Here is a 72,089-nt window from a genome sequence, read left to right on the forward strand (position 1 = left end):
TGTATTGCTGGGGATTTATTATTTTTGACGGTCGCCAGACCTGGAAAAGAGCAATAAACCACACTTATTCACTGAATCACTGTTGTCTGTTCATCACTCCCGCACCGCATCACCGCGACATCTGTTCCCCTTACCAACCACTTTGCCACAGACATATAAAAAATTGTCATTGACTGAGAATTATGAAAAATAAATATTTAAATTGATAATTAAGTCAAACACACTTGGTACATCCAGTAATCTTTTTTGAAATACACAGTTTATGTTAGAAAAATACAATTATATTAATAAAGTTTAAACTCTACTATGCAGCAGACATAATATTCTGTTTATTTATTTTTTTAACACTAGAACCGCCACGTGGGTCACTTTGATCCATACATTTTTAAACTGCTTTGTTAGGAAAATGAAAGACATGCTATCGGATGCAACTAAAACATTTTATTCATGAACAGCATATCTAACATTTGCATCGCAGAAACGCTGTATTGAAATGGAAGGCTTTATTTTTAAAATAAATATAGCACGACTACAAACAGTGAAAAAATATAACGAAATATATATTTAAAAAGAAATGGGTACGTACATATACCCATGTATAGGTGTAAATGGGTATATGTACACACAAAACTATTAAACTGAAACAATACTGCCAGCTAGCTGACTGTGCCTGCATCCAGGAGCTGTGTTGTAAACACAGATGCAGTTCCACTGAAAACTATTGTGTAAACTGGTACAAACAAACCTGTAAAACCAAAACGTTTTTTTCTTTCTAAAAGTAATATTAAAAAAGAATATATAACATACGTTTAAGCACATAAGTTGTTATCCTACCTGTCATTTCAGTTTGTTGTACGCATCTGAGTGCAGCTTTCCATATTCCAATCAAAATGACTACTTTCAAGATTAAATATTTCCTTTTGATATATTCCCAGTTGCATTTGTGGAACAAAATGAAGGATTGTTGTCTCCCAGGTACATTGAAAAATAAGCAACTAGGCTTTCACTGAGTTTGCATCATGACAAATCCACAATCATAGCAATCTTTGTCTCGTAGTCAGTCTACAAAGAAAGGCTTGAAATAACACGTGCTAGGAGGAGGAGACGTGTCTTGTTTGCTGCATTTACAAAAAAATATATAAAAAAAAGACAAGTATTGTAATGCACGGGTCACATTGACCCACGTGACAGTTCTAGGTAGAACTGTTTATAACTTTATAAGCTTGCAACATTGCACAGAGCTGCATGCCTACGGAAACGCTACTAAAAGAAGGAGCATGTGAGAACTAACTTTTATAAAGATCCATTCAAATTTGTAAAGAAGATCTTCACCGGTGAGAAACATGGCACACTAAAATCATCTAAGTTTGAGCTGGAGAGATATTTGGAGGAAACACATACTAATTCAAAAAGGCAAGCGCCTATGTTAATTCCTTCAGACATCCCATCTATCAATCCACCTGAATACCAAATGGAGGACTGTGCACCTAAGTGGAAAGAAGTAGATCAAGATGTGAAAAAACCAAGCATGTCATCATCTTCACGGCCTAACGGAGTTCCATACAGAGTGTACAAGAGTGCTTCTGGAGTTCTGTGAATCCTGTGGAAATTGATGAAGGGACATGGGAAAAACAGGCTGTACCAAGAGGAGGTGGAGTCTTTATACCAAAAGAAAAAGATTCTACAAGCATCAGTCAGTTTCGCCCCATTTCCCTATTAAACGTAGAAGGCAGGATTTTCTTCAGCATTATTGCTCAGAGATTATCAACCTACCTATTAAAGAACTGCTTCATTGACACTTCAGTACAAAAAACGGGTATTCCAGGTTTCCCAGGATGCTTAGAACACATTAGCGTAATCTGGCAACAAATTCAAGCAGCTAAAAAGGAGAGGAAGGAGCGCCATGTGACATTCCTGGATTTGCCTAAACCTCTGGGGGGGTGAGGATCCCTTGTGTCCTTTGTGTTCATCACCTGCAACATTAAAGCACATTTTGACAGGAAGTAAGGTGGGTCTTAGCCAAAGACGGTTTACTTGGTGCCATGACCAGGTGCTGCGATGTTTGGCCTTAGCATTGGAAGACAAGCATAACCTGGCCAATAAGTTGCCACCAGTTCCATCAAAGCATTACACACAAAAGTCAATACTCCTCCACCCAGTAGAGCAACCACCAAGAAAAGGTGTTAAAACCAAGCCTCATCCAGGACAACTGGAAGCTGCTAGAGACTGGAAAATGCTGGCAGATGTTGGTCAAAGGTGTATTTTTCCACCTGAGATTGTCACCACTAACCTTGGACCAGACATTGTCTTGTGGTCTGGATTTTGCGATTCTGGTTATCAAACACCGTCAGGATATTTAATAAATATATTTAGGAAAAGTCAAAAATGGACATACATATATGATTTACAACATTAGAGTAATTAACATTTTAAATGCAAAATGGGTCAAACTGACCCGCATGGCGGTTCTAGTGTCAAAGTGCAAAATAAATCTTGATTATTGGGTTTCAAAATGAAAACCTAGCACTGCATTGAACCATAGTATAACATTGTTAAAAATGATATACTGTACATTATAACCATAACAAGCACTGATACAATTGTGTTCATAGAGTGTCTCCTGATTGTAATGGAGTGACAATGGTGAGCTGGCCATTATATCGAGTTTGAGGATAAGTGAATAAAGATGAGGAATAAAGATTTAAAAACAAATAAAAAAAAAAAAAAACTCAATGTTTCATCCTCACATCTGTGAGGTACACATTATATTGAAGAAACAATGTAGATATTAACATATACATATAAAATTTAACCCAAACAGATTTTCTGCAAATAAATGGATACCAAGTTTTATTTTTTATATAGTATAACATATTTATTTTGACATAAACCTAGCTGACAGACTGACATCTTTGTTATCTAAAGACAAGTTTACATAGAAAGAGAGACATGTCATTAATTAACCTTACTGTGAACTAGTCTTGTATTTGTACCAGTTAAGAACAAGGCCTGCACACATTAAAGTACACAGCAAGGGTGCCAGCTATTTCCTCCCAGTCAGGCCAGCCTTACAGTGCTCATTTGAATGTGCTCAGAAGTGGATGGTACTTGCTACAGTGGGACAATTATGTAGACTTCCCCCTCAATGAGAGGCATTCAATATATAAGACACATCTATATAAGAAAACTATGAGAAAATTAATCCAGAAATTCATGGGCAGAAAATTGAGACATTTAATTTTCCTATTACATTGTTATAATTCAGTAGGTTTAAAAGAAACCTAATTCCTATTAGTGGTGCCCTAAGGCTTATTTTGATGGGAAAAATGACATAAAAATATGATGAGAAAACAGTTTCTGTTTAATTACATAACATAAACAAATATTTATACAGTCACGGTTCTTCATTTACTTTTTTCTTCATAGAAAAGTTTCCCTTTTTTGTTAAACAGACATAGATTTATATATAAAGTACAAAATACATTAATTTCAAACACATTTTTAAACAAAGAAAAAACACAAATTACATCTTGTCATCTTCGCTTAATAGAAAAATATATCTTTAGCGGTATTGACAGTGTAGCTAAAAGCAAACAAAAACATAATATATACTATTCAGAAAGTATCCATAGTAACCATCACAAACATGCTGATGGTGTAGATATAAATGTTTATAACATGATGTGTTCTTATTTACTTGTATTTATTTATTTAATAAGCATAACAATTCTACATGTAAATGCAGGTTAGCTGGTATAAGCTTAAAAGGAAGTTGGACACCAATTAGCGTTAGGCAATAGCAGTGTTGCATATCAGAACTTCAGTGGCAATTATTGTCTTTGAACACTGCAGTTCTTAAGCCAAGCTGCAGAAGGTAAGGCATTAGGGGGGGGGAAAGTAGACTTTTGGAATGTCAAAGTATGTGGTGTTTCTTCTTGATAATTGGTGTCTTAGAATTTGTTCAATGTTGATATGCCCTCTCTGTCTACTTATCTCCCATGAACTGGGCTCTGTTTACACAACAGAGTGATCATTGCTCTGCACTCCTGCCAGAATGGTATGGTTGACAGATGAGGCTGATCGGTCTGAGCCTTCAGCTGTCCCATTCACCTTCTCCTGGCGTTGGCAGCATAGAATCTGCTTAAAGGTGGCACTCATCTCCTTGTCCCTATAGGAGTAGATGATGGGGTTCATAGCTGAGTTGAACTCGGCAAGAAGGAGGAAGAACTTCTCATAATCCAGAATGTTGCATTTAGCACAGAACACATCCAGCAGCAGCAAAACCAAACCAGGAGTCCAACAGATGATAAAGGCGCCTACATAAACAAAGAAGGAAATTAATTAACACCGTTTCAAGTACTGAAAACATATGTTGAACTAATGGGAGAAAATCCTCTGTTGTTATAGTTTTATCAATAGTCACACTGACAATCAACTCAGGTTTGTACATCTTTAAACTTAAGGCTAATTATGGTATACAATATCATTATTTAAATTCAAAGTGATTACAAAGTCAGCAGATTACTTGGCCCGCAGAAAACAAAGTGCTTGTCCCAATGAAAATGCTGTTTTCCACATTTTTTAATGTTATTAATGATGGAACTCTTTTGGCAGATAAATTGTGTCTATATTAACCTTAAAAGAAGCCTGTTACAAGATTATGATTCTAAAATTAGCAAGTTTAATTCCACTGGGGCAATGTTTTTTTTCAGCATTTAAAACACCCACTATACAAACTTAAAAAAAAACTAAAAACTAAAAAGCATGGGGTCAAATACTGCAGGAGCTCCTTTATTACCTTGTGACTCAACATAAGAGGCCAGCAAAGGGTTAGCACCAGCTGGGGTCTGTTTGCATGTGGCGAGGTTCCAATTTAGTGCAGATAATTGTCTTGGCCACAACCTCGACTTTATAGTGAGTCAGATTATAAACTCTCTGTAAAAGTTATAGTTTCTGTTTCTGTGGTTATGAACAACACAGATGTTATGCTGGTGCTCTCAGGAGTGAGATAAACTCCAGCATTCTGTTACCAACATAGCTATTTGAGTTGTTCTGCAGCCCCTTTAAACACGGTTTCACTTTATGAACATATTTTGTATGTGTTTGGGGTGACTTTCACGCTATACCTTAAATTAGAGCTGACCTGCAGCATCTAAAAAACATTCAGGAAATACAGTATGAATATGTAGTTATTTTTTAAAATAAAGTGTCATTTTTTTATTGACAAATTGCAACAAAGTGTAAATTGCAGACACATGTGAAATTAATGATACAGCTGGTGACTGAACTGGTCTAGGGATTGTTAGTCAACTGAAATTGGTAAAGCTCCTACACAATTCTGGGTTCACACTACTGGTTTGATCATATTTTTTTACAACACACACTTTACATAACAATAACTAGGATTGCCTACTTTTTCTGTTATTTGTGTGAAATACTGTTTTACCATTAATGCTGAGCTTATAGATCACAGAGGTTTCATAAATGATATCCAGTGTCTCTCCTTTACGCCAACACCATTTCCCTCTTCGTGCAGAGATGTATCTGTTCTCTCTCTCTCGTTCTCTCTCTCTCTCTTCTCTTTGGATCTCATCTAACATCCTGGGGTCCACAGGTAAGTGATTCAGGCGATTCTAAACGTTAAATGCAATTTATATAGACATATAAATACAAACAACATGTTTGTTGGTTCATGTTCACAATAATAGAAACAGTCTTTGTGTTGTTTGTTACTAGTATCATAGATCAGCAAAAAAGCCGCGATATGGCATAGTTTAAGGGGAGGGGAAGGGAGGGGGGGGGGGGGGGGGGGGGGGGGGTTTATTGACTTGCCGGCATGGCTGCCGCTGTGTGCCTGATATCGGGGTGTCGGTGGAGGATTGCCTGGTGGCAGTAGGAGAGGTTGTGGGCTTTAAGAAAATAAAATCAGTTTCGAGGATGAATAAAGCTCTAGTCATTTTTTAACTGATGTGGATTTGGTCAATAAGCTGGTGGAGGAGGGTTCTAGTGTGCAGGGGTCTTTTATTGAAGTTTCACCTTTAGTAACACCCAGAACCAAAGTAATACTGTCTAATGTCCCTCCCTTCTTAAGAAACCAGTTACTGGAAAGAGAGTTATCAAGATATGGAAAATTAATGTATCCCATTAAGATGATCCCTCTAGGTTGTAAAAAACCCAGTGTGAAACATGTTTTGTCTTTTAGAAGGCAAGCGTTTATTTTACAAAATGACCCTAATTTAGTTATTGAGGTAGCGTGAAATTTTAACGTAGAGGGGATGAATTCAGTCGTTTTTGCCAGCTCTGACATGATGAGGTGTTTTAAATGTGCAGTTCAGAGGCATCAAAGACAACAGTGCCCGAGAAACAGATCGAGCTGGAGCAGAGCAGGATAAGGGAGCTCCTGGCGGGGAGGAGGATGGGGGCGATCGGGGAGAGCAGGAGGATGAGCAGCCCCCGGAGCCAGCAACGCCCGAGTCAGCGGAGCCAGCAGAGCCCGAGTCAGCGGTGCCTGAAGCCGAGTTGACACCGCAACAAAAGAGACACAGCCACAGCCAAGCGTCAGCAGCCTCAGAAGAGGCTGGACAAAACGAGGAGTTTGAAATGGTAACGAAAAAAAAGAAAAAGAAAAGCAAAAGGCCTGAAGAAGGAGAAATAAAGCAGGACTCTGAGTTAGTGTCTGTGGGAAGCAGAGAGAAGACTCTCCCGGCGTGAAAGTTGAGGAGAGCAGAGGCAATCCCCGACTGATGCCAGAAGAGGAGCCAACGTCTTCCCTGGCGGCTGTGCCACCTTGCCCGGAGGAAGAAAGCAGTACAGAACTGCCCCAGTCTGACTACGAGATAGGTAGTAAGACAGGGGGCACTGAGGCTGAGGCTGAAGCTGTGGCTTTGCAGAGCGGCGAGGCTGCTGAAGAAGACAGGGCAGACGGCGAGAAAATTGAGGGCATGTACGAGTCGGATGACGGGGGGCTCTACGATTCCTCGTTAATCTTGGACATCCCTGATAGCCAACCCGTCAGGAAAAAACTATATACATTACAATATATTAATACATTTCTTGACAGTACCAAAGGTAAGAGGGGAGTGGACATTAAAAGTTTTTTTCCCCCGATTTTAAATTGTTTTTACATTCTGTGCATGTAGCCTCCAGGAAGTCCACGCTCGAGGAGCTAGATCAGCAGAACAGATACCATTTAAAAAAAGTTGTACAGACAGTAAAGAAGTTGATAAGATAGAAAACATCATTTTAAAATGGATTTTTATAATACGACATTTTTATTTTTTAGTATTTGTTTTAACTTGATGGTCTTAAATATTTTAGCTGCCATGGAGAAGTCTATTTTTATTTCTTTTAACGTTAATGGTTGTAGACAGTCTTTTAAAAGAGCACAGTTATTTGATTTTTTAAAGAAAAGGGCTGGGGTTGCGATGTTACAGGAGACGCACATTGAGCAGGAGAATGAGGTGGTCTGGCTGTCAGAGTGGGGAGGTCAGTGTGTGTTCAGTCATGGCTCCAGCACCAGCGCAGGAGTAGCGGTGCTTTTTAAATCAGACCTGGGTGTCAGTATAAAGCAAGTTGAAGAGATTGAGAAAGGGCAGCTTTTAAAAGTACAGACACAAATAGCTGGTTTTAACTTTACTTTTATAAATATTTATGCACCAAATACAGGAAGAGAAAGAACTGTATTGTTTAACAAGTTGAAACAAACCATTTTAAAATGTAATAATAATGACGTATTAGTGGTTGCGGGTGATTTTAATTACACTATAGATTTTACAAAGGATAGGAATACTGAGGAGCCACATCCTCAATCCTCCAGAGAGCTGACTGCAGTATTACAGTCTAGTGATCTGGTTGACGTATGGAGATGTCTGCACCCTCATGCCTACAGTACATCTGGTCCCAGTCTCGTAATAATTACACTTCTAGAGCACGACTGGACCAGTTTTATTCATTCCGTTGTCACCTCAATTTTTTTGTAGGGGCAAGTAACATTCCCAATATCGGACCACCACTGCCTGTTAGTCAATGTACTTATTCCAACCGAAGGGCACAAATCATCTTACTGGCATTTTAACATTCAATTATTAAAAGACTGCAAATTTAGAAAAGTTTCTAAAGAGTTTTGGAAAGTCTGGCAAAAGCAAAGGAACATTTATCAATATTTAAGGCAGTGGTGGGACATTGGGGGAAAAAACAAATTCGAATTTTTTGTCAGCAGTACACTCTGGAGGTAACCAGGTCACAGGACAAAGCAGTCAGGGAGTTAGAAGGAGACATTCTAAATTTAGAAAATAATGAAGATCACTCTAATGAGCAAACCTTACAAAAAATAAAAGAAAAAGGAAATGCTGGAGGAGAAGGAGAAGGGGGCGTTGGTGCGTTCTCGCTTCGTGGAGCTGAGGGATATGGACGCTCCTACTTCCTTCTTCTTTGGCCTGGAGAAGAGGAGAGCATGCAGCCAACAGCTGAGGTGTGAGCGGACGCCCTGCGGCGGAGAACTACACAGCAGAGAGATCAGTGAGGTGGCTGTGCAGTTCTACAAGCAGCTATTCACAAAAGAACAGTGTGATCCTGATGACACAGAGACCCTGCTCCGGGATCTACCCAGCCTAAGTGAGGAGGAGCAGAGTGGACTGGATACAGAGCTCTCCTTCAAGGAACTGACTACTGCAATGACACAGCTCTCCAGTGGGAAGGTGCCTGGGTTAGATGGCTAGATCAGGGAGGACTTCTTCCAGGTGCTAAAGGAGAGTGGAGAAAAAAGCTGCCGCAGGGCAGTGATCACACTGCTGCCCAAGAAGGGAGACCTCTGCCTTTTAAAGAACTGGAGACCTGTTTCGCTGTTATGTGTCGATTCGAAAATAATTTCCAAGTGTTTCGCAAACAGACTTAAAAAATGTATAAGTACAGTAATACACAAAGATCAAAGTTATTGTATCGCTGGAAGATCTATTTTTGATAACCTGTTTTTAATTAGGGATTTTTTTTAACTCTGAGCGAAACGTGTTATTTTAATGTGGGATTGGTCTCCCTTGATCAAGAGAAGGCTTTTGATAGGGTCGACCACACCTACCTTGTGAAAGTCCTGGAAGCCTTTGGGTTTGGCCCTGTTTTTATCTCTTACGTAGAGCTTTTATATTCTAAAGTTTTTATTGTTTTAAATGTTATGTTAATATTTTAAAAATGTGGTAAACAGTAAGAGTGGAGAGGGAGGAGGGGTCAGTGACAGGGCAGTTTTTATTAGAGGAACCCCTATTCTTTAATCCCCTTTTTCCCATTCATTTTTTTCAGTCAGGGGTGCTGTGTGCCAATTTTGTTAAGGCCGGAGCAACCTGACTGGTTCATTTGACTGAGTTAGGCCACCCCTGTTGGATCTCAGCAGCTGAGCTGGCGCTCAAAGAAGCTGGCTAAGAGAATGATAAAGTCATTTACAGGAAGCAGAAGAGATTGAGCCAGTATGGAGGGTGTTGTACAAACAGCCCCTCACCGAGAGAGCAGGGGACCTGCAATGGAGGATCCTGCACTGTGCTGTGTCTACAGGCAGGTTCCTCCACAAAGTGGACCCCAGCAGCAGTGCTGAGTGCTGTTTCTCTGGGGAGGAGGAGACAGTGTTCCACACGTTCAGTGACTGTGTCAGGCTGGGGTATTTCTTTCACCTCCTGCAAGCTCTTGGGGTGACATTCAGCAAGGAGATTTTTATTTTTGGGTTCCCCTATAGTTTTGAAACAAGGAATAGGAGTGTTTTAATTAACTTTATTTTAGGGCAGGCAAAATTGGCCATTTTACAATCCAGGAAAAATAAAATTTTAGAGGCAGGACTAACAGATGTTGTCAGACTTTTTCATATTTTAGTAGTTAGCCGGGTAATGGTGGATTTTAATTATTTTAAAATAGTCAGTAACCTGGAGGGCTTTCAGGAGAGGTGGTGTGTGGGAGACGCCTTGTGCTCATTGAGTGAGGAGGGAGAGCTGCTGTTTAACTTTAGTTTTAATTTTATTTGGTTTTATTGTTTTACAGTGTTTTTACTTTGGGTTAAATCTGTTTTTACAGGAAAATCACTGTTTAGATTTTTTTAATATAGGGTTTTTTGTTTTTATTTACATTTTATGATCCTTTCATTTGGTAAAAATCTGTTTTTAAAGAAGAACATGATGTTTTTTTAGGATTTTATGCTGTTGCCTGGGGAGGTTTCCCTAGAGTCAGCAAGTATCTTAATTGTGTTGTATTTTACCTTATTCTTATTTAATGGATTTTAATTGCAACGATTTAATAAAGGATCTTAAAAGTCAAAGTCAGTCTCTCTCTCTCTCTCTCTCTCTCTCTCTCTCTCTCTCTCTCTCTCTCTCTCTCTCTTCTGAAGAGATCAGAGTCGATTTACGAAATGCTTTGATCATATCGGGGTCGTTATGGGTTTTAATTGGACAAGATATATATATATATATATATATATATATATATATATATATATATATATATATACACAGTGCCTTGCAAAAGTATTCAGACTCCTGACCAGTTCTCTCATATTACTGAATTACAAATGGTACATTCAAATTTCGTTCTGTTCTATATATTTTTTTTAAAACACTTAAAACCAATGTCACCTTGCAATAACTTAATAACTTTGAGTTTATGTTGGGAATTATTTTTAAGAAACATAAAAAAACTGAAATATCTTGCTTGCGTAAGTATTCAACCCCCACACATTAATATTTGGTAGAGCCACCTTTCGCTGCAATAACAGCTTTAAGTCTTTTGGGGTAAGTATGTACTAGCTTTGCACACAGTGTCGGAGTGATTTTGGCCCATTCTTCTTGGCAGATTTGCTCCAGGTTGTTCAGGTTGGTTGGACGACGCTTGTGGACCGCAATTTTCAAATAGTGCCACAGATTCTCAGTGGGATTGAGATCAGGACTTTGACTGGGCCACTGTAGGACATTCACCTTTTTGTTCTTGAGCCACTCCAATTTTGCTTTGGCCTTGTGCTTGGGATCACTGCCCTGCTGAAAGGTGAATTTCCTCCCAAGCTTCAGTTTTTTAGCAGACTGAAGCAGATTCTCTTGCAGTATTTTCCTGTATTTTGCTCCATCCATTCTTCCTTCAATTGTAACAAGATGCCCAGTCCCTGCTGATGAGAAGCATCCCCACAGCATGATGCTGCCACCACCATACTTCACTGTAGGGATGGTGTGTCTTGAGGCATGGGCAGTGTTAGGTTTGCACCACACATAGCGCTTTGAGTTTTGGCCAAAAAGCTCTATCTTCTTCTCATCTGACCACAAAACCTTTTCCCACATCGCAGCTGGGTCACTCTCATGCTTTCTGGCAAACTCCAGACGTGCTTTCAGATGGTACTTTTTGAGTAACGGCTTCTTTCTTGCCACCCTCCCATACAGGCCAGTGTTATGCAGAGCTCTTGATATGGTTGACTGGTGCACCATTACTCCACTCCCAGCCACTGAACTCTGTAGCTCCTTTAAAGTGATTGTTGGCCTCTCTGTGGCTTCTCTCACAAGTCTCCTTCTTGTTTGAGTGCTGAGTTTTGAGGGACGGCCTTTTCTTGGCAGTGCCTGGGTGGTGTGATGCAGCTTCCACTTCCTGATTATTGATCCAACTGTGCTCACTGGGATATCCAAACACTTGGATATTATTTTGTACCCTTTCCCTAATCTATGCATTTGTATTACTTTATCTCTAACTCCTGTAGAATGCTCTTTGGTCTTCATTTTCCTTCAGATTCACAGCCTTACCAAAGATCCTTCAATAGTGGGGTTTTTAACCAGAAAATGTGACAGCAAAGTTAATGGTTCACAGGTGGAGGCCAATGGCAAGGTAATTGTGTCCTCTTTTGGGCAATTTCTTTCATCGGTGCAAACTGGGAGCTTCCACAGCACAGGGGTTGAATACTTATGCAAGCAAGATATTTCCCAACATAAAACCAATGTTACCTTACAATAATTGATTCTGAGTTTCAGTGTTTAAAAATAAAATATCAAACAGAACGAAATTTCAATGTACCATTTGTAATTCAGTAATATGAGAGAATTGGTCAGGGGTCTGAATACTTTTGCAAGGCACTGTATATATATATATATATATATATATATATATATATATATTATATATATATATATATATATATATATATATATATATATATTAACTGAAGCAGACATTTACTTACTCCTCATATGGTGGATTTTTATTATTGACATATTCATGTCATTCATATATATGTTAACTACAGTAGCATTTACTTTCCCTGCACACGCTATCATTTCTACATTATTTTCACCAAAAGAGTAGGACTATTCTCAATCCCCATCTTTGATTTGGTATTATCCAAAGATTTTTTTTTACTCTTTTTTTTTTTTTTTTTATTTAAACAAATGATGCATTTATATAAAAAAATAACCCAGATGCTTATAATATAATCTAAGGATGTCTTTATAACAGAAACACAGCCTGTTTTTAATATGGTTTTTGCTCATTCATGTGCAGATATAGACAGCTTATTAAAACATCCAACAATGCTACACATAATACACCAGCAACAGTTGCCTCATAACATTTTATATAGAAAAGTTCCTGGAAGTCACATGATAGAACAATACCATATTGCCGACAGATGGTCTAAAATAAGTTTCGTCTGTAGCCCAACAAACATTCTTATGAATTCGTTCATTTGTTTTGTTTATTACAATACATGATTAATCCAAATTGGCACAACAGACAGTTTAATAGTAAATGTATTACATTTGCCATTAATCATTTTCTTTGCTATCAAACACAGATGCAGTAGGAATGAAATTTGAGTGCTGTTTCCGGATAACTTTTATAGGATATAGAGACAAAGGCCGGTCATGAACGCAGAAGTCTGGCTGATGTTCAGCTTGCCTGAGGACTAGGATGGGAGTGGGATTTAAAATAATCTAATAGAGTATCCCTTCAGTAAATAAACTGAGAAATTCCTGGGTGGCTTCCAGCTAGTAAAATATTGTTTCAAGTATCTGCTATCTGGGTGATAACTGTAGAGAACTGCCTATGGTAATGCTGGCGGTTTGAAGTGTGCTACAGCTTATACCTTGGAGACAAAGAAATCACTCTGGAATTTCCTTGCTTAAGATGAACCACATGCATAAACTCCACACAGCAATTTGCATCTCCTACAAAAATATATGTGGTGGGCAGCAGAGGAAGCCTGAGGCCTAAGCACCCTACACAAACGTGGGTAAACATTTCTTATTAGGCATATGCGTTGCTGTGTAAGCAAACTCAGTGTGGTTCAGTAGCAGAACTACGTGATCTACCTGGAATACGTCATCAGAGCCTGTTGACAAACTAACCATACTTTACGTTTTGAGAGACTGCAGGTCTGCACCCATTGATTATATTTCTGAAATAAATTGCTTATTTAATTATGGTCTGAAAATAGGTATTTCAAGATATTTCACTATTGAACATAATGTGTTAAAGCAGGAAAAAACTGCACTGTCACATTCAAAATTAATAATTTGTCCTAGTTATTATTCAAATGTTCCTAAATATTTAAATGCTTACCTGAGAGTAAATGCTAAATTGTAGAATATTTCGATTTTTATGTCCACCTAAAGACATTCTATTTTTACCATCAGTGAATTATCAAACAAAATACAAACATAAAAAAATGTAACAATAACAACAAACACGTGAAATGCCCTCTTCTTGCACTGGACAGAGTAATCCAGCAGCAGAGAGATCGAGAAACAATCTTTGATGAAGCTGGTGTCTTTTTGGTTAAAGGCCTTTTTTAAAAATCGTGCTCTTCTATGCAGTGTGTTCAATCATTTACCAGACGTAAACTAAACCAGCTGCCAGGTTCCTAAATGCAGTCCAACAGGTAGTGCGTCTTTAAGTGATAAAAAATATGTACATTTACACTATTCTTTCACAAATGGGAATTTTCACAAGGAACTGCATATTACAGCGCAATGGGTTAATTTCACAGTAATCATGAAACTTGTGATAATGGTGAAAAAAATTGCAGCCTTAATTAAAATTTTCAAATAGATAAGGGACATATAATTGTGATATATATATATATATAAATCAGTGGTTGGAAATTCAACCTCATCATAGGAGCAAAAATGGATTTTTCTACAGCTAACATCCTTACACCACCGGCAAATAGTCTCTCTCTGTCATGTGATTGGCTCGCATCACTGTCAGTCTTGTTCCTTTTCAAAGGAACGCCTTTCCTCTCCACTCCTCACAAGAGAAATGGCTGAATGTGAAGAAACTGCTGAACAGCGACTCTGTAACTTAACAGAAAGTGAACTATAAAGCATGCTACAAAAGAAAGATGCACCAAACACTAAAATGACAATTACACATCACTGTCATTGTTTTCTAACTTTCTGAAATTCAAATTCAACGGCCCCGTGATATAACCTGGATTATGCAGCAGCCAGCAACCCAGACGGAGAGCTGTACACCAGAAAAACCTCTCGATAACTATGCGGTACGAACTTCACATTTTCTGTTATTTATTTATTTACTTATGCTGTATCAGCTATATTTAAACAAAATATACAGGTCAATATTTATTTATGTATGCTGTATCAGCTGTATGTATAAAGTCATACTTACTATCCAACCTTGCCTCCATTATTTTCTTGACTGATTCATATATTAAATACGTACTGCAAACTCAGCTCATAGTGGAAAATTAAATGCCCTTCGGGAAGACTATTGTTACCTCGGCTTCTGGCATTATAACCCCCTGTAGGTAACAATAGTCTTTCCTCTGGTCAAATTTTGCACTATAGCCCTTCCCTCCAGTTTAGAATACCCAAGTACTCAACCTTTAATTACTCATAACAGTGGCAGATCCAAAAAAAAAGCATTAGCAGCAACTACACATAGGGATGCATAGATGCATACATCAACAGTAACAGCAAAGAAATATCTAAGGCATCTAATGTACTCAAATTAAAACACGGATTTGAAATTAGAAGCAAGAAATAAGAATACACAGCTATAAAATGCAAAACTTTATAAAAAGGACCTTCAAAAGTTTTAACTGCATTTTTAGCACCCTTTGACAACTTGTATAAAACACACAACATAACAGCTTACTAACAAAGCACAACAAAATATATTTGCTCAATAAAATCTATGCTATAATACAGTATATAACATAAAAACGAGGTGTACTGTACCCATACTTTCTAATTTACCCGCTGATTTCATAATATAATAATCATTTAAAAAAAAAAAAAGTCTAATTCCAGAATCAAGCCGATATCAGTAGACCAATAACAGAAGAACTCAAACAACATAGCTTAACATTCCCCAGGTAGTTTGCAGTCAAAATCCAAATTAAAAAGCCTTTTTTTTTCTCTAGCCCAAAACGTATCACATCGCCGACCACTGTGCATAGTAAAAGATGCAATGCTTGTTTATTCCACTGCGCACAGTAAAATATACAATGCTTGTTTATTCCACTGCGCACAGTAAAAGATGCAATGCTTGTTTATTCCACTGCGCACAGTAAAAGATGTTTTGTTTTGTTTGTAAATAAACACGCTACAGCGTATTCAGTTCATTCATTCATTTTGGTTTGGTTTGATTATTACAAGCAACACTTCACAAGTTATATAGACACACACACACACGTAGTCAGAAGTTTACATACCCCAATGCAAATTTATAATTTCTAGAAATTTCTCGAAAACAAATAATTACAGGAAAAATTATAGGAAAAAGACATCAAGCTTGGCAAATGTTCATGATATTCTTTGAGCACTGTATGCGGAAGCAGCTATCTCCTTTTTTTTCGGCTTCTATTGGCTTCTGTCGGTCTCACTCGGCCATTGAAAGGTTTTTTCTCTAGTCGTTTTTTTCTCCGGAAAAAAACCGAAAAAACCTTTCAATGGCCGAGTGAGACCGACAGAAGCCAATAGAAGCCGAAAAAAAAGGAGATAGCTGCTTCCGCATACAGTGCTCAAAGAAGATCATGAACATTTGCCAAGCTTTTTCAGATGTTATATTAATAAAATAATGACTTGGATAGCATTATTGAGGAGTTTGGTGATAAAACGAGTGATTAGGAGATGATTTATCAGTATGCACGACTACGAAGAGATATGTGATAAATAAAGAGAACAAGGGGTGGGGCGGAGCTGGAGATGCAGTAATGAGTGTCCTGTTGATATGCAGTGCCTTTAAAACCTGTTTTACTATGAATAAAATTACTTTTAAACAGCACATGTAGAATAAACAGCGTGTGTGAAAATAAATTAATTGTACCTGGCGCGTCTGACAGGTGCTGAATAAGGGTTAAACTGCCAGTAAGAAGTGTAAGTGTATGAGGAAGGGATGATTATGTTTAAGTATACCAAACTATGGTCAGAAAAGCCAGATGGAGAAATTACAGGTTTAATGAACACATTTAAATGATGTTTGAAAACATACATTTGAATTGTTTTAAAACATTGTAGAAATCCATAGTCTCCATTTTTTTCTTGTCAGCAGTTCCAGTGGCAACTGACATATGAAGTGAGCTGAGTTTTATTTCTTGCACTTGTAAACAGTTAGCTTTGCAGTCACTGTGTTTTAAAATTGTACTGGAGTACAGCTGTGGAAGCTCTCTTCTTCCTTTGTTCACTGTCCAAACCAGGTTTTTCTTCAACTCTTTTGCGAATTACAGTGAAGTAAAAAAAAAAAAAAAAAGTCAGTGGTATGTTCGCTCCATGAATATACAGGATTGCAATAAAGGCTTCTAAATCCTCCAACGACATTGCCCAGGAATCATCATTTTGTATCCTATGTGTCTCTGCTACAGTACAGCGTTGAATGTGGTGTAGCATTCGCATATCGATTTTGTGCAGCATCTCTTTTTACAGTGTCAACACTGGGATGTATAATTTCTCAAACACTGCCATCCTTCTCTCCTGAATGCCTGTTTGTGCTGGAGATGCAGCTAGAGTCGCTGTCCTTGATATTGCTGTGGGTGAAGCGGTTAGCAAGGCTGGCACACCTGCAGCTCCTGCAGCAGATGATGCAGGCAAAGCGGCTGGTGCTGTAAAGGTAAGCTCAGTGGAGGTAGGGATAACAGCAGGCTTGTATATAAAAAAAGTTTTAGGTTATGTACAAAATAAAAACATGTATTGTAAAAGGCAGTCAAAATGACTGTTTGGCAGTTCTAGGTGGGCAGGATTATAACTTTCTTATGTTCGCGATCCTGCCTTTCAAATACTGTCAGGGTATTTAATACATATTTTTAGGAAAAGTCATAAACGGACAACCGCATAACTTTTAGACACGCAGACTAATTTAAATTTGAAAACCTCAAACCGTCAAAATGACTGCCATGGTGGTTCTAGTGTTAAAGCATTTATAGTCCGGCAACAGACCCCTCTATCAGACCATTGTCAAACAGTCCTGTATTTAAAAAAAAAAACTGAACAAAACTATTCCAATCTGATCCCCTCGCAAAAATTATACAACCTCAAATCAGCCTATAAATGGACATAAAGCAGTGCCGATGAATATAATAAAAGTATTTATAGTGCAGAAATAGAAAGTATGCTAAACAGCTTTCTAACCAAAACATTTCAAATCAACAAAGATGGAATACTGTCAAAATCATTTATGGTAAAGATACACAGGTTTAGTATCGAAATAACCTTTGTTAGCCACATTTTATTCCATTAATAATTTTACAGTGTTGTTTTTCGTTTTTTAATGAAACTACTAGAAATTTCTAAAATTTAGAAAAGTAATAATTAACAGAGCATAAAATCAAGTTGTATATCCCACATCACATCTGTAACCTGTTTTATTTAACTTGTCAAGTACCCAAACAAGTTCAAGAACAGATCTTCTATGCTTTACTGAACATTTCTTTCCAAAGCCATACTTAGACAAGAGCTCCAGTTGCATTGGCTTTTACAAATGTGTCGTATTAATTCAAATATAAAAGCAAACTATTAAACAGTGCTGCTTGCATCAATCAAACAAAGCAAAACAAAGCAATAAACTAAACAGTGCTCCATCTAATAACCTGTAAACAAAACATTTTAGTGTTGTGTACGGTGCACAATTACATTCAATTTCCAACTGTACAAATATAGTAATCCGTCACTTATCCGACTGCGGTGGGACGAGAGTAAGGGCGGATATGTAAAAAGGCGGATAAATGAATCCTGTTTTAAATACCATTATAAAAAGCTGTAACAATTACTATATTCACACAATTATTGTTTTGAGATTCAGCTTTTACTACGGAGCTCCCCTAAATCTCTTGTTTAGAAAGATCTCTTGTTTAGCCGTCACTGCTGAGTAAACAGGCAGGAGATCGAGACGGAGTTTGAAGTTGACACACCCCATAGGCAAACAAGATTTATTTACATATCAACACACTGAACAGATCACATGATACTACCAATTTTATTTTTCAGTGTTCCATAAATACCTACTAGATAGATGTGCCTTCACAGCTATGATGAAGAGTTAATGAAGGGTAGCACAAGGTACATGTAAGTAAACTGGGGAAAATAAACAGAAGTAGTCCCACTAAGTCTCCACTGTGAGTAAAGAATAATGTCTGTGGTACAACAGCAGTTGCTGGACAGATAACTCATTAAAAAAATAATCTACTGTTTAGAGTTATCACTGCCAGATAATATTTACCTAGTGTAAGCGTTTCAATTGAAAACTGTTTTATTTCTATCGGATACTGTAGCTGCCTGTTTACTGCATATTTAAATAAACAGCCTGAACACGCAAGACTACTAGACTTGGATTTTGCATTAATTAAAACAGGAAAAATAACTTTCTTTGCCATTTCAAACATTAAATCGTTTACCTTATACCTCATCATTTACACAAGGTAAGCGCTAAACACAAGGCATTACCTTGTGTTTTCCATTGCAGCAACATTATTAAACAAGCAGATTCAGTCCACCACAAATGGTTAATTGAATTAAATACATTTCCCTTACTACAAACTGGGATTATTGAATTGATCTAAACAACAGCAGATCTAAATACTGCCAGTGTCTAGATAATCCAAGTAGGGATCTTAGATGTTTGATATGTATGACCTTGAAGCACAAATGTGAGTCTCTAGTTCATCTGATTAGGCACTCTAGCATCTGAAGCTAAACTGAGCTACAATTAACAGATTATAAAATAACCTTTGTTTTATCCCCAACACTCTCACTGCACAGATATCATCCAAGTTTGTTCTCCATTATCTGTCCACTGAGGAGACCTCACGCTGACTGACACAGTGCTAGGCGAACACTGGAACTGACAACACAAAAATATATAATGGCAAGCACTTGGCTGTATTGGCTCATTGTTCATTGTTTTTGAAACAGAGCTAATGGAATGTATTTTTTTTTTGTTTGCTCTGAAACATATATAAAGTACATATACGGGGGTGTGTTCTATTTTCCAGTGGAGTCATATTTCTATTTTCCAGTGGAGGCACAATTTACCATTAATAACATAATAGCAAACAAAGTAGTATCTGTCCTGGTAGCAAGAATTATAACAGTACTTGTTTAGGATTTATTACCCATAAACTTACAAAAGGGTAAACAATGTTCACCTGCAAGCAGACTTAGTAAGGGGCCTTTTTTAAACAATTGGCTTCTCTGTATGCAAACGTTTATGCACCACTATCTTCAGTTTACTAAACACCTACTCACCACCTTTTTTATTGACATGTTAAAATGTGAAAACATGTGAAAATAAAGGGTCATTTTAAATCAGACACAATAACACCTATAGTTACATACCTTCATTTAATGATTAAATAAACTATTACACAGTTTACCACTACTCATATTTAAGCATTTGAATGCAATGCAAGACATAGAAGGAGAAGTGATACCTTTTATTAGACTATCTAAATTATAATTATTCACAAGCTTTCAAGACCTCAAAGGTCTCTTCCTCAGGTGAAAGTAGGAAAGAGAGATACAATGCAATAAAAGCACAGCTGGTAATTACACAGTATTGTTCTGATTAGCACTACAGAAAAACAATAACCTCCCATTTGTTAAACTACTGGAAACTTTTTTGCTGAACATCAGATTTGAAATTGACAGACAGGAAGTATGACTGCCATATTTGCCTTGTAATTGAAGTTTTACTGCTAAAACAGCAGCTGTGAAAACAGGACCAATATTTTCCTGTTCTAACAGAGTAAACAGCGTGACGACAATGAAAGGCTTACCTAGCACGATCACCACAGTCTTCAAAAGGCTCATCATGGTGTCCCGGTTGCGGCGTGGCCCAGAGCTGTGACGAGACATCCTCATGGTTCTCTGGCGCACATAGACAAATATGTGGGCATATAAGACCACCATAACCACAAAGGTGACCAGGTTGAAGATGGCCCAGAAGACCAGGTAGGAGTTGCTGTACAGCGGTGCCATGTTGGAGCAGGAAGAGATGCTACAGATGCAGTTCCAGCCCACACTGGGTATGGCACCCATGACGATAGACATGGTCCAGATGACTACAATCACGATTACAACCCGGTGGTTGCTCATGCGGGTATGCAGCTGCATGCGGAAGACTGTGATGTGCCTCTCAATGGCAATGGCCAGCAAGTTCGCTACCGATGCAGTGAGGCTAGTGTCAATGAGACCCTGGCGCAGGAGCCACGTGCTTACAGTCAACCTCCTGGTGTTTGGACCCGTGTTGAACATCAGGTAAAAGTAGGCCAGACCAGCGAAGAAGTCCGCAGCCGCCAGGTTGGCCATGAGATAATAAATAGGGAAGTGGAAGCGTCGGTTTACATAGATGGCCACCATGACCAGTAAGTTGGCCAGCATTATAAAGATACACACAGTGATGCCCAGTCCCATCACAAGTTTGCTGACTGCATTCCATTCTGTGGCTAGGTATTTCCCACTGCGGTTGTAAAAGAAAGCGATTGTTTCGTTGTAGTAGCACTGTTCTTCCATCACGTCAACCTAGGTTTGAGAAAAAAGGAGACAATGTTATATTTGCTGCACTGGAGTAAATATTTTATAACAAAATCATACTTATGTTTTTTTTTTTCCTAGAAAACTGTTGCAGTTGACACATGTTTAATGGTATGTCTGCCACTGACAACAGGTCACATCTTACAGTGACACAGTACAACATAATTACAAGAGCCAGGAAATGCTTATTGATTTGTCAAGGGACAAAATGCTAGAAAAATCAACTTGCCTCCTCCCCGTTGCACAAAACACACACAAACAAGTAGAATACAGAACTTGTAGGATTTTGGTTTTATTTAACAGTGAACACAATCAATTTATTAGTGATTGACAGTGGCAGATCTAGCCTTGATCTAGCTTGACAGGTTCATAAAATTTGTTGGGAGGGCAACATTCTTTACCAGCACTACTATTAATACATAAACACATTGCCATGACATTTACAAAATACTAATAAAATATTGTACAGACAATCTCAAATATAAGCATTTAATTTATATAATTATAAACATATTTGTCAATATTCATGTTTTAATAGTTACACAAATCAATGGATTGTGCATGTCCATTAAACACCTAATATCGCTTCTGTTCAAATCTAGTAAAAAAAAAAGAATTAAAAAGTTTTATTTATTTATTTATTTATTTATTTTTATAATACAGTGTTGAACACTACAACCGCCAGATTGTCAAACTACCTAGAACCATCACTTTGACCCATATATTTTTAAGCTGCTTCGTTATGAAAATGAAAGACATACTACCGGATACAAAAGTTTTATTCATGAAAAAATGAATACTGCTAAATTAGTTGAAGTTTTTCTGATTGATTTACAATAAAGTCAAATATTATTTAAATATGTGTGGAAAATATTTTGATGGATAACCGATCAAGAAAATAACTTAGTAAGTTTTCAGTGTCTGTGTGTGAAGGGCATAGCAGGCAGCTTGTCAGATAGAGGGCCGCAGGAAAGGGCGTAGGAAAGCAAAAAATGTTCAGGCTGTTTCTAGGCTCACTGATTTCCCAGTTTGAAGATCCCTGCTATCATCCTGATTGTGTCGTTTGCTCAGACAGGAGTAGACCAGGAAGCCGGAAGAAGACACAGTCATACTGTCCAGATGTCCCAATGTGTCTGTATGACTGCTTTAAAAAGGTCCAGACACTAAAAATTATGACTCTCTGTAACTATCTTCGTAATTTTTCAGTGTGTGGAACTTTCTGTGTTGAAAACAAAAACATTAAGCCCAATTAATGACTCAAATGTGTCATTGTTAGATAAACTAGTAATTTTATTAATTAATGTATTTATTTGTACTGAATGAAGTATGAATTATATTATAATAGGGGTCTGTACAACATTTAGTTTTGGGTTGTACAGTGAAAACATTATTGTATTTATTGAATGTATTTTACATAGTTAATGAATTAAATTACACATGTAATTTTTTATTTTTTTTTTCACTTTTAAATATGCATCTATGGCTCCCTGTATATTAATTTGAACAACTTGTATTGCTGAAATATTTGTTGTTGTTGCTGTTTTGATTCTAATGTTTTGTGAATTTAAAAAACAACAAATAAAGATTAATTAAAACTAAATACATACTTGGTATATGGTATATTACACTGTTTTCAAACACTATCCTCTCCTGAAGACATACGGTGCATAAAGTACTCTATAAAATAATTAGGAAATTATTTCACATGTACCTATATTGTACAGATTTTTTACCCAGTTTTCCAATCAAATAACAAAATCATACCTTTACAACCAACCATTTCATAAAGCCTGCAAAGTAGGGAACATATTATCCTTTTGTACTTTTGTTGTATAATATTTTAAACAATCATTTCAACAGTTAGTTAATTATAGTATTACACATTTCAAACGTAACACTTAGAAAAGGGTTTGCGATTTCAGTTTAGCACTTCATATTGTAACACAATTATACATGAACATAATATAAAAAAAGTTTTTCATAATTACAAATTCATTTCCACATAAACACCCCCATTCAAAGTTTTATTTCACATATCTTCTGGACAAGTTCAAGAACAATAGCAATTTCATCATCGCTTGGTAAATCTTCATCAATTACACGGGTGTTAGATTTAAACTTAGGTTTTGCAGTACTTCTCGAAAAACAATCACTGGCAGTGATATTTGGATCATCTGCTTTAGGTCTGATACAACAATCAATAACTTTACTCCGGTTTCTGGTTCACATGCCCATGTTTTTTGCATTTTTTCTTAATGCCACTATCATGTTCTACATCTAAGACATAGTCCTCGCTATTATTTTCATTTACAACAGACAATTTCAAAATCCAAGGAATGTCAACATTCCCCCAAAGAGAGACAAACATTTTAACTGTTGAACTACGCGCAACTAAAGAGCAAAAAACAAACCCAATTACCAAATTAACAATCAACTGAATCTCATTATCAAACAAGCATCAACTAAGAATCAATGTGGCGTAAGTATTCAAAGTGTTGAATCGGTAAGAAAATAATCCACACTTTCTAGTGCCGAATGGCACCTGAAACAGTGAATTTATATTGATTCAACACTTAGCGTTATTTATCCCTTGCTTATTTACATGATAGTACATGGCTGTAATCCTTTTAAACTGTTTTTTAAAACCTGACATTTTAATGACAGCATTCTGTCATAAAATACTAACCAAGGCCCTCAAGGCATAGTTTAAGATAACTGCTGTGAATCATATTCAGAGAAACATAAATCTGCCAAGTCTGCTTAGGAACTTGCACTAGTCATAAAAGATCTAGCTATACATATAAGAGGTGTGCAGAAACTCATTACTTGTACTCTGAATTGCATTTAAGAAGTATTTATTTACAGGTGTTCAATAAATTAATTCATTAATGTGTTGATTTCAAAACAAGAATAGCTGCCCTCCCTCACGTTTACAGTTGAGAACCAAACAATGGCCTCCGTGACTCTGACATTCAAGGAAGTAAACTCACAATGAGTACAAGTAACCAGTTTCTGCACACCCCTAATACATACGGACCCAGACATGTGAACCCCTACTGGTTCACACCAGTGAGACCCCTACTGAAAAACCTTGGGATTGATGAAAACCCTTAAACCTAGACTTAAGGGCTACGCACACCGAATGGGAACAACGTGAGTGAGCGAATTCAAGGAGAATAAAGTATGCACACCGGAAGCAAAGCGAACAACACAAATACAGCACGAGTACATAAAAAAAACCACAACTGTAGCTAGTCATGAAAAGAAAGGACTGTCTCCTTTTGCGGAGATGAAATAAAATAAATGAAACAAAGAAACTGAGTATGGGTACACCACACTAAAAAAAGGAAATTTAACAGTGAATGTTTCTATGTGATCTGGTTTAACATGTACATTATTCAAAAATAATACATAACATATTTCTTTGTAAAATTTGTTTAATATAATATACTTTTATTGATTTTGTTTCAATAAAATCTTCTCAAGTTATTGGTGTGAATGTGATTACTATTATTGGTTAACATTATTAAAACAAAGAAGGGTCATTTTACATAAATACGAACAAGTGTGGTGCTCCCCGTCACTCTGATTAAAATTGAGGTGAAATAAAGCGGGCTAGGCATACCATCATTCTCACTTGTGGTGTGCATTACTCCATTTAAAATCAATAGTTTTAAAGATTTTTTTATTCACTCGCTCGCGTCCGGTGTGCATAGCACTTTAACAGACTGAAACCGGGTAGACAACAGAAACCGTAAGAATCTATTGCACGGACATGAGACCATCAAAATTGAGAAAAATCGTGAGTTTCAAGGGTAAACCTTGAGACTTGTCATGTCTGCCTACAGTTTCTGCCACAAAATGTAACAGAGATACCATCTTTAAAGCTGCTTATCTTTTACTGTAAACAAACTAGATATTGTTCTCGTCAGCTCACCCAAGAGCAGGTTTAATTTTTGATTTATCCGGTCACAACCTAACAAACACACTGTATTTTATACAGCACTTGTATTTTTTTTTATATATATATATATTTTTTTTTTTTTCTTACTGGACCACAGTACCCTATCTGAATTAATTTTGCTTGCTTTATAATGTTTGGCTTCATAATGTTGGCTTAATCCTATAATGGATCCAAGGGGAACTTATAAAAATTCAAACCTAACCAAATAAACACTCAAAGAATTACTGAAAAATTGTATTAGACATGCAGCAAGGTTTCTGATCGGAGTCCCTGACAGCAGTGGCTACAAGGCAGACACAAGTCTAATTGACAGGGTCTGATTTCCCTCCCACCTCACTCTCAGAAAAAAGAATGATTTCTGATTTGGTAGTTGCAAGGGATCATTGGAGTCATAAAATCATGTGACTTACAGAAGACACATTTATTGGTAGAGCGAGCCAAAAGAACAGTAATCCCTAAAAATACCTTTTTTTTTTTTAAATCACAGGAAGAACTGCGGCAGTATGGAAGGATTTTATGAACACATATGACCCATTCACAAATTTGTAATTTCTCCACAAAACACACCAAACCAGTACAGAAACAGCAAACCAGCAGGTCATGAGTTTTTTTTTTTTTTTTCCCCTGGGAGAGAAAATTAAAGAGCCACTATGTAGTGTTTCCGTTGTACAGGAATCCACAAGAGACACAAATCCTGTGATACACTGTCATTAGCAATCCCACATACTGCTTTAAGAACCAAGGAGGGAGTTAACTGGAGCCACCCCTTATGCATTATATATATATATATATATATATATATATATATATATATATATATATTATATATATATATATATTAGGGATGTTCAAACAGCTGATGCAGAAAAAGTAAATGTTATATTTTGACAATTAAGCACTTTGAGTAGATGCTTTAGTAACTATTCCTATAGGTAAAAAAAATAATAATAAGTATACTGTATAGAAATGTATGTTAGCAACCTGCAGTTGCTAATTCTAATGCCTGAAAATGATTAACCACTATGAAACTGTACCAGTTTCTAGATCATTTTATTTTTGTTTCAGAACAAGGAAGTCTTTCAAGGAAACATCTAAAGTGGATTTCTGCATGCAACAAGGGTGTAGAGATACTTTGCTTCCAAGCCTTTCACTTCCAACAAACTCAACAAACAGCTTTATTTCTCCAACAACTTGTTAACCAACCTCTGGAGCTTTGCCCATGATTGAACCAACACACCAAATTAAAATACACATCAATGCTCAGCTATTTTGCTAGCCTAACAATCAATAGTACATAATCCTGGCCAATTTATTAATTTAGAGCAGGGATAGGCCATTTCAGTCCTGAAAAACTATTCCACTAAAGGTATATAGGGATAATTAAATGACTAGGCACAAAGGACTTAGGCAGTTATTAGGCTCACTAATTAAGAATATGGACAGAAAAAATAATTGGATTGAGGTTTATCCACAAACTTTGTTCAAATAAGCTTGTTTTTCCAAGCATGCAGATTTGTGTGTGATTTTAAAATCTTCACAGCTGTGGATTCAGTTCATGCATTGCAATAGCCCCCATACGGAGGACATATAACAGTTTGTACAAAAGGCAAAATAAAATACTGTACATAAAATATTCTGCTGTTTACAAAACTGTAGCTTTAAGTGAGCCTTCATTTGTGCAAAACTTGCACGTAAACAAACACATTTCTACCATACTTTTTTAACATTTACTGTGGTTTATAAAAGCCACTTAAGTTAGACTGTGTCAGGCCTTTTTCAGGTTAAACAAATCGACCTGTTCCATCAAGGTAAGCCATTTGTTTGTATCCATTAGAATGTCTCAGATTGTCCTTCGATTAACAGTATATGCCTCACTTAGGCGAGAAAACTTTGCTTTCTTATTTTCAGACGCATACATGCTGATTTTTTTTTTTTGCTCTGGTGTTAAATGTAGGGTTGAATCGCCATTTTGTATTTTCTATTTTGTTTCAGGAGCAGGAGTGTTGATGACACTGGTATGATCGTTCAGTTAACAACGAACTAGTAAAGCGAGTCAAAGGTTAACTTTGTTGTTTTAATTGACCATGATTATTTCGCTGGTGTTATAATGAGGGAAACTACAATGCGTATATTTACGTTTGGCTTGGGAAGTTGGTGGATGGCAGACAGCGGGGTGATGATATAACGGGTAAAAATAGCACTGTTTTTATATTGGTGACATTTGTTCAGAGAATAGCTGGCGGTATGCGAGGGTGGTACTACACGGGACAACTGTACCAGTAATAAATACAATCAACATGCAAAGCTCTCTGGGAAATGAGGACCCGCATCTTTTACACACACATGGTTTGTAGGAACTCTGGTTTGCAGGTGACTGCGTCCCTGGGTCCTGTGTCTGTCCATTTAATAAATTCATGTAGGTAATGCTGAACTGGAAAACATGGACCCGGCAATATCCTGGATCGGAGTGGACTGAAGGACTGAACACTTGAGTTGTGTCCCTTCAATGTGACATCCTGTGTACGTTTGCGTGTTTTGCTGAAATCCATTTTAGGCTTTTCGGCTGAGTGCTTCCCACTCACAGGCAACTGCATTTAAAAAAGACGCTAGCGGCTCCTGACAAAAAGAAATGGCTTAGAGAAGTTTAATGGATTTTATTCGCTATTTGGCTGCACTGTAGTTACATTACTCTTCAGTTTAACGGTATACTGGTTGCTTGCTAATTCTTTGCAGAGTGGTAGTTATGATGATGTGTACATGTAATTTTTATTTGACCGTAGCCAGATTTATGGAAAAAAAGAAAGCAATGCAGTCATGTAAAATCACCCTACTACTAGCCAATCGTATTAGATGTGTTTAAAAAATGAGCTCCACTTGAGTTACATTTGAGTCTTTTCATTGAAAGCAGGAGGCTAGAAATCCTAAGTAGAAGGCAGGGAGGTATGGGGGGTAGAAGGCTAGAAATCCTAACTAGAGTGCAAGGGGGTATAGGGGTCCTCCCCCAGCGTGGGTGTAGTGGGGGATGGGGGTCCTCCCCCAGCGCGGGTGCAGTGGGGTATGGGGGTCCTCCCCCAGCGCGGGTGCAGTAGGGTATGGGGGTCTTCCCCCAGCGAGGGTGCAGTGGGGTATGGGGGTCCTCCCCCAGCGCGGGTGCAGTGGGGTATGGGGGTCCTCCCCCAGCGCGGGTGCAGTGGGGTATGGGGGTCCTCCCCCAGCGCGGGTGCAGTGGGGTATGGGGGTCCTCCCCCAGCTCAGGTGCAGGGGGGTATGGGGGTCCTCCCCCAGCACTGGTGCAGAGTGGTATGGGGGTCCTAGTACTTGGTTAAAAGTGGCTGTAAAGACTAAAAGCTTCCAGCCAACTCAGAGTCAAAGCAATTCCACAGAGGAAAGAGGTACTGGTACTGCCAATCGATGCGAACAATGTAAAATGCAATTGACTCCATACTGCCTTGGGGTAACGGTCTAGATAGATTCTATGAAAGCACTCTTTTTCATAGAACTGCTGCACATTTTTAACATTTATTATTATTATTATTTTTTTTTTTTTAAAGACTGTAATGTCTTTCTCCTTTTAAATTGTAATTGGTACCAAGACTGTTTTTATTTTAAAAGTCTTCCATAACTATTAAACTCTTAATAGTGCTCAATTTGAATAATAAACTTAATAATTTCAATGGATAACATTTCAACTAGATGTTTTAGTAAATGTATTATTCTTTTACAGTATTTCATACATTTAAAATGTCAAGAATATCCAATAAGTTTAATAGAGACTTTCTCCCCCTTCCATTTGTCTTTCTAGGTTACCTCTGTTTATAATACATCTCTATTAAACTCAAACTGAGGGGTATCCTCTAAAACCATGATATCCTTTTAAAATGTAAAACTTTCAGGGAAAAAAAAAAAAATAAGTGGTGGAATTTTTTTTTTTTTTTTGTGTGGGTTACTGCATCAAGTTTTTCCAGAATACTCCAATTTGCAGATGTTCCTTTAATACCTTAGTCAGCTGCCGAATGTGGTCTCCTCAATAAGCAAGTTTTTTTTTTTTTTTTTTTTTTTTTTTTTTTTCTGTACCCTGTACAGATACAGAAAGAAAAGTTCTTACATTTCATATTATGTTGACATAGTCAGATCAGTGCTTGCTCAATAAGAGTTCAATTATGGCAGAGGGGACTTGTTGGCTCCAAAATGAACTCAGCATATGAATGTTTAGCATCATGGGAGGCTTGGAAAAAAATATTTAGTGCCATATATTGCATAAGAAACATCTGTGTGGTTGCTAATGACATCATAGCTAAAGCAGTTACATGCTTAACACGAACACACAAGATTCAGCTGTTTTTATTAAATGGTAAACATAATTGTGAACACATTCAGAAAACATTGTACTTGCATTTTGAGAAGTTACAAATATAGTTTACATCTTCTAACATGGGCTGCTGACAGCCCTTAGTCTAAGCAGCATCTTGTAATAGTTGCTAAAAATTACAAAAGGAGAAGTATTGTTTTTTTTTTAATTATTATTATTTATCTTTTTTAGAATTAGTAAAAATGTGAAGATTTTGTTTTAACAACAAACTAATAAGATGATTTCATATCAAAAGTTACGTTAGAAACATTTTCTCAATTTGCCACCAAAATCAAACATTATTATTTTATTTTTTTAATGGAATCTTACTTCTGTAGAGGTTTGTCTACGTTTCGAAAATAAATGCATTCCTTATAATCAAAAGGAATATGCAGCGCCTTCACAAGCCACCCACACACACACACATTGTACCACTGGCTTGGTAGGGTGTAGGGCTGTTAATGCTACTCATGTAGGACTGTGGTTTGAACTTATTAAACTGTCAGCTGCTGGAAATTGAAGTCCCTGCTTTTGAGTCTGGGTCAGGCTGGAGTCAAGGTCTGTTGACAGAATGCCCTGATTCATAAAATTCTAAAGAGATTTGAATTGAAAGTGATCAAAAGTAAGATGTCTGCCATTGGTTTGCTCTGAATCCCTGTACATGTTATACTTTACATCAGTTTACCTACTGCCTTTGGGCTCCAAAGTACACCAATGGTTTTTTAATTTTTTTTATAAATACTGTAATTGTTGGTGTGTTAAAAGACGCTACATATTTTTACTAATTTAGGTGAAGATATAATTATTCATCCATAAATAAAATATTAATATATATATATATATATATATATATATATATATATATATATATATATATATATATATATATATATATATATTGCAATTGACTTTATTTTACAATATATATTTGACTAGAAGTGTTTCTAAAAATAAAGTCACCATCAAATTATTTTATTAATAAGATAAATAGAAAGTGTCAAGTTTCTTGAAGTTCCCAACTTAGCCTAGTTTATAAGACAATTATTTCACCCACTGGTTTTCAACTTCTTTATTTTTTTAAACTGTACCCCTTCTGTCTGGTGGTTTCAGCTCAAGTGAATGGTACCACAATAATTGCACATTTTCTTTCCCCCGTTTATTGTATATGTAATTTATGTTAAAATTTGTACTAACAAACTGCAGGTTTATGAAAAAATATTAAACAGTAGCCTTAATCCTTAAAACTTTTAATTACATGTCTGTGGATGCACAGAATTTCGAATTTGGGAATCTCTTTGGAAACACTTGTATTCGCTTTCTATTTGGCAATTACAAATAATCTAAAATAGTCTGTACTGTAAAGGTTTATCATGTTACCATATACTTCCCATTTCAGCATAATTATGTGTGCATTTAATGCGTTTACAATATCAAAAACATTAACCTTAAAACAATACCATAATAACCAACAATGATCCAGAGGGACTCGGTATGACCTTGTCATTTAGCACTTTCTGTACTCTCTTGAGTTTTCTTCCTTTATTTTTCTTTGGCAAATATGAAATGTATCAATTTCAAACTCTGAAAACAAATTCAATCAGATGCTATTGCTGTTACTAAAAATGCAGCCATGCCCAATAAATAAAACAAAAAACTTCAAAGCATGAGTTTTGTGATTATTATTTATATTTACCAGAGCATTTATACGTTCTAAAAAAATGCAGAAAGATTGTGCTTCACTGAGTAGTATTCAACTACATGACAAGTTGAAAACAGTGTGTGAGCAGCACCAAGTGCTCAACATAGCCAGAATCATCATACGCCTGCTTCACCCACCCTAATCAGTGCTGCCAGATTTCTTTTGTAATGCCCTGCCAAATTTTTGAAGAGACCAGCCAAAAAGTAGCAAAACTGTGTTTTGCACAGGGTTTTCTTTTTTTATTTCCTGTATAATTGTACAGGATTTATATTCTGCCTTCCTGCTGTGTTAAGAAAGCCAGGTTTATAGATCAGAAATAAAACATTTTGAATGGATAAAACAAAATAACACAAAATTCTTCCCTAAATAAAAACGCTAAATTATTATAAAATTAAAAAAAAAACAAAAAAAAAACGTACAGGATCATCTTCAGTCATACAATACTAATAAATAAATACATATATAAATCAGATGGTTTGATCATTTTATTTAAAATAGGCATGCAATGTAGTTATTACCACTTTTAATTTTCTTTTTATTTCCAATGTATAACCTACAGTAGTTTGGCACAACTGGGGCTACTGTGAGAATAATTCAAACTCAGAACGGATCTTCTGGTGTTACATCTTCTTCAGATCAGCTTCGGGTAAAGTGGATTTTTTGCTTCGCGATGGGGTCATTCGCAAGACAACCCCAAGACACGAAAACATCCAGGTTCTAAAAATGTCAGTTATCCCAACAGGATTGTCCCAATTATGATGGGTTCGTATTTCGGCTTGGGGTCCTAACATATGCACATTCAACATTCCGAAATGTTCAGTGTGAGTGACTACCCTGTATTTTGTGTTTTCTTGATTGCTCCAAAAACATTTTTCAATTGAGCTTTTTTTTTTTTTTTTCTGGAAATAAAACTGTTAAATTGCATTTGCTGACTGTCTTAAAAAGTTTAAACTGTTTTCAATTACAGTTTTTCTTTAACATATTTCTGTTCAAATAAAAAAAAAATGAAAAAATGCTTGCTTTGGTCTTATGCATTAGGTTACGCATGGCCTAATACATAACATTAGATATGTCATTACAAGGACAGTTCACATAAAAAGGTATGGACCCATGAAACTGAGACAGGACGTTTGCAGCTACTGTCTTTTTTTCATGCTTCTTTCCCTCCGAGAGGGGTATAGACTGCAGACACACTCTGTTGGAGACAGAAAAGGGCCAATCCTAACAGGCTGCAGACATACTCTGTTGTGGTTGTGCCGCTGCTTGACTGACTGTTAGCAGATGTCCATCACGAAACAAGCACACGCAAACGCATGTAGTTTTTAGTGTCCGTACTACTTTTCCCACTATAAAAGTGAAATATCTGTCTATATAGCAAGGAAGAAGTGATACATCCATTCCTTAATTTTAATAGCTGTCGTTCCTACGACATTTCCACTGACAGACATCATTGAAAATAGCATACATTCTTCTGAGTACATGTTTAAACATTCCTTATTTAAGATCTATTCATATTTACAGATGCATCTGTTACTTTGACATGTTAGTGTGAAATTTCTGAAAGATGTCTTCAAAACTTGAATGCTATTTTTAATATAATGTTGGTATTAAGTCATGTATTAGAAAACAGATTCTTTTTTTTTCTTTTTACTATTCAAGTAAAATAAAGATAAAACATTTCAACTGGGCTAACTAGTTGATTTATTGGTTTATTTAAAGTTTTTCTGTTAATCATAATGTTTTACAAGAGTTGTGTAGGAACTATCTTCTGTTGCTGCTTCAGCTCTCAAACAAATAAATCACTAACATTTTCAAAAATGTACTTTATACTTTAATAGTTTGAACAATGCATTTTTTAAATGCTTTGTAATTGTAGGGGGTGTATATTTCCATATAAACGTAACGTCAATAAATCAACCCGCATAATAGTACGGGGATCTGTTCTCTGACTGGGTGCAAAATTCGGTACACTACTGAGGTACATTTTCGGATGTTACACCGGATTTGCTGTGTGCAAGAGTGAATGTTTGTGTGATTTGTCATTTGGATGATGAGCTCCAGATCAAAAACAGGGCTCAGGGGTAAAGTGTGATATACTATTCTGGGCATTGTGGTGACTGAAGTCCTGCACTGGTAACGACAACCTCATAAAATCAAAAAGGAACAGAAAACAAAAATGCATGGTAAAAATAGACAAACTGACAAAGACAATATTTACCCATAGATACTTTCAAAATAAGCCAAATTTGGCTTCAAAACTGTCTATCTGGCAGAGCTGACCCTAATAATATAGTGGAAATCCAAATTAAAATCACACATGCGTACAGGTGGAAAGCGAGTATGGGATATATTCTGTGGGGGGGTTTTCATCTGTGGTTCAGGGCTTCTGTAAACATTTGAGCTGTTAAACAATTTTTTTTTTTTTTCACAGTGGTTTGGAGACAATACATAATACTGTTTAAAAAAATGTAAGATCATTTTTATTTTTTCCATTTTGGAGTCGTCCTGCGTACCCACTATGACCCCCAGTTGAAAACACCCGATTTAACCCAGGGTTAGAATTTAAGTTTATATAAATTTCACAGCTCTCATGAAGCATTAATGCAACCCTTGCATCTCAATTGTTTTCTAAATGACGCATGTCAAAAATTGCTGAATTGTACCTTAAATATAAACTGGAAACAGGTTCTTGTTCTGACTAGGTACCATAAGGAGGGTTTGGAAGTGCTTGACACTTTTGACACATGAAACTTCAGAACTATGCACAATCAAAATGGCCATCAGTCAAGAGTCTTCCACATAATGAGACGATAGGCAAGTACTTGGACTGATGGCTTATAAACAGGGGTCTACCTAATTCGTGGAAATCACGGAAATCAGGAAATTGAGGAGTCACCATGAAATTCACCTCTTTTAAGGGCCAATGCATACCGGACTAGTACAGAGAAACTAGACTTAAATTAACTACTGCACACCACAAGCGATGCAAATGTATCTTAAAAATACTGTTCACGTGACGGTTGAGGTGCAGATGAGCAATCTTCTTCATGAGAATCCCCTAAAGATGCTGACTGCTTAGCAAAAAAACTAAATAAATCAGGGATGAACAATTCACTTAATTTCTCAGCACTGTTTGAAATAAAATTAAAAGGACCAGAATTAGGCTCAAGGAAGATATGAAGGTAAAAGCAAAGATTGTTTTGTAATTAACAGCCTTTTCTGAGTTTAATTATGAAACTTCCATCCATTATCTATAACTGCTTTATCCTATAGTGTTGTGGTGAGCTGGAGCCTAACCCGGCAGACACAGGGAGCAAGGCAGGACTACACCCTTGATGGGATGCCAGTCCATTGCAGGGCAACTAAGGGACAATTTAGAGAGACCAATCCACCATGTCTTTGGACCGTGGGAGAAGACTGGAGTACCCGGAGGAAACCCACGTGAACACAGGGAGAACATGCACACAAGAACAGACCCAAGGCCAGAATCGAACCCAGAACCCTGGAGCTAACCACCGCACCACCGCACTGCCTGTAATTATGAAACAGAATCAGCTAAATCTGTCACCTGATTAAAAATAAAACCTGAAAACTTCAAGCCCTACTTGTGTGTGTGTGTGTGTTCACATTTACTTTTTCCAAAATACTTGATTTATTTCTTAGAATTATGGACCTCTGTTAATACGGGGCATTACACATTATTTTAAAATAAAATACAGTGCATGGTGGGATACTATCACATTAATTTCCAATGTTCATTGCACTGCTAGGAACTGTAACCGAACTGTTCCAATAGCAGCGTGTGTACGTGTTACACCCAACTAAACATGAAATGATACTTCAGTGTGGATGCTAAAGTTTGAGCTGGATTAATTAAAACATTTTTGAGTAGGATTCTCGAGATTAGTTATGTAGTGTGGACAGGGCCTAAAAGTAAATATCCTTAATATTGCTGGCAAAGCCAAATACGAGGCTTATTGCTGCCATCTACAGGACTGCAGTGTACCTTAATCAATGCTGTTACCGGTATATTGCAGAATAGTTTTTTTTTTTTTTTTTAACTAGTTTACAGTCACTGATGTAGTGTAATAGATTACCACAAATATGCATGTCTGCGTCCCTTTCCCATTCTGTGCGTCCAGTGAACGCAATGGATTTATTTTGCGTCTAGGACGCAAAATTTTGCGTTAACGTGACCTCTGTCTGACCTTCAAATGCATTTAATGCCAGTACTGACCGCTTGAGTACCAACAGTAGGCCTAGCTAGTAAAACCATTTCAGGCAAAACACAGTTGAACCATTGTCTATACTTATATAGCTATGTTTTTATATGCTAGCACATATTCTGCCACATGCAGCACAGAAAAATAAAATAAATGCATGAATAAGAGTAATATCCTTTCAATCCCAGATCAATTTCAGCATTTCTGTCTGGCGGCAGACCTTACAACACAATTAAATCATTGTTTAGCCACCATCCTGTCCCGGAACCATGAAACTTGACTTTGTTTTACTTGCCTGTAAATTGCCACTTCACATCAGTGTGAACTCCCACTGGAGTTGTGTGCAAGCCGTCAGTGGGCTTTAGTTCAAAAGGGTTCTCACTTCACAATTACCTTTACAATTTTTTGCCAATTACTTTAATAACATGGACTCTGTAATGTAATCCCTGAGCACAAATAGAATCCTAGTTGGGCCCTTTCCTCCTAAAACAAGTGGAAATACCCAGACTACAGGCCCTCAGTCCACTTCATAACAGCATATAGGAGTTCAGTGTGTAACATATTGCAGAAATAGAACTGTAACAATAAATTTATACTCTGAGCTGAGCTGATCCATTTTTTAGGTTAAAGAATAAACTCACACCAAAAACTTGAATGGCTCAAACCGCTATGCTAATTACTCCCACAAATCTACGTAAAATGTAAGTCTGAAATAAAAACAGATGGTCAGACAAATAAACAGCCTCTACTTACCCTCACATTCTAATACTATATTCTGATAAATAACTGCTAAAGAAAGTCATAAGAAATGTTCATCAAAATTGGATTGATTCATTAGATAAATGTACAAACTCTAAATGCAACACACACATACATGCAAATACGTTGACCTCCACTATATCTCATGGCTGGGGTATGCATTCCCGGCGTGAGATAATAATAATAGCATATAAGCTGCTCAAAACATAAAATGCTTTATAATCAAATTGCCTGTTTTCATTCTGGGGAACATCAAGACAAGAGAAAGATGTGTATAAACATAAGAAATGGTGTAAATTAGGGCAGTTTGTTTAAAAGCACAAACAGATCTTTTTTGTTTACTTTTTATTTATTTTTTTATTAAATGTGTCATGCAAGTCTTTACTAACATCTGCCTGTATTCAGATCTTGGGATCAACCTTCCTATTTTTGTACATTTCATATTCTGAACCAAGATCTCTCGTTAAGCAAAATGCTGAAAACTCTTTCCATATGGCTTTCATGACACCTCCCATGACCTCCCAGTGATAGGAAACATAAGACAAACTATCCACGATGCCACAAGAGGAAAAAACAACACATACCCCTGTTGGGTGACCCTGGACCCCCATACTTCCAAGCCTCTTGAAAGATGTTTGACATCTTTTCAGATATCTTTAACACATTGCAGAACACTAGGTCCCATGCTGTCTGCACCACTGAAAAGCTTGCCTAGTATAAACAGGAGACATTTTGAGATTTGCCTTTGTACTGCTTACATTGGAAGCACATGGTATCTAATTCCATTCAAGGATTTTTATCCCCTTTCAATCTTTTGATATGGAAATGAGAGAGCAGTAGTTTTAAAACTACCCCCCTTCAAAGATGGACCCATTTCTTTAAAAAAAAACATTGTAGACTTTCCTTTCAACCCCCCTCCCAAAAAAACAAAACAAAAAAATCATTATTATATCTAATTGCCAGGAGAGAGAATCAAGTGAAATAAACAGCTAAGTCGGGAAGCTTGTTGGCAAGAGAAATAATTATCTGCAAAAAAAAGAAAAAAAAAAAGGGACAAACATGATCCCTGTCAACAAAACAACATGTATTGGTATACTGAGGACATTTCTCAAAGCAATTGGTTACACTGTCTCATTTGAGCAACTATAAAAGTATAAGTTCAACCATTTCTTCCTAATTTGTTTAGCAATTGTGTTGGTTGTAGTTTTACACAAATTCATAAAAAATAACAGGCAGGATACAGTGGTAGTGAAAATAATCCATCCTCGCTATTTTACACCTAAACTCCCTTTCTTAAGATTTTCACAGGGACACATTTTTCACGCACTGCTTAATAAAAATAAGGATGTAAATCCATCCTTTCAAGTATCGTAAGCCATACAGTCTGCAGTAACTACTGTAGCAGACTGATACATGTGTGGTGTGAATGGGTTACAACGAACAGTCACTTTGTTCATTTTTTTTTACTTTATTTGTTAGAGCATTTTCAAAGTCTCCTTAAGGTTTCAGGGCAAGATGCTACAATCACGAAAACTGATCCCAGGTTTAACAGTATGATGAATGAGGACATGGCAGAGAGGCTTATAAACACTTCAGCACGCGATTATGCAGTAACCTTACAAGCAACAAGATAAAAAAAAACAAACAAACAAACAAACATTAAGACAAATGTTATATTAAACATAAACAATACAGTCAAAATCTTTCAATTAAATCGTCAACTGTGATTAAAATCTTATAAAGGATACATGTGCAATACCTTTTAACTGAAAGGGTTTTGAAATTAAATCTTTTTTTTTTTTAAAACATCTTTTTGTTCCAATTGCAAAATATTTGAATTTATTCAGAATACATTTCTTGTTTATATAACATAGAAAGTGCTATGACCAATATTAGTAAAAACATTTTTTACAATGCCTCTTTGTGATAAGCATCTTATTGAGGTTTTGCCTCTATAACAATAGCTCTAAAAAGTAGTGATTTTCAGTGAGGGTAAAAGTTTTATGTTTTCTGTGTATTAACCAAATGATGCTGGGCAGAATCTGTTCAAAGCAGCTGAACTCTTTGAACAAACAATGCATGCAGTACTTAAAGCACGTAGCTGCAGAGCTACATTTAAGTCCTGAAATTAAACTAATGTGTCTTGAATGTGCTTTATGTTAACCATTTGAACCAGTGTTGAAAATCAGGGCTGAGATAAAAAAAAAAAAAAGTATTCTTGTTTTGTGTACAAGGATGATTTGAAATTACTAGGGATGGGAATTGTAAACGTTTAAAACGTGTAATCTCTAAAGAAGTGGTTAAACGTTCAATAATATGCTAGACATATAACCGGTCATGTGACAAATTTCAACAAACACATATTTTAGTAATTTTAGTAATTTATCATCATATACAGTCAGTCCGTCGTGTATCCGAGTGATGTGGTGCCACAGTAAGGGAGAATATTATAAAAAGGAAGGAGTTTGGCAATTACCTCCAAGTAGTTTTTCCAATTGGTGTAACAGAAAGATTGACACTGGGGCGGGTTTTATTCTTGGTCAATCTGACACTTCATTGGTGCACTCTGTGTTCATACTGTAGTGGGTGTGGTATGGTATCCAATCCATCCTGGGTAATATCGTTTTTCTGACGCTTATTATACATTTTTAATAAAACTGCGTCTCTAAACAAAGGAACGAGGCAAAGCCACATTTGGAGTTATTTTGAGGAACTGGACAAGAAAACCGTAGTATTCCATACCACAAAAACACAAGTTCACTGCTACCTCATTTGAAATTAAAACATTCAGAAATACTGTGGATGGAGTTACTGAATGCAGTAAAAAGGAAACATCCATAATAAACAGAACATTCCAGATAGTGAAGGGTTTTTTTTAACCCAATATTAATTCAGAGAACACGTAAGTGTAAAAGAATGCTGTATAGGCTTTCATCTACCAATACACTTATAAAAAAATGTCTTGATATCTTTGGGATATTTAAAAAAATAAAATAAATTAAAAAAGATGTTTGTGGCACCGATTTTTTACAGTTTTTTTTTTTTTTTTTAAATTTCTAAATGAAATTAAAAAGAATGAAATCACATCTTATCATAAGGCGAGGCAACTGTGATGTTGACACGGCAACTTTCTTTGCCACAGCAGCCTCAGAAACCAAAGGAGATTCCAGCTCCTTGAATCTGGTTTATATAATTTACGCACGTCGCAGCGTAATCACTTAATTACTGCACTGCGCTGTTCTAAGCAAACCTGTCATTTAAAAAAATATGTAGAGATGTATACCAGGTTGTGAACCTCCCCCGCACCACACCACAAAAGAACAAAAAATATGTGATAGGCAAAGGGGGCCGGTTATGTACTAACAAGATAAAAAAAATAAGCCACGTTTTACTAAACACTTACTAAAACTAATAAATAAACAATTACCATGATGAACATTGTCTAGTACCACAATTTTGTTAGTTTCTAACCCTGCTGTACTCCAGTTAAACAAAGTGAGGTCCCAATTAAACATCATAAATAGTATTGGGAAGAACCGTCTCCCAGAGTTGATTAGGCCAAATAAAAAAAAAAAAAATAGTCTGGTTCGGGTTACGCTGGAAAAAAAAATAGGGTAGGTAGGTAGGTAAAACTTTTTATTTTATTTTATTTATTTCCTGAATTAGCAGTATGAGCATAGTAAAAGTGCCAAGTGCTATTTTACAGTACATTGTTAATAACCCTATTGTATTTTGATTAGTTACACTGTCAGTATGCTTCATTCTCCCATCATCTCCCCTTTCTCCAGCTCACAGCTGGCTCAGTCTCATTTTGAGGGTACATCTTCATTAATACACTTTCCGCCTGCCTTGTTTTATGCTATAGGCAGGTAGCTCAAAGGAGTGAAACCACTGGGACTAAAATATCATCATTACTGGGACACCTAATGACTGTCACTTCACTCTTTTCTACACTGAAAAAATGTTACCATAAAAAGTCTGCTGCAAATAGAGTAATTTTTTGTATTAGAGAGAAAAAAGACAAAGATGAGTCTCCTATTAAAAATAATAAATCTGCAACAATTGTGATCTTGATGGAATTCAGAAAATAACAAAATTATGTGACAATTAATTAACAGTTAAGTTAAACAAGTCAGAGTTTTAGCTTTAAAACTCCCACATAGTTTTTTGTGCATTATTATTATCATGGTACATGTGTTTAAACACTAAACTGTTTTTTTTTTTGTTTTGTTTTTTAAAGAATGCGTCCTTATTTATCTTAAACAAACATGATTTGCAATGATGTATTTGCAACATTAATATCTGAAATCTGTCACATTTCAATTTTGAAAATGTTGGATTAACCAGGTCAAGGTGAACTCGTATTCACACAGTACACATTAAAAAAAAAACATTGCAAATCCAAAAATCATAAACTGAAACCCCCTTGTGATTTCCCAGCACAGCACTGGCTGCTGCAGAACACTGCCTGTAGAGCTGAATTAAAGCATTCTGCAAAACATGGCTGTTGCACGCAGAACTAACTTGGATGCTGGTATTTAATAAAGGGTTCCTGTTTCTGAAAATGCTGCTTTCCGCGTTTGGATTGCAGTGTTTTACTGTATTCTATAATGAATATGTATTGTAACGGCGGGTCAGTTTGGACTGGAAGCTGAGAGGGAAGCGGGAGTGTTAGTGTTAGGTATTGGTGTGTGTGTTACGTGTGCTGTCCTGTCTTCCCCATCATTTGTGTGTGTTACCCTGCATGAGTCTGTGAGTGGAAGCGTGTTTCGTGTCTAGGCAGTGCTAGCGTGCTGCCTAGGGTGGCATATGCATAGTGCAGCTGAATGAGGGGTCTGCGTTGGCTGCACTGTGATTTCTGTTCAGTTCTGCCAGTCAGCTACTTGCTCGGGACCGAGCGATTAGTCAGTGTGTATGTAAATGAGCCCTTGAATGGACGTTTGTTTAATCGTTCTGATTATGTGTTTTATCACATTAAACGATAAAATTGCTGATTTTATATATATATATATATATATATATATATATATATATATATATATATATATATATATATATATATATTTATTTTTTTTGGGTTTTTTGCACATTTAACATGTTTTGAGATGACAATATAAAAAAAAAAAAAAAAAAAAAAAAACATGTAGTTGTTATCACATTAATACAGTAGACTTACCTGGAAGAAGTTACTTTCACTTTCAGATATTTCTGTACATTTTAGTAGATCTGACAGTAAATGGATGTTAAAATGTGTGCGTTAATTGGATTGTTAGGGAACTTTAAAATAAATTGCCTACCTACTTAACTTTTTTTGTGGAAAAGTATTTGAAAGGCATCAGCTGAAATGGTTTTGATGTTAAAGTATTCCTTTACAGTTCACACACAGATTTAAGTGCTTTTAATCCAAGAAAATGATTTATCACAACCATGAAGGCTTTTCAAAGTTACTCAGCTGATCTGAACATTTTGATATAATTTCGGAATACAGTATTTACAAGGCAATTCATGCAATTCAATTCAGTTCAATGATTTGAGGCAAGTTGTGACATGGCCGGATTTTTCAAACACAGCGCAAAACAACTACCGGTACATGGTGATACTCAGACGCCGACAATTTATATGAAACTGAAGATCTTGTTTGCACAAGGTTTCTGAAATCGCATGAGCGAAAACGAGGCCATGCACAGTGATCAGTTTTTCAGATTGATATAGAAAAATGTAGCCCGTTATCAGCAAAAAATATATAGGGTCACGTGAAAAAAAATTATGACAATTATTTGGCCTTATCAGTGTCCTGATTCAGTGGCAGCGACTTTATTAATACCAATTTGAAGATGTTTATAGCAAAACTTTACATGTCATCAAATTTGATCATATCATACTTTCAGTTCCACAAAGGTATCACACTTTACCTGCAGCATATCACTACTAAGTACAAATGGCCTGATTTTCAAAACTCTGCAAATGGATTTTGAGTAAATATACTCACTTTAATCAAATTCTAATTCAGTATAAATCTGCTTTTCTTTTGCATTTCACGTTAAATTGTTTTGCTCAGTTAATTTATGTTGTTGAAGTTAGGTCTTCAAAAAATGTGAAATGCTTTTTTTGGTTTCAGAACTTTAAAAAGCAACTTGCTTCGTGTCTTAAGTAATGTATTATTGTTGTTTAGAATCACTTTGTATATCATTTTCTGTGATCACACCCTGGTGACATAAAACTAAGAATTTAAAAACACCACAAACTTATCTTCTCTCTGTGTAAAGCTGGTACAAGAGTGTAACCATTACCCTGTCTCCCCGAAACATCTTGTCCCCAGTGAACGTAAGACACAGTTCAACGTGGTATTTCTTAATTATGTATTTCTTAATGGTGTATTTCTTACTTCCACTAGGGGCATTTAACAAGATGCAGGCAGATCTAATGTTCTCATTAAAGCAACAAAAATAGCTGGGAAACACATTTCTGGCATGGTGATCTGATGTCAACAGACTTTCCACTAAACCAATGCAGCTGCTTCCATTGGTTATTCATAAAGATTGATTTTGTGCTACAATTTATTTCAAACCGTTTACTAAAATGTTATATCGCTTCAAAACATTAATATAGGCTTTGAAACTTTCAAACAGAAAAAGAGTGTGGGTAAAGTAAACATGTATTTTTTTTTTTTTTATTCCTTATAAGCCTATACATAAATTGTGGAGCTTTATGCAAACATTTACCTTTGTCAAACGAGTGCAAGGCCAAAGGCAATTGTCTGAACTAAATAAAACACCATACCATTACAACTAGTTTTACAACAATAACATACACACTCCCACATGTTTCTAAATAAGGTTAATAATCCTACAAAGTCCCGGAGAGAATCATTGAGTAATTAATTCACATCACATTACGTCAGGGTTCTCTTTCATTACTGCCAGTAAAATAAAAATATAGAAATATTTGTTCCACAATACTTGTATGTCTAAATTTAAAAAAAAATAATAAATAATGGAGTACCCTTAAACTGGATTAGTTTATATGGATGGGTGGTAAGTGTAAGTTGGCTAGATAAAATATTAGCCCAAGTGCGGAAAACATCTTCAAAGAAGCGGTCGGTTGTTCATTGCCTACATGACTTCCTTGATTTGCTCCACTGACTTGCATCTTAAGTGCAATTCAAATTGAAATGCATAGTACGATCCTTTTTTGTTAGTTTTCTAAAACACCTTTTTGATATTTCTCTTTTGCTTGAGATGTAACTGAGCTTTCAGATATAATTAATAACATATATACTTATGTTGTTTATTCTTTTTTTTGGTTTTGTTTGCATATCTAACATATAAAATGTTAATCCTGATGCAATACATCATCAGAATAGGAAAGTAAGTATATTATGTTATGCAAAGTTCTACTATCAGCATTTTTCATATAATACAGATAAAACATATATTTTAAGTATTACTTGTCATTTTTTTTGATGATAGTTATTATTTGTTTGGTTAAGCCATGAAGACATGATTAAAAAAAAAACGTGGCAGACAGAAAATGAGAAACCAAAATAGGGCCAAAACATTGTTCAAGTTGATTATCTGTTATTGCGCTTAAGAGGTTTGGTAGATATCCAATCAGTAACCAGCCTTGCTGCCAAACAGTCTGCATTTTAATATGCAACATACAATTTTTCTCATGAAATAAGTTCAAAGCAAACAATTCTGCTACACTATTTCGGTAATTCTATACCACTGTACTATGATCTACTGGATATATATATATATATATATATATATATATATATATATATATATATATATATATATATATATATATATATATATATTCACACTGTGCTGCAACAAGGTTTACCCATGCAGAAAAAAATAATTGTCAATAAATAAGAAGAAGGTAGCAGGGCAGGGGCCTAATCTTTAATCTCACTTCCCTCATTAATAAGTACTTAAATGTCAAGCTAGTCTCTTAATGTCTTTTAACCGACAGGATATTGCTATTGATTTGACCATTAGAATAGGCCCCAGTGGGTATAATTTTTTTTTTTTTTTTTTTCTCACCGGGCTCTGTGGTTTGGTTTGTGGTAAGCTTGAACAAACCATAGACATGCAAGTCTTTTAATTGCCTGAGTGAGTCCCACCAAACCCCTGACCCCACTGATAAGATTAGCATGCTTTTGATCTTTACAACTCCGGACACTAGTTTTATATCCACTGTACTTCTAAACAACAAGTCTCAGATGTCAGCTCTCTGATCTCTTTCATAGTTTTCACACATTCAACATTTTTCAGAGACCCTGTTGGATGAAGATAAATGCATGTTTTAAATGTGCAAGTTTGGCTGATTGTTTGCATTTCAGAATTCCCTGTATAGAACGAAGCGTGCTAGGCTTGGTGGATCAAACTGTCTGCTGTCTTGGAGAGTTTAGGCAGGGGAAAAGTTGAATTGAGCAATGAGTGTAATGTGTTATTAAACAAGGAGACAGCATACTGTTAAAACATTAGGAATGTATTACATCAACAGTTACATTGTGTGTGTGTGTGTGTGTAAATATATACACACTGTTACATACACCAGTTTGTTTCCTACCCAAAAAATACAAAATCCTAAAAAATACTGTCCTAAATTCACAAATAGTGTGTTTTTTGTAGTTTAAAATTAGTTTACACCTTCAATCTTCTATTTAATTGAGTGACAGCTAATTGAAGCGATCATGACATTTTTACTAGCTAATATTATGTGAAAGTGTAAATCCCCATTATAACATCATCAAATACAAATGAAAAGGGAAACATTTTGAATTACAGTGCCTGAAAACCTTTTATGGAATTGGAAACTTGTTGTCTTTCCGAAAGCAGACTCCACCCATCAATCTCATACGTTACCCGTTTGACCAGTTAAATAGGTCTCTCTACCCACACCCCTGTCGTTTCTTTGTTTGGTCCTCCTCCTCCCTGCCTCCACCCTGCTGCGTGCCTTGTCTAGGGGGAAGGTGGCCCCAAGTGCCTCTTGTCCTGCCCGCTGGCCGAGCCATTCTTAATCACTGTATTGCATTCATCTCAGCTCGGCCAGCATAGGGGTGGCTATCGAGCTCCAATGGATAAGGCCATGGGCCAATTGTAATGTGAATGTATTATGTATCTGTTGGGTATCATGTTCATGTCGGGCATAACTGTTTGCCAGTTGTTCATGTGCCATCAGGCATATTTTTCGCGCTAAAATCTGTTATTTTTACTACTAAGTGGATGTCTTCTTTCTGAAATAAGTGTATGTGAGGCATAATGAAGCCATTGTGAACTTTGACAAGGCAAAATGAGGAAAGCCAGACTGTATAATTTTACTCCCCAGCATTACATAAATCAGGAGGTGATAGCTCCACATGGAAGTCAGGAATTAGTGTATGAAGTTCAGTGTAACGCAAAATCATCAAATTACAAAAGAAATTACAAGATTAATGATTGATTTTAAATGTCTTGCAAGACAGAGTCAAAGAACTTCCAACATTAGATTTACGTTCACATTTTGTTACTGTATAATAGAGTACTACATTTTAAATTGGTAACAGCATTTCGCTACGTTTAAATATAGTTATAACAAATAGGAAAACATGTCAGGCTGGAGAGTTGGCTTCAACATTCATGTCTCAAAAGGTATTAATGCAGATGGCAACAGGTCGTGTTGTCTTCATTCAGTGTAAACATATTACAACTGCATGTCCCTATATTTTAGTGTATGTTGGGTCAAATTACCACACTATGAACACTACAGTAGGTTGCACTGCAAAATGCAGTGGGTTTAATCTAATGGCTAATAATCCATTTCAGCCATGCACTTATATCACCGAATTGCTTGAGAGACTTTGGGTTCCAAAGCTCCATACCAAACACAACTAAAGGTGTTAAACAAGCAAAATGTTTGGCCCATTAGAAGCAGCAGGATTAACAATGCATCCATTTCAAGTTCCATTTCAGCAATCATATCCTGGTGGTATATTTGCATGATAACCCCCAACAAAGGTTGTATCACCCAGTTTATTTAGCATTTTCCATACTAACCACACACTTCCTTTCTCATAGGATACAAGCAACAGACTGCACATTTCAGCACGGAGAATCTGCTTTGAATGAATGGCAATGAATGAATGATGATTGCAATTGCTGATGATTTATGAACTGTGGAGGGCACTCAGGGCCTGAGTGAAAGATAAATTTGGCCGGAGGTCTAGTCCGTGGGTGCCCGACGGCAACCTGCGCGAGGCCAGCCGGAAATACATGAGCAGTTACATGCATACCAGTACCGCAGACAGGAAGTGGCTATGAGCCACCTCCCCCCGGGATGAGGCACGCTGTGAGGTGGTGGTCGAGGAGGATGGAGGCCGAAACTAAAAGAATCAACAAGAAAGAATAACACACAGAGCTTTTATACCCTTGCTGATGATGTTTTGGTTAGGGGTGGATTCTCCTTCAGAAAAGCAACCAAGTTTAGAATTAGTAACACTGTTTCTCATACATAAGGCTATCACTTTGTCACAGAAATTGTAAAAATCGTGAATTGAATAAGTCTGAGAAATTTTGGAATTGAGGTAAAAACAAATTTGATTAGGTTCTTTGTTTATTTCCTTTAAAAACTGCAGTATGTCATGCACAGAAAATACAAATCTGGCAGTATCTCTAAATTGTTTGGTTGCATCGTTTACGTGTAGCTATGTAGGTCAGAGAATGAGACAGCTGAGCAACAAGCACATAAATGGGTGACTAAAATCCAAAAAAAAAAAAAAAAAAAGTGAGTGAGCTGTTTTCTGTAAAGCCAGAAGAACAAATGCATCTGAGTTTGTACCTCTTATGCAAGAGGTTTAAAAAGAAGTCAAAAGTGACGTTGTTGTTACATCCGGCCTCTCAACCAACAGAGAACCCTAAAGAGAGCATTTCAAACATTAATTAGAGATGCATGTATGTGACAGTGAGAGATATTTTAGAATGACAGGTGAAAGGTCTGACGAATTGTTAAGGTTGTAGGCCTTTCCAAAAAAGACGTATGCCTCAAGATTGTAGTTACGTCATTAAGACTTGTCGTACAGGGTCGTAGACCCTCGACTCTGACCTGAAATTATGTCGGTCTGAAGTATGTACTGTAAGTTGTGTACTCTAAAGTAACATTTAAACATATCAGTAGTCAAAAGCAATAGTCTTTCTATTATTGGTTTTAGTGTACAATTTAAAAGTTTGTGTATGTTCATGTAGCTAAAACTACATTATTTGGTGACCTTTCCCCTGAATTTTTGTTTTTTTTGCCGCACTTCGTCTGTGAAATGTACAAAAAATTACAACACCAAAATTGTAGCCATAGTCATACATTATACCTACCCAAACATTACCTTTAAAAAACAATAATAACAACACGTTTCTTGTAGGAATTACAGGAACATTCCTCTGTGGCTTACATAGTGCAGTAAGTCTACTTTAGTTACACTTAAGTAACCCTTAAAGGGCCAAATACCAAAGTAATATGGAAGTCGTGTACAAGGTGTCATCAAATGCCAAAACTAACACTGTCAACACATTTGACTTCCAACAGACATTTACAGATCAATTCTACCACCATCATCAAGTTAATCAGAGTAAAAGATGAATTACACCAGCACCACATTGGGTAAATGATACTCTTATTACAAGTAAAAGGCTGCCTGCTTCTTTTCAAAACTCAAATTGAAGGGGTAATATGATAAATAAATCATACAGTAATGGCATCAACTTTTTTTTTTTTTTTTACATCAAAACTTAACCACTCCTACAACTAAATAAACTCAGTAGATACTGCAGGACTGTTAAGTCCTAAAATTGTGCACGTCAGCCTAGAAACATATCATTTTCAACTTTTATAATTAGCTTGTTTCCTTTAGAATAATGTTACATGGGAGAGATTGTTTAACAATAAATACACTTCAATCAAGTCATAAAACGTAATGAATATGATCTGCTCAAAATGGCATCCCAATTACCAGGGTATTGTGCAGCATAGTGTGCCTAAGAAAGCTGTTTTTACTGAAGACTGAAGATATGTAGAAACACTGACTAAAAGACATGTGGCATGTGCTTTTTTATATTTTGTTTAGTCTCTTTTGTTTTTTTTTAATTATTATTATTCAGATGTAAACACCAAATTTGCATCCTCAGTCATGTAAGCTAAAGATGGACGACCAGATACCCATTGTTATGAGTAGAACTAAAATACCACAGTTAGCATATCTGTGTTCATATCTGATGTGGTTTAGATCAACCCATAAAAGTAGCTGCGGTAGTTTTGGAGCTCAGTTAAAAATTGCTAGACAAATGAGATAACCTTATTCTGAGATGAGACCAATGTGTGATAATCAAGGAGGGCTTTGACAGTGAGGAGACCTGTCACAGTAGCTTTCCCAAGAACAACATACATGAAATGTATGTGTCAGGCACAAAAATGGGTTTATATAGTTTTTTAAAATTCAGTCCAATCTTATTTTCTTTTAATCTTCCCCTCAAATAACATATTTGGTGACCACTTAAATGCCTTATCAACACACAGGGGTTCTGTTTTCATTTATAAAGATACAGACTATCTTCATAACCCGTTGCTATACTTACGTAAAAAGGCTCTCAGGGACGCGCGCACCCTTGCCTTTTACACACGCACACTTTGTTGGGATTCTCAGGTTTGCAGTTGTCTGTGTCCGCGAAACTCGCGAATGTTCGTCTGACATGGGCAGCCCCACCTCAAATTATTATTATTATTATTATTATTATTATTATTATTATTATTATTATTATTATTATTATTATTATATTAATCTTGCAGGTAATACAACTTTGTTTTGTGAGGTACAAGCTTTAGAATGTCGACAACCTCATACTCTGTGTTTTAGTTCCCACTGTGGAGAACTGGAAAAACATGGACCCGGGATCTTGGATTGGAGCAGGCTGAGCACTACACTGAGCTGCGCCCCTTACACATGATCTCCTATGTACGGTTGTGTGTTTTTCTGAAATTCATTTCAGGATTTCTTTCTAACTGCTTCCCACAAGCATAAGCAACTGCAATCTACTACTATGCATTTTAATGTTCTTTTAGACAGAAAAAAACACACAAAAAACTTGTGACTTTCAGTGATGGTTTCTGTAAAAACAAATGTAAAAACGTAATAAATGAAAGAAACAAAGCTGTGTAGAATAACACAGTGATCCCCAACGTTTCCCCTGGGGCCTTCAGTTTTTTTAGTCCTGGACCCTCAATAGGGAAAAAAATAATTTTGGAGAGCCCTGACATAAACTCTAAAAAGACAGTTTCCAAAATCCTTGATAAAGAAGTGTGCAATTGTGAATGGTTATAAACCAATTATATCACCAGTCTGGGACTGACAGAATATCAATTAATTACAAGCCTTTGCAGGCACAGAATATAAGACAGTATGTGGGAATCTCTTTTGAAGACACATATGTTTGCTCTCTATTCAGCAAAATTATTTAAAATAATAATTCAAAATAGCCTGCACTGTAAATATTTATCAGGTTACCATTTACTTCCCATCTCAGCATAATTGTAAAGAATTCCCGCTCTATGCAGTGAGTTCAATCATTTACCAGGCAGAAACTGGCTGCCAGGTTCCTAATGCAGTGTAACAAAACAAATTCAGTCAGACGCTATTGCTGTTACTAAAATGCAACTGTCAAACTGTCAAAGTCTGAGTACTGTGATTATTATTTATGTTTAACAGAGCATTTATACTTTTAAAAAAATGCAGAAAGATTGTGCTTCACTGAGTAGTATTCAATTATAGGACAAGTTGAAAACAGCAAAGTTCATGAGCAGCACAGAGCCCTCTCAGCAGAACTCTCCATCAGCAGAATGACAGCCGTTTGCTTGAAAATGTAGGTAAAAACAGTCTCATAGGTCTCTATTTAAATGTGTGTGTGTGTATATATATATATATATATATATATATATATAGATATATCTATATATTATATATATAAGATATATATATTATATATATTAGTAATCATGTCTGGTGCTCCATTTGTGAATGTATTGTTTCGTTACACTTTGCTGTTTTTGCAATATATTTTAAAACTGATTGGATTTTTTTTTAAAACTTGTTATTAATGTTCTAAAATGTCACTTATATTATTCTAGATTGCAACCACCAATGTACTTCCGTCCATGTGAAACCACAGGATTCACAATTACTTCACAATCATGCGATCTGTTGACAACCAGAATTGTCACTTTTCTATTTCACTAGTTGACAAGTCATTGCTACCCCTAATGGATACTATACTAATAATTTCCATGCAAATGACAAGTGTACAACAGGATTCAAATGTGCAACTGGTCTTTTCCCAATTGGTGTGTTAGAATTATAAACCATGGTAAAATATTTTTTGCTGATAGGGCAGGGTGGAGAGGGCCACATTGTCATTCACATCTTGTGGACTAGGATTGGATCTGGCTCAACTAACAAATTAAATGAGTTGGCAGTCAGTGTATCCCACAGTGGACAGTAATTCACAAACTATGAGACCCTGGCGCTGAGCAGACAAGGATTGGATTAGAATAAATAAAATAACATTTTATTGAGCATGCTACATGGTCCCTCTAGAACTGATGTTATTAGCATGACGACCAAGCCACACTGGCACCTCAAACTTCCCACATGCCAAAGCAAAACATGTGGACAAACAAATGCTCTGGCCTGATCAGCCTATGCACCATAAAACGCCATACAAATGGAAATGGAGAGGTGTGTCTCTGCAAAAATGTGTAATATATACAGCAACAGCACGATAGTGCCGTTACAGGTAAGAGCGGCTGACCAAGCCTTGTTTAAACTCGATTTTGAGGGACTGTTGTCTCGGCCATTTCAAAATGAATTTCATGTGCTCCGTGTCCTTGTGACTGATCATTTTTTTGTCCAAGTTTCATGATAATCCATGCGATAATTTTTAAGTTACAGAATCGCCAAAAAATATTTCTGGACAAATGAGTCAGTTTTTTATCTCTATAATAACTCAAGCCGGAGAGTACTCATTGGCTAGGAGTGTCTTTTTTTTTGGAACTGCAAAAACTGATAAAAGTCTGTAGCAAGTTATTTCAATTTTTCTTTTCGCATGCGCAGTTTATTTTTGCTAACTGACATGCGCAGTTAGGCTCCACCACCATGGGTAAATTAGTGGGTATTCATTAGTTTAATAATTATCTGTGGGTAATTTAATTTGAATTGCTTAGGTCACTTATGTCTTGTGGTTCCTGACTTTTTTTAAATGCTTCCAACCTTAACTAGTCTGTGAAGCTAAACCCCGGACTGCCAGCCCTATCTCCAATGGGAACTCCAGAAGTATTTCTTTTAAATATTTAGTCAAGATATTAGTCAGTATATATTTAGTTTATATGCATTATATACACTTTAAAACATAAGTATAAAAGACTTATACTCATAATACTAATATATTGTGTAAGATAACGTATTACATACAGTATAATGTGCATGATAAATTAATATTACCAAAAGACCTGTTATTCATTAGGCTATTATTTTGTTTATATTAAGCGACGAAATTGTTAAATTGATTGTATGGAAATGTGCCGTTCTCTTCTAAATGACACCATTTGAATAAACGTACATTTTTAAACAAGGTATAAATATACATATAAATATATTTATGAATATTAATTTTGTTAATAATAATCAGATGGATAACCTAATATAAACACAACTAATGTATTCATGTTTTTATAACTTGTTAAAAATGTAATAGCCTAATAATAACAACTTGTTTTAAGTATGAGAAGTCAATGTGTATGTGTATAAGGTATCTAAAATGTGGTCCTACTTGGGAATGTTTGTTATAACAGTGGAGAATTTTTCTTATACAACTAAGATATGCACAAGACAAGGCTTTCGAGCACACACTGTACAGTAGGTGGGTTCACTTCAGACAACAGTGGGTTGCTGAGGATTTAGAGGCTCTGAAACAACTTAACTGATATCCTTTAGAAGTTTAGAAGAGTCACGGTCATAAATGGAGTGCGCATGAGATAGTAACTTGTGCGCATCAGACAGTCGTGTCACATTTTTATTTTTTACAGCATGTGCCTTTAGGGGCTCCGTACATTACTATGCCACACATACATCAAATTTATTTTCCAGCACATCAAGCACATGTTTTTGTGTCCTTCATAAACAAAACCAAAATCCCAAAAAAGAAAGAAAAAATCTGAAATGGTTATCACAATAAATAACTTTTCTCACTCCAGAGGTGTTAATATTCCAACTATTCTAATTAGCTTTTCAAAGTCTATAATTGTATGACAACATGAAAACAGCCAGGGTTGTTCTGGTTTTAGACCTGACCTAACCTGCCCGGTGGCGACTGCACGTGTTGTCTGAAGTGAACCCACCTACTGTACCAGTTAAGCAGTGTTTGCTGGAAAGCCCTGTCAGAACATAAGTCAGGGAAGGTCACAGTGGCAACCTTACCTGAGAAGTTCCCTTCTTTTTCAGAATTGTCAGCTCCTACCATGAAGTAAACTGGTTACTCTCTCTCTCTCTCTCTCTCTCTCTCTCTCTCTCTCTCTCTCTCTCTCTCTCTCTCTCTCTCTCTATATATATATATATATATATATATATATATATATATATATATATATATATATATATTTTTTTTTTTTTTAAATAAACTTCAGGTTTATTATTTACTTTTTTGTAATGGGCCCCAGCTGGATAATCCTGCATTCAGAAATGTCAGACAATTTATATTTATAAGGGAGACTTACAAACCAAAATCAATGCATAACATTTCAAATGTACACACTGGTTGAAATATGGACCATTTGCAGGCAAGGGCCGTGGAACTAGGGGTGCTGGGGGCCCTTGGCTTTGCATGGCTTCCATCATATACAGGGGGTACAGTTTTGTTCAATGGCTTTCAGCACCCCCACTTTAAAAATCGTTCCAGTGCCACTGTCCACAGGCTTTGATTAAAAAATATAATAATACATTAACATGGGCTGCACAGTTTAAACATTGACTAAAACGTTTAAATAAACCAAAATGAACATTACCATTTGGGCACAAAATCGATAAAGAATTAATATATAGGCCTGCATGTGTATTCTGTAGTGAGATAATTTGAGCGTGGGTAAAAATGCTATATATTTGAATTAGGTGTTGGCTTAACTCCCAAAATATTCATTAAAAGAAAAGCAATCTCAGTTTGTTTGGTGAACAACTTTTCCAACGCAATTGTCATAAATAAAAATACCAAGAAGGTTTTCAAGCTGGCTAGCCTCACCTTTTTACTGGGATTACTATATAGACCGTCAGCTTCCGGGGACTAAAATCGACCTCAACACAGGAAAACAGTTGTCCAGGTTATTCAGCGTATATCCAGTCCAGTTGTTCCAATTTTAACTGCAATAAAGTAAGGGAGCAAGCCTTCTTTTTAAATCTCTCATCTCACCTATAGCCCTTACCCATTCGTATGGCGCTATGTATCGAGCCTAAAAATTTCAATATACGCATTTCCAACCTGAATAACTGTAATTAATTATCAATTATTATCAATTACATATTTATTTTAATCAGAAATTGTTTAGCGCTCCATGTGCATTGCTGTGTTTCACAACATGTAACCTTTTTTTTTTTTTTCAATGTTAATGGCAACAGCGTCAACATCGTGTTTTTTACAACATAATGAGCAATAGAGAAGGCTACAAATATATTATTTAAATACAAAAGCATAATTCAACCTTAATGCTATAGCAACAATAAATAGTGAGACACATGCACAAAATGAGGGCTACATAATATTCTAAAAAAATATAATTCTAAATAAAAAGCCTATTGCGAAACAGAACCTAACATCTGTTTCGTGTTATACTGTGATAGCTATAATTTACGTGAAGTCAGCGCCAAACTTCCTTTCCTTTTTCGACACCTCACTCCACCCAACCAAAATGATTATACTTGCTAAAATACTGTAAACTAAGCATATCCATAATAAAAAGGAATCACGATGCTGGCAGGTGTCATATTAACTGCAACTCAGATACAATCCAAGTATACTTTCAAATGAGCCGTTTGCCTTTCTGTTAAAAGTCTGCGTTTGCTTAAGGTGTGCAACATTTTGCTTTAAAAAACTCAAATAATAAGAACCAATTTAAAAATCGTTGCAAGAAAGCACAAAGTTTGAGCTTAAGGTTCTAAGCTAATTCGTTTCCACTATCACGGTTTTCAATGGGACACAAATTCAGTTCCAAAATGAAATGTTAATGCAAGGTTATGGATTTTAAGCTTGGATTTCATTATTGGTTCAAAATGCAGTAGAATTTACACCGATCCATTTTCAAGCAGTACACACACTTCATGGATATGACCAACACTACAAACTACAAGCAAGACGACCAGGTGGCACATCATTTCTATGGCTACTCCTACACAAGCCAAAATACTGACCCGTGGAATCTCTTTGCCTTTGTAACCTTTTAGTGCTTACCTGTTGAGAAAGTCAGTATGCCACAATTCACACTTCAACAGTACTCCCAGAACTAAAAAAAATACACTTTTTGCGTTGTCTTTTTTTCTTAAAACTTTCCCAAACTGTCACCTGCAGGCTTCTTCAAATTTACACACACGAAACGTGGTTGGATCATCTTATTTCCAAAGAAACAATATGCTGATTAGAACTGCAGCGCATAGAACAGTGTTGACTGTGTGGTTTCATCAGCGGAGCCTGTCTTTTCCTCTCCTAGACCAGCGCTTTTCGGTTCTGAAGTTTTGAAGCTTGTGCCACTGGCCTGCGACTGTGCGAGGGCTGCTGTCTGCCAGTGACGTCACCTCCTTCAGTCAAATCAGCCGCCAACTCGCACTCTCTCCCAGTCCCTGGAGTCTCTTAATTGCAAACACATTGCCAGTTTCAAAGATGTTCTTTTTTTTAGACAGAGAAAAGCAAAATAATATAAACCCAGTGTATTCATGCACATTTGATATATATATATATATATATATATATATATATATATATATATATATATATATATATATATATATATATATATATATATATATGGATTATTATCCTAAACTGAGTTAAACAAAACAATCTAAGCGTTTTCGTAGTTGAGCCACTCTAAGAGCAAAAACGTTAGGTTGCCAGGAAAAAAAAAAAAGTTCCACATGTGCAAACATTTTTACTAGCAGTTTGGAAGAATCATAAAAACTAAATTGGACTGTAGTTTTAGGCAAAACTAGCTGCAGTGAAACGGGAGGGATGGCGTCAGGGGGATGCAAGGGGTGCAACTGCACCCGGCTGAGCCTTTGGGGGGGGGGGCAAGTCCTACTCAATTTTTCTTTTTTTTTTTTTTTTTTTGAGCCCACTTTAATGACTAGATATAAAAAATATAGAGGTGCCTATATGGAGCGCCATTTGTGCCAAAACTATCCAGCCATTAATTTGTCAATTTGTTTGTCAATTCATGAATTGGTCAATTTGTCCAGCAATTCATCCATACATTTGTCAAATCATACAGTAAACCAGCAACATTTCTGACACCTCCATTGACTCTCCATATAATTTATTTGGCCGAACTCTGTATATACTGCAATGCTTTGCATGCAGTGAGACTGAAGTCACCACTGAAGGTCAACGGAGTTGAGTATCTTGTTAACAGAATATCTTTTGAAATGCCCGTCTAATAAACTGCAATATTATTGGCCTAAACAGTTTTGAGTAAAGCTGGGTTTTCATTGGTTAAAATATTAGTGTGTGCATCCATTGCCTAGAAAGGTTGCAGTGTTTTTGGCACAATGTGAGATTAACAGCTGGAAGTTTGTTGGGAAGTTTGCAGTGAAGTTCATCTGGTTGATTGGAAATTTGCAGGTCCATACAGCCTTTCATATTAATGAATTGACAAATGAAGTGACAAATTATTACATGAATTAACAAATATGTTTACAAATTACTTATGAATTGATGAATTTATTGACTAATTACTGGACAAATTGACCAATTCATGAATTGACAAACAAATTAACAAACTAATGGCTGGATAGTTTTGGCACAAATGGTGCACCATAGGTGCCATCTAATCTACTGCGATTAGAACAAGAAACCATAGCAAGGTAGTATTGGTGGACTGTCAATCAAAACCCATATTCGCAAATCACAGTTGACAGATTATTTACCTGGAGGCGGGACGCAGCAAGCGCTCTGGCAATAGATCAGTGTTAAAGTCATGTGATTGCTCTGTTGGGAGATATAATCCTAAAGGCATAATTTCGTGAGACCGAACAGACCAGAACAACCTTATTTGGTGAATATATTCAACTTTCACCTGCTGTGCAACATGTGTTCGATCAAACAACAGCCGGTCTGCACGCGGTGAAACATGGTGAAACATGGCCAAAAGTTTTGAAATCACTTACATTTTCTTTTCGTTGGATTGAGACAATTAAAACAAAAATAGATTAACATGTTTTATTTAATATGTAATCAAAGAAACTACAGAACAATATCACAAAAGTATACCGAAAGGCTGCATAATAGTAGTACATTATTTTATACTGGATTTCAAAATGTCCCGTTTTTCTTAAATATGAAAAACTACCATACGGTATGATTGTAATTCAATATGTTAATGTAGCAGCAGGCTTCGTTCGACTATGAAGCAAAATTGTTACTGGGAGATATAAAACGTTTTCCCATAGCATTACAGCTAATTCACTGTATTATGTAGGTAAATTACACAGCTGTTCATGCAATATTGGTAAAATACAACAAACCTTGATATACGATAGCCTTGATTTACAATGGTCTGTACTATGCACGGCAAGATATATATATATATATATATATATATATATATATATATATATATATATATATATATATATATATATATATATATATATATATATTGACCATGTACTATTAATGTTATAGTTTATTACATATGATATAACTACTACTTGGTGCTTTCTGTATGAAAAACACCATCACAGTGCACAAACAGCATTGCCAAAACAGATATGGAACTTGATTTAGCGAAAAGGCTAAAACCTGTTCCAGCTCCACCTCGAACAAGCTGAACGCGTCTGAATATCTGCCTCACCAAATTCCGAGTTAACTAGCTAATGGTAAAAATGCTGTTTATAAAAAAAAAAAAAATGACTTGCGTTTGGGATATTAATTTGTTATGTGTTCATAGTCATGTTTTTACTTATGAGTTGTAACAAATGCATTTGTACTGTGGGCTAAGTTTTGAGATGCAGAAGTGTTTTATTTATAGAAATGTTGTCATGGTCAAAATCCTTTTCAGGGAGTCACCCGGAGTATTTGTGTCAAAGCACCACAGACAACTGGGTGTACACTACTGTACAGACTGGCTATTATCTGCAATTCAAACGCTGCCTCTCCCTCCCTGTTTCTAAAAAGAGGAGGAGAAAAGGTCACTAGTCTTATAGATCAGTGGACTCTGAAAAGCCGGACAAGCTCTGGGAAGCTGTTTCCCAGCAAGGCAGTACTGGCTGAGCTGTTACATGAAGGCACAGCTCCACCAGCCCCCGCTGTTCATTGGGCACAACAAGAGGCACCAATCGCAAGGGGTATGGAACCCCACATGCCAAGGGCTCCATATCAATATTTTGGACTTACAGGCAGTGTTTCTAGCCTTGCAATTTTTTTTACAGCAGGTTCAACAGAGACACGTGCTTGAACCCAGAGATAGTGAGTCTCATTTGGCAACAATTCGGGAGAGCACATGTGGACCTGTTTGCTTCCCAGAATTCAACCCAATGTTCCCTCTGGTTCTCCATAACAGGAGCCGGGGACCCTCTGGCAATAGATGCTCCGGTCCCAAACAGGAAGAGTAACAGCCATGCTTATCCTCTACTGCCAAGCAAATGTCACAACAGTAAATGTCACAGTGCCTTGCAAAAGTATTCAGACCATTCCTATGGTGTCCCATTTTGTGAAATTACAAAATGATGCATTGTAACAGGGCAAGGACACCTGTACAGTATTGTTTATTTATTTTTAGAATGGAGTCTCCCCCTCCGCCCATGTCATATTTGTGTTTGTTTATTATGATTTATTGTGTTTATGACAATGTGTTTTGTTGTATTTGTGTATATAACGGCGAAGGGCCGTGTGTTTTTGTATTGTTTGTTTTAAATGTGTTCTGGCAGAGATGAGGTTGGCAGCCTGTCCTCTGCCAGTAACTAATTAAACGTGTGCAGAGTGTGGCCGAGGGATATAGGAGTGAAAGGAGAGAAATTTAAGAGTAAAAACATACAGGAGCAGTGAAGGTGATTGCCCAGCCTGACCGGTGATTTTGGTATCCGGGACTTTGTTTCGTTTAAAACCTTTATTTGGCTCTTTGAGCACTGTTTTTGTTAAACATTTGTATTTATTTTTGTGTTTGAATAAACAGCGCACAGTGCGTCTTTTGTCTGCAGTACCTTGCCTGTGTGTATGTTTGCTTCCTGCACTCTGGCCTGACGTCACTACTTGCCAGCCTGTCACATGCATACATATTTTTTTTAAAACTTGAATGCTCAAACTGAAGACTTCTAAGGGTAAGATACGTTACATTGAATGTCAGCAGAAACTAAAGAGAAAAAACTGAAATATGTTCATTGCATAAGTATTCAGACCCATCAACTCAATATTTGGTGGAAGCACCTTTGGCAGCAATTACAGCCGTAATTACAGTCTTTTTTGGTAAGTCTCTACCAACTTTGTACACCGGCTTGGTGCAATTTGTGCCCATTCTTCTTGGCAGATTTGCTCAAGTTCTCTCATGTTGTTTGGGGATCGTTTGTAGACAGCAGTTTTCAAGTCTTTAGCAGAATGAAACAGGTTCTAGTGTTTGCCTGTACTTTGCGCCATCCATTTTTCCTTCAGTCCTAACAAGCTTTCCAGTCCCTGCTGAGGAAAAGCATCCCCATAGCATGATGCTAGACTGTGGAGATGGTGTTGACTGGGAGATGTGCTGTGTTGGGTCTGCACCAAACGTAACGCTTGGCATTTAGACCAAAAAGTTCCAATTTGGTCTCGTCTGACCACAACACCTTTTACCACATTTATGCAGGATCACTGAGGTGCTTTGTTGCAAACTCCCTGCGGGCTTTGAGATGGCTTATTTTTAGTAATGACTTCTTTCTTGCCACCCTGCTATGCAGGATACTTTTGTGAGTGTTCTGGATATTGTTGACTGATGCACATTTTCTCCCGTCTCAGCCATTAAACTCTGTAGCTCTTTCAAAGTTGTTGTTGTCCTCACAGTGGCATCCCTCACCAGTTTCCTCCTTGCCCAGCTGCTCAGTTTGGAGGGACGGCCTGATCCAGGCTGTGTCTGGGTAGTACAATGCACCTTCCATTGCTTGATGATTGAGTAGACTGTGCTCACAGGGATTGTACCCTTCTCCTGATCTGTGCTTTTCAATTTGACTTGCTTTGAAAGCTACTTGGTCTTCATGGTTGAGTCTTTGCTTGAAATTCACTACCTGACCAAGGAACCTCACAGATTCAAGTGTTTTTATTCTGAGATAATGAGAACCACTAATATTGCACATAGACAGAGGCCATTCAACTAATTGTGTGACTCATTAAGGTCATTTTGTGCACCTGAATTAATTTAGGTTTGCCACAGCAAAGGGTTTGAATACTTAAGCAATCATGACTTTTCCATATTTATTTCATATTAATTATCTATTTACTTCTTTTGTTTTTGCTTTGAATGTGTGGAGTAGGTTGTGTATATAACACATAATTAATTCCTACTTCAAAGTGTCATGACTGCAAGCTTTAAAGCAACAAAATCTGAAAACTGTGAGAGGCTCTGAATACTTTTGTAAGGCATTGTATATAGTACTTTATAGCATGCTGTAAATATAAAATATATACTACGTTTTGTTTTGTACTTAATAACATTAATTTAAAAATCCAATTGATCAAATTGATTAATCATGTGAGTAATGCATTTTTAAATGACTAATACTGAAGCTATTAGTATGTTTCAATATTAACTAAATCGAGTCCACTTCACTTCACTTCACTTCACTTCACTTCACAGTCTTGCACAGGGCGAGTAAATCCTAGTGCTGGCACTGCCTTACCACATACAAATTAACATGGTGATTTCAGTTGTTTTACTATAGAGCAGAAGGGACAAATACACATCTGTAAAATTCTGAACTAAAGAAAGAGATGTTAAAGATGCGAGCACAGAACAATTTTGATCTCTGAAGATAAGGTTTTCTTTAAGAGGTTAAAGATAAACAAATCAAGCCATGTCAGGTTATTTATTTACTGAGTATCTAACAACAGGGCTTTCCAGACCACTTCAGGTAACGTCTGTTTTTGGGCAAGTCTGTGTTTCATTAGTTTTGTAATCATGTAAACAGAGTCAAGTTTTAATGCCTATAAACCACAAAAAACATCTCCTCTTCATTCTTGAAATTTCTTGAGCAGGGTTCAGTGGAGAAGGACCAAAATAAAATATTTTTTAGTTACAAAAATAACCGCTTTCAAAAACAATAAATGACAAGGCTTTCTAAGTTCAACAACTGGAAAAGCACTGGCGCCTGTTTTCTAATACTAAGAACTGTTGGCAAACAAAATATTACTTTTAGTTTTAGTAAGTAAAGGTGTCTTTTCCCATGTGTTTTTTCCTTGAACATTAATGTCTAGCATGACATACCCTATTAAAATATTTTAGCTTTCTCTTGTCTCTTCAGTTTTCAGTGTATTTTTCTTTTTAAAATGTAATTGTCAGGAGGCTCTTGAGTGGTTCAGCCAGTAAAAGTGCTCCGCATGGAGCGCAGGATGCACCCTATAGCCTGCCAACTGTGGGTGAGAGCTCCCAAGGGGTGGCGCACAATTGGCCGAGTGTCTTGCCTGTAACTGCCCAGAGCTGCTTTGTCTTCTGACGCTGTAGCTCTGAGGTGGCTGCATGACAGGCCTGCAGAGTGAAAAAAAAGTGGTCGGCTGACGGCACACGTTTCGGAGGACAGTGTGTGTTCGTCTTCAGTGTGTGTGTGGTAGTGGTGAGCTGAGCCTAAAAATAATACAATTCAGAGATAAATTGGATAAAAGTCAATTGGCAAATACTAATTTACTAATTAATACTAATTTTAATTATCTTCAGAATTTGTGAATTTAGTGCTTATGAAAGGTGAGGAACAATGGGGCTGGCTGGGGTTAGGCGTCATGGGAACTTCCCTTCAAATCTCAGAGACCGCACTTTAAACCTGACCAAACACCCTACTCAGTACAGGGCCTCTGAAGCAGTCTGCCAATTCTGCAGAATTTTACCATATTGTTGGTGGTTTGTGGTGTGGCTAATCAATTGAGGAGTGGTTAAAACCACAAAACTCAAATGTCACTCAAACTCAGGCATCTGAAAAACGTGAGTAAAAGTGAGAATCTTGTAAGCAAAGGGATATTCTAAAACTATTGAATAGGATGTGCTAAGACTTTTTGGAAAAAAAAGCTGAAAATTTGACCAACCTGCTGCTTGGTTAGGGAAACCACAGTGGAAGGTGAGAGAGAAGTTTGATATGATAATGTAATGTATAATTATAGTTACAACACTATTTGTCTCATGTTTAAAAATCATTTTTTATTCATTACAAACCATTCTAATTGTTTGGGTGGGGGGCAAGTCTTTGTGTCGCTAAATTGATGACAGATATTATAATAATAATAATATAATTATTTTTATATAGCGCCTTCCATAGTGGACCACCATCACAAAGTGCTTTACAGAGGTAGGCTGTGAACTGGACATTATATGCAGAGTCACATACAACAGGACATTGATTTAACATCTCATCTGCAGGATTGAGCATAAGGAGGTTAAATGACTTGCTCAGGGTCACACAGCGAGTCAGTCAGTGGCAAAGGTAGGATTTGAACCACTGACCTTCTGATTACCAGTCCTGGACTTTAACCACCGGACAGCACTGTATGGCTGTGATCACTGGTGACTGAGATGGACCCCTGACTGGAGTTTCCTTTATAGCAGTGGTTCCCAACCTGTGGTCCTCGGACTATGAGTAAACTCCATGTGGTCGCGAACAACTCCCAAAATGTAGTTATGCAGTTAAGCAACATAACAAACAGCTTGTAATGGTGGAAACAGGATCATACTGAAGTGTCATTCTGGGCCTGTAATTGGGTAAACACAAAGTTAACACATATCCTTGGATAGGGGAGGAATGCAAGGGGGGAACTGCACCTGAGCCCAGCCTTTTTTTTTTTTTTTTTCTGAGCCCAATTTAATGACTGGATGTAAAAAAATATAGAGGTCTAATCTACTGCAATTAGAACAAGAAAACATAGCAAGGTATTATTGGTGGACTGTCAGTCAAAACAGATTATTGTTTATCTGGAGGCGGGACGCAGCAAGCGCTCTGGCAATAGGGCAGTGTTAAAGTCATGTGAGTGCTCTGTTGGGAAATGTTATCCTAAAGGCATAATTTTGTGAGACTGAACAGAACTGAACAATGATTTGGTGAAACTGTTCCACCTTCCTGCCATGCATTATATCCTTCATGTATTTCCTAGCCGGCCTCACGCAGGTAGCTGTCGAACACCCACGGATGAGGCCTCCGGCCAAATTTATCATTCACCTCAGGCCCTGAGCACCCATTTGTTCTGTGGGCTAAGTTTTGAGATGCAGATGTGTTATTTTTATAGAAATGTTTTCATACTGACTTTTGTTTAGTGTTTGATAACATTAATTAAAAAAAATTAATTGCTGCCTATGATTAATGCGTTTTGTGACTAATTTGAACATATTACTATGGTTCATTATTAACCAAAGTTATTAATCAAATTGATTCATCTTGTTACACAGTTGGTTTATTAAAATGGATATACTGTTACTTGATTGATTACTGTCTTCTTCACAGTCAAAAATAATGTTAGAATATATTTTGTTGGAAAAAAATAATGTGTTTTTGACCGATTCAGATTTTGCTGCAGATGTATTTATTTTCAAAAGGTTGTCTTTGGTTGTGCAGCGTATTTTTTATTTTTTGGCAGGGGTTGGGGGGTCCACTTCACACTCTTGCACAAAAAAGCACTGCCTGCTGGGCATTTCATTTTTAGAAGGGCGGAGACATTTTCAGCAGCTCAGAGAAAACAAATAGTATAGTACTTCAAATTTAAGACATGCTTTTTTAACCATTTTTTTGCTTCTCAGTATAGCGATGCATTGTGACAGAAATACAATGAATCTTGGTTGTAAATCTCCCTCCCAACCTGTGAGGGCGTTAAGCAGCGAGAACAGAGTTCTTTGGACTGACTGGCCTGACAGTTCTTTCCCAGGGTCGAGAAGTCGGTGAGTCTGGAAGAAGGTGAGACTCCACTGCAAGAACAATTTGACCCAAAAGGGAAATGACATAGCAGCTGCAGATTGTGGTGACAGCTCCACTCTTTTACCAAGAGGTCATGCGTGACAGCATAAAAGGGGACGGAGAATCGTAATCTGTTCCTTCGCTGGGTTTTGTAATTTAAAACTAGAAGGACTGTGAGAGACCCCAGTGAAAACTGAATCGCAATTGTTGAGTGTTTTGTTTGTTCTGGTGTTGTTAGTAATTGTCTTGTTTGTGAACCACAAAACTGTTATCACATATCCAGAGCTGTTGCCTTCGGCCAGCACAAAGCCGGAACAACACTGTACCACAGTCACAAAATAAAACTGTTATCACCCACCACAAGCACTACTGCACGCACCCAGGACTGGTGACCATGTTAAGTATTATTGTGGGGCAGATCATTTGTGTTTATTGTTTGGACTGCAACCCGTTGTTGTTTCCTCCGTGCACTACACATTGTTGTGTATTGCCGGAGTTTAATATTTGGTCACCTGACCTGGACTAAAAATATAGAAACACTTTTCCAAACCGGATTACAGTCTCTGTTTCATTCCTGTACTGCACCACCTCTGCACCTGTATCCACTCAGCTGCCTTGTCACATGTATGTATTAAAATCAGCAGCAAAAGATGTGACTACACTAGTACACGAACAGCAACACTGCTGAGAAAAAACAAACCAAGCTTCCTGAGGAATACCAAGAGAAACATTTACAATGTCAGCATTTCAATGTCCCTTAATGGATCTATGATTCCTTTATGTTTACTGTGGACTAAAATGTCAGCCAAATTTGCATCCCTTCTAAAAACTACACTCGGTGCTTTCGAATATATCTTTCACATTTTTTCCGAATTATGAAGTATAATACGTAAATGCTTCCAAACAATTAAAAAAAAAATGTTATTATTAATGGTACTTTCCCCGCTCTTCCCTTTTCTTATAATCAAAAAGTTCATTCCTATTGAGTTTGTCAGCTTTTCTCAATTCTCTCTCAGTAATGTGTTAATTAGATCCACATTTCTTAAGATTAATTTTTAATTCCTTTCAGTATTGTTGTATTCATTTTATCAGAATAGATTATTTTTATTCTTATACTCAGTCCTTTAGGAATTGCTGTTTTAGTATAGACAGGATGTGCAGATGGCATATATAGGTACTGATGCATATTAGTAGGTTTCGAGTAAAGATCTGTTTTAATAGATCCTTGATCAAGTTTAATAGGTGTCTAAGAATTCATATCTTAAGTATTCTAATGGTTTCTTGTCTAGTTTACTCAATAACATTTCCTCCCATTTACTCATATATGTACTTGCAAAATGCATACCTAAATTTCAGCCTATTGCTGTGCCATCATTCTGTTTGTAACTTCTATTTCCAAATGTAAAATAACTTTTCTAAAACTTGATCATATTTAATATCTCTTCTATAGGTATTATGTTCTTATATTTTCATTTATCCAGTGCCTCTTTGCATGCCTCTAAAGTTTCATTCCTAGGAACACTGGGGTACAGGGATTTTATACCCATGCAAATTAAAATGGTATTCTCTGGAAGTTTAACCTTTATATTATTAATTATTTTCGGAAGATGTGTTGTATGTATCCAGCACCCAATTGAGGTTTTTCAATATGACATTAGTTATACGTATATGCTATATTGAAAGAACTTCCACAAATAAAGCATATAAAAATGTACGCTACAAACATTGCATTTTTGACAATTAATAATTTAGTGAGGTATGACCTCGTTTGAACATATCTGTGTGTGGTTACATCTATGTTTCCACCCTGTAATCTTTTATAAACCTCTTAACATTTTTTGGTCTCCAGCAATTTCATTTTCTGAACATGTTACACTGGTTATAAATAAATATAAATATAGTGTCACTTTGTGTTGAGGGTCCGATGCTTGGGCACTATAACATACAGCCTCCATACAGGGTAATCTGAGGTTTCTCATCCTCTTGTTCTGTTTCCTTCATACCAGAGCATGTCCCTCTCAAGTGTTTCTTACAGAGCTTCCTCCTATTCAGCAGAAGTTGAGGATGGAAGCATGTAACAGTCCTGTCAGTATATGGCTGTTATTTTCTTCCAAGAGTAGTCTGTATCCATCTGATAAGCTACCAACAGCTTTTTCCCCTCACTTCCCTGAAAAAAGCAATGTTGCTACAATGAGTGTCTGGTAAATTGCTCTCCTATATCCTTCCACTATCCAGCACCAAATTTAAGTTTTTCAACTCTTACCCACCTATCTGCAACCCACTGAAAATGTGTCATTAATTATACATAAAGATAAGTGTATGTATTATGTATATACCTTGGGTGTTATTTTCCTCCACAAAGGAAATGTCAAAATGTTAAATTTGAATATGACTTCAATTTGCCAAATCAACTAAACTGAATAATTTGAACTGAAATCAGTAAATTTCTACCATATTCACTATGGTATCATGGCACTAAAGGTATTCATACAGTTTAATTATCCAAATCTTTAAATAATATTAGTTTATTTAGATGTACCATGGTCAAAATCTAGCAAAGTGTAGTATTAGTATAACTGAGTATGGTCAGTCAGTAATTATATAATTATATGTAAAACTATGGATATTGAACCATTAGGCAGCTGTCTCTCCAGTTCAGGGGTGTTTATGCTATATTTCCTTGAAGACATGGTGGGATAATATGTTGGATTTGGATTTGAATATGTTTACAGTTGGATTTGATTTTCTGTAAGTACAGTATGTTTTTAATAGCAAGCAGTTAAAATACTATAGGTGTAACAGTCTGTCTAATGATGAGGCCAAGTGGCAACACCCTCTGTTAGAAAACAATTTAAGCATGACAGTGCTGTCAGATATAGCAAGGCTGTACTGTATTTGGAGATTTGGCTTAGTGTTTTTTTTTTTATTTTGCTGTTCTCTGCATGAAGTTCATTATTACCTATAATGCAGGCATATTATATGCTTGAAGTGTCCTATCTGTGGTTAATTTGATTGAAAATAAAGTTTTATATTTAGCTTTCCACATGGTGCTGAATATTTTTTGAAAGTTAAATTGAATGTACCAAACGAATGTATGTTTCCCTGTTTGTCTGATTTAAAGTTAGATTATATGAGTTTTGCAAGCAGTTGTTTAAGAATGATCTCTGTTTTAAATTGCTTATTTTCATATAAAAATGCACACCTTTTTATTCCTGTTGAAATTTTGCAAAATCGTTTGCAAAATTGATTGTTCATGTTTAGCCAGCCTTTTGAATGTGTGGTTTTACAGAAAACTATGGACTATGTTTTTTTTTTTTTTTATTACTGGTCAAGTTACATTTCCTGTCTGTTTGTCCTCCGTGATTTCTTTACAGCAGGATTCAACAGTGTGAGATGCTATTGGAAGTGTGGACATTCTAACTTTAATAAAATAGATAACTGATCAATGCACTGAAGTACCCTTATAAAGTTTACCACAGTGTGCCATGATAAACTTACCATGCAAATATAATATGGTAATATTTTATCAGGTAAGATTAATCTGATTTCCATTTTCTATATACTGAATAGCATTGTGTTGATGACTATAGTTGATGACTATTGTGCAGTGGCAGGAAAAAACAATGTTTTAATATGTATGCTTACAAAGAGATTATGAGCCTTGGGGTGTTGACTTCAACACAATTCATTCAATGTTGGAGCTTTAATTGCTGTTAGGGTGTAGTCCATAACACCAATGCTATGGGGGAACCCAGCAATTAAATGAAAATACCTTTTTATTTCAATCCGCTGTCTGTCAGTATAAGGAAACTGAATGTACTGAAGACAAAGGGCAATGATGGAGTCCAAAATCACTGGCATCAGTGCACTAAAAGAGGCTTGTGAAATGCCACTTACGTCTCCAATCTGTCTTTGAAAGATACCAGTGGCCAAAAAGCCAAGAGCAGAGAGGACTTGTATATGTGCAGGAATGGGATGAGTGCGCTTGGTTGGTCTGTGTAGCCTAGGTCTCAACATATCGTACAATTCCAATAGGAATTCCTTGGTATCTTGCAAAAAGTGTTTCTGTGCTTTGCAAAGTCATAACTATCTCTCTCGACGGAAAGCAGCATTAGCAAGGTTTTCCAAAAAGGCCATTTTCAAGTGGTTTACAATTATTCTGTGAATTTATGGTGAAAATGTTTACATGTTAATAGGCTGCACGTCTGTTTCTACTTATTATGCTATTTTGCAATTCACAATGCATGACAGAAAGGATTAACAACAACAACAACATTGTTTTCTATTTCGTTTGTGATACTTATAGTGTTGATAATCAATATTGATACCACTGTGTGGATAATAATTATAATATTAGGCTAGTTATCGTACGCATGGTCCAGAGTGTGCACGAGTCCACGAACATTTCCACGCAAAGTTGTATGTTGATAAGTCTCATTCTTAGACTGTGCACAGTTTAGAATGAAATTTGTGCATACACACGATTGATAAATATTGCCCCAGGAATCTTTCAGGGTGTGTATCAGTGGAGGCCCCTTAGTACTCGACACTTTGCTTACTTTGACAGACAGTCTTGGTCCCAAATTTTCTCATTATAAAATATATGCATCCTATGCCATCAGAAATTTTTAATTAGACACCGCTATTTACTCTTAACTCGTGGGATAGGTTAGTTTCTATTCAAAGGGATAGAAACTATTAAAAAGACTAGTGGATAACTCAACACTGTCTTTTCACATGATGGACGTGGAAATGGATCATTCATTAATTTATTCACAACTACCAAGTGTAGCTGGTTACAGGGTCAGTTCATAAAAATGAGTTCCCGTTCAACTGGCATTAAAGCTCAGGTTATTCTGGATACCAAGTTTGTCAGCAGAACTTTCAAAGCACGTTTTTGCATTTTTGATTTTTGTGTGATACGAAGTTGTTTATTATTGTTTTTGTTCACCGAGTTAATTCTGTATCAGGGGCGATGCCACCTTTTCTGACAGGGGGGAGGGGGGGGGGTGTACATAGTTTGGCCTCCGTACCTTTGCTCTGAAAAAATAAAGCTGCCCACTTATTTTTAATGTCCTCCATGTACTGATGTGGCGCTGTTGTGTATTAACACTTTTTTTTTTTCTTAAATGGTATTTAATTTAAATTAGAACACACTTTCTATGGCTATGGGAAAGGAAAACAGAAGAGAACGTAACACTTTCTTGGCTGGATGTGGCCAGATGTAATCGACAGTACAGATCTGCATGACAGAAAATGGATACACACCAGAGTTTATTTAATCAGGTACTAATCGATTCAGATTTAAACAGTGAGAGAAAGTGTAATGTAAGGGTTTGCACGACCATGTTTGGATGGATTTAATTAGGAGTTTTTGCCACTGATCAACATAAAAAAGTCCATAATGTCAAAGTGAAAAATAAAATCTACAAATTATTCTAAATTAATTACAAATATAAAACAGAAAATAATTGATTGCATAAGTATTCACTCCCTCCTATGAAGTCATATAATTAGTTGAATGAAGTCCAACTCTTTGCAATTAAAGTGTTACACATGATTTCAGGTTAAATACACCTGTCTCTGGGAGATCACACAGTTGGTTAGTACATTTCCTAACAAAAACTTCATCATGAAGATGAAGGAACATTCAAAGCAAATCCGGAATAAGGTTCTTCAAAAGCACCAATCAGGGGTAGGATATAAAAACATTTCCAAGGCATTGAATATCCCCCGGAGCACAGTAAAGTCCATTATTAAGAAATGGAGAGAATATGGCAGAACTCTGAATCTGTCTAGAACAGGCCATCCTCAAAAACTGAGTATCCGGGCGAGAAGGGCATTAGTCAGGGAGGCCACCAAGAGGCCTATGGCAACGCTAAAGGAGTAATTTACCACCGTTTTGTGCATGAGGCCCTTAGTCTTTCTCATGGCACTAAGAAGCTGGAAGGTTCATTGTCTGTCTAAGAATTTATATACGCTATAAATGTTACAAGTCGTAAACTCTTCTGTAACCTGTAAGTTATGAACATAATTTATTTATGTTACAATATACAACTCTGAATAAAAGCAGTATATATTATTAATATCAGGCTTAATAATACACATATTTGTTTATATTACTTTATAAAGGGATTTATTTGTAACTGGGACAAACTTCATAATCGTTTTTTATATGTGTAAAAACTCAAAGCAGCTGCAATGAGTAGATACAGAACATGAAACAAGACCTGGAAAAATGGACAGAGAACAAAATGAATGAAGCTAAAAGGTTACATGAATATAGGCTTCTTATGTCAGAAGAGAAAGTGCAGGACAATAAGGAGAAATCACGAGAGTGAATGAAGCAATACAGATAAAGGAAAAAAAGAACAACAGCAGACATGGCAGAGGAACTAGCAAAGAAATTGTATAATACAAGAGCCACTTAAGTAAAACACACTAAACAAAGAATACTGGTAGCTGAAGAAACGTGAACAACGGGCTAACATGTAATCTCGGAAAAAAGGCATGCGAGAGAGAATAATGCAGCTGCAAAAATGAAAAGAAGAAAAGCCAAGAAATATAGTGTAGTACCTGACAATATTTGTACAACACCATCCTCTACTCCTGTCTCTTCAAGCTTTGCAAAATCTAAATATTCTGATATTGTTTCCTCACTGATTTTGAAGGCTAGTCCCAGGAAGAAAGCTGTTCTTAAAGGAAAAGGAATTGAAATTCAACATCCTCAAAGACAGTCTCTTCAGGATTGCATACAGAAGACACTGTGTAAGCTAGATAGGAAGAGTAAACAAATATTTCCCATCAAGATTGCAAATAATCTGAAGAAAAAATATGGGCTAAAGTGCCGTGCAAGTACAGACCTTGGAATTAAATGGAAGTATTTTATGAAATGTGTTAGATTAGCAGAAGTCTTCAGATGAATCTTATCACAAAAGGGCCGATTCTGTGAAGGCAGACATAGTGGAAGCAGTGCAGGAGTTCCTGGAACATCCCAATGCTTCTACAGAACTTCTTTATAAAAAGGTTGATAAACATATCCTCCAAAAAAATAAAATATATCTTTCAGTGACTGGAAAAAAACGAAATCCAGATAAAAAAAATTGGAATTTAAAAAATTGTGCTGCTATGCGTCCAAAACACGTCGTACAGATGCAGTCTTCTCTAAATTCGTGTGAATTCTGTGCTAATGCTGAATTGAAACTTAAAGCATTAAACAAAATGTGTTACCATCTGAAGGTAACAGAGGCCAGAATAAGACACCATTATAAAGTATACTGGAAAACTTGACAGTCATGTAAAACCGCTTGTTGATGCAGTAAAAATGGTCCTTACAATGGCAGAAATGGGCATATATTCCACATGGTGACAGAAAGAAAAAAGGCCTAATCACCAACACAGGAAACATACAGCACCTAGTAGAAGAATTGAAAATGGAACTACATACATTCACATCTCATCTGTTTGAAGCAAAATGGTAGCAGAATATGTTCTAGAGCATGAAGAAACCACCTGAAAATGCAGTTGTGATGGTTATGGATTTTGCACAAAATTATGCATGCTTTTCCCAAAATGAAGTTCTTACTGGGTAAAAATGCAAATAACTATCCACCCTATTGTAACTTATTACAAGTTTTCCGATCCTGACTGTATAATAAAAGGACCTGTTCGAGAAGCAGTTGATTTAATCAGTGATGACCTGGAGCATGACAGCCATGTAGTAGCACAATTTGTGAGTATGGTCACTAATCACTTGAAAGTGGTCTGGGGTGTGGAGTTTGACAGAGAGATCCAGTGGAGCGATGGTTGCAGCGGACAGTACAAATCCAAGACCCCATTTACAGATGTGTCACATAGTTGTGATGCCCATCAGATTCAAGCAGAGCACCACTATTTCGGATCTCTGCATGGTAAATCACCTTGTGATGTGAAGGTGCTGTCATTAAGTCTTCAGTTATTTGTTCAGTAAAGGCTAAAGAGCACCAATGCTTTGAAGTTCTACAATTTTTGCAATAATTATCTAAAGTTACAGACAGCAAAGGAAACTGTAATCATTTAGACAAGAGTTTTATTTTGTTCCAATAGAAAATACTCTTCGAGATAGACCAGAACATACTTAGCTCACCACTCTGGTAGGAACCAGAGCACTACATGGAGTTGTTGCTGTGAAGCCATATGAAATACTGACACGAGGGCTTTCCTGTTTTTGCAGAGGATGTGAAGAACTCACAGTATGTTACCATTTGGAAACAACAGTTTCTGAAAAAGAAAGGAGGCCAAAAAAATTCATTCCACATCCAAAGACTAAAAGGAGTGCCTTCAAAAGACAACAAAATGGACAAACCTGGAGGAATGCCAGACATGACAAGCAAACCAACAGGCAGTGAAAATGTAATTACCACATAACAAGTAATGTTAGCAGTAGGAAACATCCCACCTGGTATGCTTCAAGGTGAATTCCCAGCATTTAATGAGCAACTAGTCACTGCCGTGTGTAGTTTGTTGCACTCTCCTGAAATCAGTGAATACCCTTTTCTGGGATCTGCATTGAAAATGAAGCTACAAATCCTCACTTTGGCTACTTTGAAACTTTGGAACTTTGAAGAATTCGAGTCCATTTGCATAGAAGCAAGTTTGGAAGAAGATTTCAATGAAATACCATTTTGTTGCCAGGGTGACAGCGTTCCTGAAACTGGATATTTAGTGAATAAATGGCTCTAACTC

General features: G+C 36.5%; 1 protein-coding gene across 2 annotated transcripts; it reads right to left on the reverse strand.

Annotated features, from left to right (window-relative positions):
• Positions 1 to 2,903: 2,903 nt before the first annotated feature.
• LOC121319720 (lysophosphatidic acid receptor 1-A) lies at positions 2,904 to 54,783 on the reverse strand. 2 transcript variants are annotated; one of them, XM_041257453.1, is made up of 4 exons: positions 54,499 to 54,783; positions 53,296 to 53,414; positions 20,231 to 20,975; positions 2,904 to 4,316 (listed from the first exon to the last, which is right to left on the reverse strand). In XM_041257453.1, exons 3-4 carry the CDS (start codon positions 20,964 to 20,966, stop codon positions 4,015 to 4,017), a joined length of 1,038 nt encoding a protein of 345 aa, XP_041113387.1. In that variant the 5' UTR covers positions 20,967 to 20,975; positions 53,296 to 53,414; positions 54,499 to 54,783; the 3' UTR covers positions 2,904 to 4,014. The 2 variants fall into 2 exon arrangements, with proteins under 2 accessions (XP_041113387.1, XP_041113376.1); XM_041257442.1 differs by lacking the exon at positions 53,296 to 53,414.
• Positions 54,784 to 72,089: the final 17,306 nt, after the last annotated feature.

Source organism: Polyodon spathula, chromosome 1, assembly GCF_017654505.1.
Source record: "Polyodon spathula isolate WHYD16114869_AA chromosome 1, ASM1765450v1, whole genome shotgun sequence".
Classification (NCBI taxonomy): domain Eukaryota; kingdom Metazoa; phylum Chordata; class Actinopteri; order Acipenseriformes; family Polyodontidae; genus Polyodon; species Polyodon spathula.

Excerpts from the sequence above, each read along its gene's own strand:
- LOC121319720 (XM_041257442.1), bottom strand. The coding sequence starts at position 20,966 with ATGGAAGAACAGTGCTACTACAACGAAACAATCGCTTTCTTTTACAAC. Across the intron at positions 4,317-20,230 it reads GACTGTGGTGATCGTGCTAG|GCGCCTTTATCATCTGTTGG; the intron begins GTAAGCCTTTCA and ends TTGTTTATGTAG.